The following is a 72,089-nucleotide window of genomic DNA, read 5'->3' on the forward strand; positions in this document are numbered from 1 at the left end:
ATAAAGGAGCAATAGTCAAGGTGTCTCAGACTGCTTTTAAAAAGAGACATGCTGTCTGAGTAAGGTCAGCCATCCCAATCCAGAAACACAAGAGACAGCTAGAGGGGTGGGTGGGAGGAGAGAAGGGAGCTTTGCCTTACCAAAGAGACCCTGACCAAGACCCAGGGACTCTCAGGAGCTGGGAGAACTGCTGACTTGCATTCAGGTTTTATTGTCCTGCCTAGATCTGTAACTTTCTTATGCTGTTTAAGAATGAAATATGTGTTTGTTCGAGAACTCCCTGTGCAAAGCCTGTGTTCCCTGCTTTACCTGCTGTGTGTCTCTGAAGAATTAAACTATAAACCATAGTGGCTACAAGGGTGGAGCGTGCCTAAGCAACTGGTGAGGCTTGGGAGATTCACCACTGGCCTTGGGGCCTAGGACAATTGGACTGCGGAGTGTCATGTCCCAAGGAAGGATTTCAGACAGAGAAATGGTACCCAGAAGTATGCTATAGAGACCTAGTGCCAGACATAGTGATTGAACTCTGTCCAGACCCAGTTGACTTGGATGCACATCTGATCCAAAGGTTGGTATGATTATGAGTCTGGTGACCATCCATCATGGGGCTCTGCCAGGGCTGTTGTGATGGCCATAGCTGTCCCAGTGGGACTGCTGACCTCATATGAAAATCTGTCTCCATTTGTGGAAGTTTTTAAAAGGGCCTAAGTGAATTAGGTTTCTATGTCCTGTTGTCTTTCAATGGGATTTAGACGCTTTTGAAAATTCTATTCACTGAACTCTTGACTATCTGGCTCTGAGCTCTTCTGAAAATCTGGCCTATTATGGCCATTCATGGAATAAGGAGGAGTTTGTTCCTTATAGCTGTCTTATAGTGGTTGGCTTTATGACCCTTTTTAAAAAAAAAAAGTCCTAAGTGTGACTTTGGCTAGTCTCATTATCCAATGGAAAGACACCGTAATGCAGTTGATAGGAACAGGGTTAGGACACAGGAGACCTGGATTCTATTCCCAGCTCTGCCAATGGCCTGCTGGGTAACTTTGTGCAAGTCATTTCACTTTTCTGTGCCTGAGTTTCCCCATCTATATAACAGATGCAATGCCACTTCCCTTCCTTTGTAAAGAGACTTGACATCTATAGATGAAAAGCACTATCTAGGAGCTAGCTATTGTATAAATGTGCAATCCCTTTACCTGCCCATGGTGAGTAAATACTACAGTGAGTGAGTGTTGTTAGTGATGAAAGGAGATATCCCAGCCATATTCAATTTATGTTAAGAATGAAAAGACCTCTGGGAAATGTCTTCATTGTTTCAAAATTATTGTTGCTGATTTACAAAGGCCAGATGTTGATGTTTAGATAAGGTCTATCAGTGAATGTTCTATGCTTTAGTGCACTGAAATGGCAAACTAAGGTTGATGTCAACTGTGATGTTGCAGTCTATATGGTTTTATGAAAATATGCTAAGGAGTGAATATAATGTAACTGGAATATGCTTCTTGCAAAAGGTCTCTTGTAAGGTATCATTACAAAGCTTATAATCTACTGAGTGTGATCATCCTATTTGTATAAATGTATCATTCTTGTATCTGAAACTAGAAATATGAAATATAACTCTGAGGGCCTATTGTAATTATGCAAAGTGTGAGCCATTAATGGTGGTTTGGAATCTTGATGACTCCCATTAACCAGGACAATTGTCTGCAGATGGCTGTGTTTTACCTGTAAGTCTTCCTGCATATGTGTGTGCTGGAAAGTGGGCAATGAAGTCTTGCAGTGACATGTGATCATGTCACCTGAACTGGAATCCATCTTTAACCTGGTGTCTTTCCATTGAGAAGGAGGGGGTGGGCACCCAGAGAGGGACAAAGGACTCCCAGCTTATGCAAAAGATATATAAAGGGGTGGAACAGAACAAAGAAGGAGAGAAACCATCATGAAGAATCCCCTACTACCACCTGAGATGGACAGGGCCGCCCAGAGGGGGAGCAAGTGGGGCAATTTGCTTCTGGTCCCGGGCCCCACAGGGGCCCTCAAGAGAATGCTCTGGCCCCGGCCCCACCTCCGCCTTCCCCCATCCCCAGGAGCCTCAGCATGCTGCGTAGAGGAGCAGCCCTGGACAAAGCTAAAGCGGCATGGCTCAGGCGGGGCCTGAGCTTCGTCCCGCTCGAAGCCGCATGTTAAGGGGGTGGGGCTGCAAGCTCCAGGGCCCCTCTGGAGCCACACCACTGCAGCGCTGTCCAGGGAGAAGCAGAATGGCAGGGAGGTGGGGCCGGGGGAGCTGGATAAGGGGCAGGGAGTCCTGGGGATACTCAGGGCACAAGGAGGGGGAAGAGGTTCTGGGGGTGGCGGTCAGGGGACAGGGAATGGGATCGTGGGCATTCTGGGGGTCTGTCAGGATTCAGCGGGGGGTCGGGGTAGTCAGGAGACAGGGAACAGGGGGGTTGGTGAGAGGTAGGGTGGTGGTTTGGGAGGAGATTTCAGGGGGGCAGTGATGGGGAAAGGAGCAGGATGGGTCGGGGATTCTGAAAGGGGCAGCGGGGGGGCAGGAAGTGGGTGGGGGTCAGATAGGGGGCAGGTCCAGGCTGTTTGGGGAGGCACAGCCTTCCCTACCCTAAAGCTCATTCAGCAGTTTGAGGCTTGCAGACAGCTATTTAACACAAAGAGCCAAGCTGTTATCTTTTCCATGGGGAAGGGATCACATGAGAAGAGCAATATCCTACACCACCTACCTCTTTCCCAACCCTATCAAGCGAGACCCCCCCCCATCCCCTGCATTCTCCGAGGCTCCAGAGGGGTTAATTCAGTGGTTCTCAAACTTTTGTACTGGTGACCCCTTTCACATAGCAAATCTTTGAGTGTGACGCCCCCCCTTATACATTAAAAACACTTTTTTATATATTTAACACTATTATAAATGCTGGAGGTTTGAGGTGGAGGCTGACAGCTCACGGCCCCCAGTAATAACCTCGTGACCCCCTGAGGGGTCCTGTTCCCCAGTTTGAGAATCCCTGGGTTAATTTAATTTTACCACCCTGTGTCCGTTCACATGCATGTGCTATTTTGAGCATTTCCGTTTTCACAGCATAGGCTTATCCCAGATTCTGGAACAAGCTCAAATGCTCAGTTCGTGGAGTATGTACGTAAGCTATACTAAAGACAAACCCACAATAACCATCTCCAGTTTGTGAGGGACCCCGTGGAGCCAGTCTCTGGAAACAGATTCATTCATGGAGGTTAAGTCCATTAACGGCTATTAGCCAGGATGGGTAAGGAATGGTGTCCCTAACCTCTGTTTGTCAGAGGGTGGAGAAGGATGGCAGGAAAGAGATCTCTTGATCATTACCTGTTAGGTTCACTCCCTCTGGGGCGCTTGGCATTGGCCACTGTCAGTAAACAGGATACTGGGCTGGATGGACCTTTGGTCTGACCCACTACGGCCGTTCTTATGTTCTTATGTTCTAAGCTAAATGAACCCAAAGTTATGGAGACAGATGTGAGTCAAGGAAGCCAGCAGAGTATCAGAAACCTGGAAAAATCTCTGACTGGATGGGCTCAGGCATTTGGTCACAAGCTGAGGTGGTTCAAAAGTTTTGGATTTTTTTTTAAGCAGAATTTTTTATTGTTTCTTTAAACAAACACAGCAAGCAACAAATATTTGGCCACACACATCTGAAATCCCAAACCATGTTCAGGTTTTGGCAGACTAATTTCAGCTTTTCAATTAAAAAAAACACAACAAATTTTTGAAGGAAAGCAGACATTGTCCGTGATTTTTTTCTGCTTTTTAAAAACCCCTAGTTTTCAATCCAAAAAAAGTTTTGACAGAAAATATTTGTCCAACCCTTTTAATGAGCTTTAGTGTCTTTTAACACTAGCTGATGCTGAGAACCAGTGATACCTTGTAAAAGTGACTTGAAAAGAAGTTTTCTCAAAACTGGGTTTGTGCCAAGATGTGGAAGTTTTTTAAATGTTTATTTTTCCCAGGGTTTCCCTAGGAGGGTGAGGGGCAAGTGGGGCAATTTGCCCTGGGCTCCACAGGGGCCCCCACGAGAATATAGTATTCTATAGTATTGCAACTTTTTTTATGGAAGGGGCCCCTGAAATTGATTTGCCCCAGGCCCCCTGAATCCTCTGGGTGGCCCTGGAACTGGAACAAGAGCTGTACCAGGGGAAAGAATTGTTCCCAGGCCTGGAAGGTGTCTAGTTTTTTCTGAGGAAAAAACTTACTGAAGCATCTCTGAGGGTGAGATTATCTATATTCAGTTTGATTAGACATAGATTTGTGCGTTTTATTTTATTTTTCTTGGAGACTTACTTTGTTCTGTCTGTTACTACTTGGAACCATTTAAATCCTACTTTCTGTATTTAATAAAATCACTTTTTACTTATGAATTAACTCAGTATGTATTAATACCTGGGGTAGCAAACAACTGTGCATATCTCTCTATCAGTGTTATAGAGGGCGAACAATTTATGAATTTACTCTATATAAGCTTTATACATGGTAAAACAGATTTATTTGGGTTTAGACCCCATTGGGAGTTGGGCATCTGGGTGTTAAAGACAAGAACACTTCTGGGAGGGGCTTCCAGGTGAACCCGCAGCTTTGGGGCAAGTAATTCAGAATCTGGGTCTTTGTTAGAGCAGACGGGAGTATCTGGCTCAGCAAGACAGGGTGCTGGGGTCCTGAGCTGGCAGGGAAAAGGGGTGGAAGTAGTCTGGGCACATCAGGTGGCAGCTCCCAAGGGGGTTTCTGTGATCCAACCCGTCACATCAACAACTCAACATTTTTGTAACATAAATATTGTTTCAAGCTTCACAGTATTTGGCTTTTCCTTCACTTGCTTTGTCTCTTGAACTTTCCATTCTCTGGATCTCCATTTCTAATCTTCATCTTTTCCTTTTGACAAACAAGACATAAGACTTTCTAACAATCTCTTGTAGCCACTGAAAACATAACATGCTGCATGGCTGTTGTCCATTCTCTTTTTCTCCAGCAATGTCCCCTCTCCCATGCGGTAGGTGCTTCTATTAGAGCTTCTCTTCTCTTCTGCATAGCCACATAATCCCATTTCTGTTGGACTGCCATGATTTGGCTTCCCATTGCCCTGAAAGGAAACAAAGGCTGCTACAGTAACTAACAACAGAGGCTGATAGACATTTTGTGTGTGTGTGTATGTGTATCCATTTTTCTGAGCCAAATGCATGGTATGTTCTTAAGAGTAAACTTTAACTTTTGTCATACCTTTTTGTTTCAAATGAGAACAGTGAGATTTATTTCTTTTCCTACTTTCTTCCAGTAAGCAGTGGGGCCTCGCTTTGACAAAGCAGTCATTCATGTGCTTAACTTTAATCATGTAGGTAGTCCTGGTTGAAGTGAAGCATATATTTAAGTTAATTGCTGAATCAGGGCCTGAATGGATAGCAGCAAAGCTAGCATCAAGTGCTTACGTAGATCACATGGTTGAGTCAAAACCCAGTTACCTATAGGCTACAATGCTGCCTCTGATCCTTAACCCCATGGTAGCATGGAACTCATGAGTATCTGGAAATTAAAGTTTGTCCAATGATATTTGGAAATATTCATCTCAGTCTAACAGTCAGTATTTATGCTTTTTAAGAAATGTATTATTTGATTCACTCATCCCTTCTTGTGAATAATTCTGGAAGTTGGTAGCTTATTTTAAACTCGCAAAATTACCAGGGTGCAATCCAGATCAGTTAGGGACTGTATCACCATGTGCCCCATAACCTTGAGTGCCACACAATGATTTGCTGCAGTAGCTCCCAACCTGAGCCACTCACACACAGCCTGACAGCAGGCAGGTCATATCCTGAATGTCTGTGTATAGCTATAGCCCTGGTCCAGCATCTCTGATCCCAGGAGCCGGTCAGCAAACACCAGCCACATTCCAGCAACCTTGGTTATTACCTGCAGAGTGACCCCAAACTCTGATTTTCCCCAAAATGTGTGTTCTGCACTGTCCAGCCCTCTCCTGGACAGTTTGGATAGTAGAGGTCCATTGCCCCTGTAAAGGGTCGATATCCAACAGTTTGCTACTTTAACTGGAGTTACCACACAGCCCAGTTTAATCACAACACTGGATTAGTTTAGATTAAAAATAAAACAAGTTTAACTGCAAAGAGATAGATTTTAAGTGAGTACAAGTACAAGATATTAAAGTCAGAAATGGTCACTAGAGAAATAAAGATAAAATGCTTTCTAGTAGTGAAAACTTAACAAATTAGACTTGATTCAAGGTAAAAATCTTTACCACAGGTTCCCAGCAACATAGCTGACCAAAGTCTCAGGACAGGATCTCCCCCAGGGTAACAGGGCTGGTTCCTTTGTCTTCTCAGGTGAAAGAGAAAGAGAGATGCCTTGGGATGTTTGTGCTCCTCAGTTTTGTAGTTCAGTCATCCTCGGACATGGATTCTTCTGAGGATTACCCCTCAAATCAAAGTGTATTCAAACAGTAGAGAAGGCAAAATGGAATCTGATAGAGAAGATGGCTCCATACTCTTTCTTCTCCCATGTGTATGCTGAAATGCAGATTTCATTGTCTCCTGCCATTTCCCCCCTCTTGCTGTCTCAAGGGCCTTGTTAACTACTTATATGTAAATTGAGGTAAACACATTCCTTTGTTTAGGATTGGCCTCTTTAACACCTTTCTCCTAGTCAGGGCTTTGTGGATTTAAATATGTGCTAACAACAGCATGCAAGGAGAAGTCATAACTTTACAAATAATGTTCCTACATATATTTCACCATGATATTATTGACCAGCAAGTTATTAGTTTTCAGATGATACCTCCCAAGGCATATTTTGTACAACTATTATTTAACCAGGTAAGGTGTAAATATACGGGTGCTTTCGATCACAACCAGTTGCAAAGGTAACTTTCAAATTACATAACTTCATTGAATTTTTAGTGTGATTTAAATTGACCCTCATTTCTTCAGAAGAAAGAGTCCTCATATTGTGAGTTGCAATTCTGTTACAAAGCAGCGAGGAATTAGTCACTTGGAGTGACCTAGATACATGCTTCATCTAAATGTGTATTATTGTTCAGTGTATACAATTACATTGAACAGAAATGTTTGGATCACTAGCATGAAAGGCACCTCATAAATAGAAATTCCTGAATTAAACAGTAAAATTTACCACTTCCCACAGTTGCCATGGAATTCCTGAATTATAGCGATGTTTCCAATAATGTGCAGATTTCAAGCTGCTTGGTTTATGGCAGTTGCTTAGTTTTCATAAGTGTCTACCGAGGCTAACTATAATATTGATTTTGTCTTAATTGGTCAAGTTCAGTGGAGTTGTCCCGGGGGATGATTTTATTTTATTTTATTGAAGCAGATTGAATGTTAAAATGCCAACACTCTCAGTTGCAAAGGTATAATTGCCGGGCAAACCATAGTATTTGCAGGCTAATAAAAGAGTGTTTTTTTAAGGCATTCCCTAAACCACATCCAAGAGTGAATTAAATGAGACAATGAAGCTCTTTTCACTTATAATACTGAAAAAACCAAGCAAGAAACAATAAAACAGTTTTATTGGTTTAAAGAGTTAACAGTGGCTTCTTTTGTGATCAGGCAGTGATTAAATTGTCCAGCAGGTGGCTGGCATTCTCCAGCAGAAGCCTGCAGCTTCCATGCTATTACTGTAATCATTTAAGCAAGCTTGCTATCCTCCTGCAAAGCAAGGGAGAGCGTTGACGTCCAGAGGTTCCTGCCTATAGGATCAGAGTCTTTAAAAGAGCTGTTCCCTTCCCTCACGTTTAAACCCAGCCTACAGCTGCAGGTTCTGAGAACTGGAAGAGAGTGGGAAATGCAGTTTGACAGCTACAATCAAAAGTTTTGCAAAATGTAATTCAGACTGAACTCTGCTCAGGAGCAGCGTGCTGATGCTGAGAATTTAACTAGCCTGGATTCTGAAAATTCCATATGTCTATTTGTCTCTTAATTTGGTAAATGGCCTTTTAGAACTGAGTAACACTTATTCGCAAGCCAAATGAATGAGAGGGAGAAAAGTTCCAGAATCAAACTGATTCCAGATTATGGAAATAGTTCTGTTCAGTGACTTTTTAAAAAAATCACACAGTGAATATGACTTTCAGTCTCTTCTGTCTATTTAAAAGACGCATACAGCAAGAAAATTCAACTCAAGAAGCTTCATGTGAGGATTTTTGAACAAGAAAATTATCTTCCAGTAGAACCGAATTCAGACAATGGCTTCTGAAGAGCATTTTCTTCTAGACTTGAAAGTGGATAACTTTATTCTTTGCAACATCTCCATCAATCACAGTGCAAATCTTTCCATCCCGAGTGATGATTGGTTCTACCCAGGTTTCCTGTATGCCATTCCAACTATTTATGGAATCATCATTTTGATAGGACTTATTGGCAATATCACTTTGATTAAGATCTTTTGTACTGTGAAGTCCATGAGAAATGTTCCTAATTTGTTCATCTCCAGTCTGGCTTTAGGAGATCTACTCCTCTTAGTGACCTGTGTCCCTGTGGATGCCAGCAGGTACCTAGCTGACGAATGGCTCTTTGGTCGAGTTGGATGTAAACTTATCCCCTTTATACAACTCACTTCAGTGGGGGTATCAGTCTTCACACTTACAGCTCTCTCAGCAGACAGGTGAGCCTCCTACTGAAAGCCCGAAATGTGATCTAGACTTTTATGGACCCACAGGCCATATAAGGTACAAATGCAGATAGGTAAAATATATATTGTTGCCAATTTAATTTAATAGATGAATGCAATTTCAGTTTATTTCTGGTGTTCATGCCTCCAAACACAAATGTTAGTGGGGAGGTTTTCTGAGGCTACACTGAGTCTTTGAACAGATTAGTTAACAATGTCAGTTTAATTTAAGGCAAAGAAAAATGATAGAAGATGAAGATAAAGTTAAAGCCTGGTGAGAAAAGTATCCATTAGTGAAGGATAATTTGTCCTAAGGCAATATTACAAGTTTTTTAAATAAGATGATTTAGTCACAGGTCTTCACCAGGTCATATTTCAAGAAGTGTGATGACACTGAAGTAGCAATTTACTATAGGTGAAATCACTTCTCTCTGATAGCACAGCTTTCACATAGCTGATTTCATCTGAGGCAACAGTTTATCATGTATGTTCAAAATATCCAAAATTAGGTGCCTGATGTTAGGGACCTAAATCCACATCGGACAGCTAAGTGGCCTGATTTTCAGAGATCCTGCCCTCAAAAGATTTGCCCTGGTTCACTGATTTGCCATTATCTAACCAAAACTGATCTGTGCTATAATTTCTGGCAAACATGTTTCTCCAATTAGTGTTCAATTTAGCTGTAACATTCTAATATATATATTATATATCAAAAAGCCTTACATGAATCTAAAACAGCTTGATTCCTACACCCTCAGCAGTTTTCAGAAGTCAAATGCTGAGGGTGTAGGAATCAAGCTGTTTTAGATTCATGTAAGGCTTTTTGAATCAATTTTATCAACTTTAGTCTTCAAAAGTCAACAGACATTTAAATTGTAATATTATGTCTAAGGATACAGCCTACTTTTCTGCTATATTACAAGAATTCACTTGCAGTACAGCTCTTACATAAATGCATGCCTATGTCAAATAGCCCAAAACGTCTTATTTGCACTCTGTGCTGCAGAACTGAAGTAACAGATTAATGAATAGTGCTACACCTGCTTTAAGTTCTGAAACCTCACAAAGGTAGCAACTCTTCCAGTAAGAAAAATGGTGTCAGTTTTGTTCTGCACCGAAAGCCATTATTTGGATAGTATTTGCCTGTTCATAAGGAAATCAAATATAAGCTGCTCTGCATAGATACAATTAACAATGTGTCAGTCTGGTTGGGTTTTCCTTCAAAAATCACTTCAAATATTTTCACTGACTCCTAGATGTGCTCTGTGGCTTTAAAACAAAGAAATAAAGACCAGCCCATGACACTTCAGGAGAGTGATTGAATGTCAGTGGGAATGGAATACAGTTTTGTAGTCACAGTGATTCAATGACTGTATATTAGTGCACACATAAAGACATCATTATCAGTGTCAGTCCTAGATACAGCATTTACCTTAATGAAGCCAATACTTTTCAGTCCATTTGCTGTAAGAGAGGCTAGAAAACAAGCAAAGCTATACAAATGCACCAGAACAGGATCTTATCCACCTGTGCTCTTCATTTCTGTGTGTGACAGGCAAGTGGGATCTCCTCCTACCACAGCTCATTTGAGAGGTTACTGAAAAGGAGGGATCTGTAATGATGGTATTTCTTTCTTTAGAAACCATTGAAAATCAGTATCCTTTCGATGGGCTTAATATAAATCACTCAAAACATGTCGGGAAAAGAAGAGTTCACTGTAAAGGACAAATTACACCAAGGGAAAGATTTGTTGCTACCTGATCACATGCCAGTAAAAGCAAACAGTGCAGATGCTTTTACTGAACAATCTGTGAACACAAGCTACTCCTGGAACAAGGGAGCTGAAACAGAAAACTGCAGCTGTAGCAAGCTGTTTTCCAGAGACTGAAACTCTTAATTTCAGCCCCATTTGAACCCAAAAACATTTGCCCGTCATGCTGTGCTAATAGTTGAAAAATGCACCACACTGAAATGTTGTTTTGGGAAAATGACTTCAGGAACTAAGGTATTCTTCTTTCTGGCACAATCTGCCCACTCTCTGAGGTAGATTTTGAACTCACTGTAAGAGGCTGTATCCATGAAACAGCTATTAACCTTAATTAGAGTGAAGAAACTTAAATCCTGTGCATCACAATGGAACTGTTCCTTTAGGGGCCTTTTCTGTTTAGTTTCCTAAGATTTTTATTTTGGTTATTGTCAGTGCTGCTGGGATCATAAAGTTGCAAAAGAACAAGAGGTCACATTGGCCAGCTTCCAGATGCTTGGTAATATAATGTTTATTTTCTGGAGACTGTCAGCTTACGTTCCAGAATCCAATTAAAATGTGCAGAATCATTAAAAAAAATCTCTCTAGACTTTAACCCTCGTGGGTACAAAGAAAGCCGTGCAAGTGTGAATGCAGTAAACCAATGCAGTGATCTGCACCTGAATCAGAGCCAGTCTGAGATGGTAGCTTTATTGTGTATGAACTTTGTCATTCTTCTCGGTAAAGTGTTGACACTTAAAGCCAGTGGTTACAATTTCATTGTTCACTATTTCAGTGTTGATCAAAGTATGTGAGGAAGGACAAGGAGGGTCATATTTCTGAGGAGCTCCTTAATCTACTTTGAGTGGCATCCAAGCCCCCCTAAAAGTAAGCTTAGTCCACAGAATTCAGCTGGGCATCTGAGTCCCACCAAGGAGGAGCATAGCCCAAGGATCCCAGCAGGGCATTCCATCCACACTAAGCGGAACCACATCTGGGGGCCCCAGAAGTGCATTTGATGGTCAGTAAGGGTTTGCTCAGGAGAATCTGAACCCTACTGCCCTATTATACCAAAGCCATGGAGCCCAGGAGAGCATGAATATCTGCACAGCCCATTTTTATGTCTCCAGTGGAGGGGGCTTGTCATAGCATCACAAACATTTTTTCCCATTCATCTTCTACATAAGAGTAAACTCAATTCTAGTGTGCCTCAGGCACCGTTAGCAAAGTTGCAGTGTGTTGATGGAAAAAAATACTATTATTATTGTTTATTGAAGTGGTACCTAGAGGCCCCAATTAGGGATCAGAGCTCCATTGTATTAGCTGCTGTAAGAGCATATAGTAAAAATAGAGTCCCATGCCCAAATAGCTTATAGTTGTATCTTACAATTTAAGCACAAGGTGAGAAACAATAGGTAGAATCAACAAGCAGATTGGGGGCAGGATTCACAAGGTAGCAGTGAGATGAGTATGATAGTATAATAAGCAGTAGTCACAGTACCCTGTTGTGTAGGCATCATGGCAGAGGTGAGTTTTAAGGAGATTGGAGAGAGGAGGGTGAAGTGACTTTGCAGATTTTTTTGGGGAACTACTCCCTTGCAATCTTGCTCTGGTATTTACATTGAGCTAATTTGGTATGGAAATCAGGGAGAAGGAATAAATAGGAAAACCCAGATGTTTGACCATAATGACACTTTAACCACTGAGCCACCACACTATTTAAAGTTGCTTCTAGTAGAGAAACCAGAAGAGCTACAAAAAACATAATCAGACTGAGTGCCACAGGGAACTTTATATATTTATTTACTTTACTGATTTTCTTTTAATTGCCAAATGCACTGAACTTATCAACCAGGAAAAGTTTAATGAAAGTACAATGTAGAAGGAATGCAATTTTTAAGTTCAAGATAAAATAATTCAATGAGTTGATTCAAGTCAATGTAACATACCCTGTGCTCAGAGGAAGAGAGCATCCCAATTAGCAGAGTCTACGACAAGCTTACTGCAGCACATGGCAATAAATAACGCTTTAACCTTGACAGCCCTACACACATACACACACACACACACACTGATTTTTTTGCTAAGTGCAAAGTGGCTATTTAATGACAGTAGGAATGATGGAAACTGCAGCAATGAAATGTGACTTTTCCTAACTTTTTTTCATTAATGAAAAATTAAAGTTTATATTTTATGGGCAAATGTTCATACTGCTCTGGTTTTCTGAAGTTAATTTTAACATCAATTAATCCATGTTTTCATCACATCATGAGACCACTCTCATGTCTTTCCACTCTGTTGAAAAATCTGTTCCACCGGTCTCCAGTCAGATTTGGAATCTTTAAGAAACAACCCACTCAAAAAAAATGCCACTCATGATGAGCTTTCAATGAAGTGATCTTCCCCTGAAAGGTCATTTTGACTGGTTTGGAGACATTTGTATTTCCTTTATGCTCATTCTTTCCTTTGAGTCTATCATAAGAAAGAATGAGTTCACTGGGACAATGGTATGAAGTTTGTGATCTTTAAGCAGTTTGTTTAGCGTTCCCTAGAAAGAATAAACAGAACTTCTCTGTTGAGCCACTAGTTGTGATCTCAGGCCACAAAGAGATGCAGTTCAGTTGTATAAGGCCCGGACTAGATGGGGGGCAGGGGGAATCAATCTAAGTTACGCAACTTTAGAGACATGAATAACGTCGCTGAAGTCAACGTACTTAGACCTACTCGCCACGGTGTCTTCACCGTGATGGGTTGACTGCCGCAGCTCCCCTGTCGACTCCACCTGCGCCTCTCACGGCGGTGGAGTACAGGAGCTGACGGGAGAGTGCTCGGGGGTCAATTTATCGCTTATAGACTAGATGCGAAAAATCAAACCCCGCTGGATCAATCACTGCCTGCCGATCCAGTGGGTAGTGTAGACATACCCTTAGAAACAGAATGTTCTAGAGGAATAAGCACAGGACTAGGAGCAATGAATTCCTGCTTTCTAATCGTAGACCTGATGTGGACTTCCTCTGTTGACATAATTAAGTCACTTAATCTTTCTGTTGTAGTTTTCCCATCTGTACAATAGGGATATGACCACCATCCCACCACACAGAGTGTTCACTAACATACACACAAATCCCGCCAATGATTTGCCCTGCAGGGACCTACAACTTATTTAGACAATTGAACTGTCACTCGCAAAACTTCTGTTATTGTTAGCAGCTATGCACAAACACCAGGACAAACTTCTGAGCTCTATTTCTCCTACAGCAGGAGACTAGGATTGGGCAGAAAACCATTGATTGGTTAAAAGGGGGTGTACCTAAAACAGGGGGTCTCGAACCTTTTCTTTGGATGCCCGCCAACATACTATAAAAAACTCCTTGACCCCGTTGGCGGAGGGCTATGGGCTTCAGCTGAGGGAAGTGGGGCTTATGCTCCCAGGCTGGGGGGGCTTGGGGTTTTAGGCCTGCAAAGCAGGGGGTTGGGGCTTTATCCCCATGAGGTTGGGGAGTCTGGGTATCTGTCCTGTGGGAAGCTTCTACCAGGGCTTGGGTCTCCAGGCTCAGGGATTCTGCCCTGTGGGCAACTTCCATCAGGGCTCAGTGTGCCAGGGGTGCAGGCTTCAGACCCAAGGTGCTGGGGCTTAGAACTCTGGGTTTTAGCTCCGCAGGTGGGGGCTCGGATCTTTCACCACCGCAGGGTGCTGGGGCTCAGGATTCTAAGCTTCAACTGCAGGGCTCAGGACTCTAAGCGGTCCTGCTTGGTGGACCCCTGAAGAGCTCCGCAGGTCTCCAGTGGGCTGTGGAGCTCCGGTCGAGAACCACGCCTAAGAATCATCTCACAAACTATCCGCTAATCCTTAAGCCCAACCTGTGAATAATAGAGTGATCATAGTAGACAGGAATCAGTTAATTAAGGAAGTGGAAAACTGTTTTAACTGATGAGAGGGTATGCTACTGACTCTTTACTGTTTCTTTTACTCTTTAGGTTCCAGTAAAGCCAGAGGCCCCAATTAGGGTCACATCCTCATTGTGCTAGGTCTGTACAAAACAATAATAATTCTTAGTGCATAGACGGTTTAAAGAACAGACACAACTTTGAATGAGACGACAAGTGAGGGAGGGGGCACAAGGAAGAGGTAACATAATAGAATGGGTTTTCAGGTTGGCTACTTGTGCACACATCTGCTTCAGACTGTGTTGGGTATGAGCAAGGAAGGTTGTATCTGCGCCGTTTGGCTTGGATCCACCTGGGTGGCTGCTGGCTTCCTGTGAGCTCTTCAGCGGTGTAGAGAGGCAGATAGGAAAGTGCTAAAGAGTGTGGGGTATTTGAAGCTGTGCTCCATGCCTATCAGGCACCATTGCGGGGTATGAAAAGAACAGGAAAATAAGTAGTGGCGTGTGTGGTGGGAGAGAAGCTTGGTGAATCCTTGGAGAAAGAGATGTGTATATTTTCTAAATTTTGTGGGTAACCCTGCTAGAGGAAGACTGTTCACCTGGTTATTGTCCCTATCCTGACAAAGGACAGGAGTTTTGTGGTAATGTTTATTAAATCCCACACAAGAACTGACTTCATCTGCTTGGGTGTATGCTGGACACGCTATGTGGCGAGAGGCGCACACATCTAACACTAACTAACCCATCCCAGAAAAGCCGAAACTGGCTGTGTAGATGATGTTTTTGCGAACTAAGAAAAAAGCCAATTCATTAATTATCCCTGTCACTGGAGATTTCTCTGTTGGTTTGTAACTGAGCTTTCCCTCAGAGCATGAGAGGCTGACAGGCCATTTTAATGTTTTTTTATTTAAATGAGCTGGGCTGCCATGCACTGAACACACACTCTCAATTTTTCACAGAGATTGTTAAAACAAATATCAAGGTTTCATGAAGTGATTTACAAGCCTTTCATCTTCCCAATGTAATCTTGTTTTCACAAAACACAGGAGGAAGAAATATAGTTGTAGTGAGTTTGCAAATAGCGTATTTATTGTAGGTGCGGACTCCTTTGGGAATCTTAGACATAGTCTTCGGTCCCCCAGGGGATCCACAGACCACAGGTTGAAAAATTCTGTTCTAGATTATCAAGGTGTTAATACTGGCAGACTGCAGGTTGTGTGCCACTCAAGCTCTTTCAGAAAGCTGCATAGTTATAGAATACAGCAGCATTTGATAAACTTATGTGCAGGAGTTATCAGCATACAGTGAGGAGCTAGAATCTACAAATGGGACTCATGATCACTACTGCAATGTCTAACTTAGGTGCCCTGACACCTAGTGGGAATCCACAGCCCTGAGTTAGGTGCCCAGGTTCTGTATACAATGCAGGGGAGAGTTGGGCACTTAAGACTCCAAATTCACAAAATCCAGCGTGCTAAAGTGGGGAGCGTCTAGAAGCTAACCAATGGAAGGTGAGGGAGTCGGCCTAAGTCCCACCCCTCAAAAGACTTGGGCAGCTTTCTTGCTTGGGATTGCAGCTGTGAGCCCCCTCCTGATCTAGGTGCCTAAGCCATACCAGCCCTTTTTCACAAAAAATGAGGAGGTAGGATCCCCCCACAATAGCCTAGTGTGTTGGACTCGCTTCCAGGCTGTAGAGACTGGCTTGAAGTCCCCTACTCTGCCTGATTCAGAGCAGAGAGCTGACCAACGTGTGTATTTTGTGGTGGCGTGTTCTGATCTGGTAGGCATGCTGTATGGTGGCCCCTGACAGTCCTCTCAATTGGGCTCTGCGGCAAGATAGGTGGGGAAATGCCTAGTTTTAGGAGCCTGCTGGGACTTGGGCATGTAGCTGTGACACTAGCAGACATGTAAGTACCTAGGGGACCTTCTCTGGTGGAAACTCAGGCAGCGATGGAGTTCAATTGCCTACTGGGTTAGGCAGCAGCTGAGTGGGAAATTTTGAGGATCGAAATTTTGGACTTAGGTGCCTAAAGTGGTAGTTAGGCACCTAAGTCCCTTGTGGATCTAGACCTTGGTTGTTTACAGTTGAAGAAAGTGGTAGCTGTAGTACGTTCAAGGCTTAGAAAATCATGCTTGAGGTGTCTAAAGTTGGGTACTCAAAAATTGAGGCCACTTTTGAAAACGTTGGTCCTAACATTTGGACGTGTGTTTGTCTTGGACAGCTGCAGAAATGGAATTAAAACTCAGATACAACTGACTGTCTATCCTGTGCTTAGACTATGTTCTGTCCCTTACAGTAAGTGTGACTATACAAATAATGTGCGCTTCTCCTATGTACTGTTATTGCAGTGTATTGATCCTAAGAAAGCCATGAAAGGAAAAGAAATCCAAACCCTTTGGAAAGATATTTCCAAGGACTCAAAATTAGAGAGGCCAGTCTCCTTACCTGTTGAATTAACCTCTCCTGTTCCCTGTAGACATACAGCACACTTAGTAACTATATGTATAATCCCAGAGAAAAGATAATGCCTGTAGATCTATTCAGCTGTCCAATTTTATTACTAGCGGACTATAGTGTCTACAGTGGGATTAAATAAAACAAGCCACGGTGAAATAAAACCACAATGTGGCTTGCTTTTCTACCCAGATTGGATTTCATGCTACTGTTTTAAAGGTTTGATCTTTTGTGGCTGACAAAAGCTTGAAATCATATTTAGCATGGGTTGTAAAACTTGGATGTGCATCTGAGTTATGAATGTATTCCAGGCAATCTAGCAATAACACTTCATGAGTTATGTATTGCTTCCAAGGCACTAAAGCACTGTTTCAGATAATCTGCTTGTTGTGCTATAATTTCTGTGTAGTAACGGGAAGCTTTAGAGTGAGGGCTGTGTAAACATTTTCTGGAAAAACAAAAGATTGCCTGTTCAAGCCTATGAAATTTGCTGAATGGTTCCCTTACAATTACTTTCTGGTTCAGATACGAGAGCTCTGAACCTGAATTTTAACACTTCCAGTTCAGATAAGAAAATCTGAATGGACTGAATGGCTTGGGTTTGACCCAACTCCCATTTAATTCAATAGAAGTCTCCATGACTACAGTGGGAGTTGCATAGGCCTTAATGAATCGTTTCCTCGTGATTACTTTGAATAGTTCTTATTGTGCTGCATGCCGGTATACATGTAGATATGCATATCTCTTTGCTTGATGTACAAATCTTACATCCTGTGTTGCTTTCCACTGTGTCAACACAATACAATCCCTTATAACAGCCCGCGGTTAGTTTGCATTAGCTCAGCTCCTTTGTCCATCTGCACCAAGAAAAACAGTGCAAGCAGCATGAGCTTTCTTAATATTTTGATTACACTTCCAGTTACACCAGATGGCTTAAACATGGTGGACCGAATCCATTATCAGAAGCACATACAGTCCCTTTCAGTCATGGGACTTATGGATGAAAATCTGAGGGCAGATTTAGTGCTAATGGGCCAGGGTATGTCAATATTTAAGCAACAGTGGGCTATAGCTGGGTTATTATTTTGTATTTGATGTTGTTAGGGCATTACTGTAACAGAGTCAGGAACCCTTGCTCCATTGCTGCTAGGCACTGTCCAGACAATTAACAAAAAAGAGCTCTGTTTCTGTCCCAGGGATCTGACAATCTATATAGCAGATGGAACACAGCAAGGGATAAAAACAGGAAATAGGATGTAAGTGAATTGGGAGGGTGAGTTTTCTGTAAAGGGAACAAATGTTTGTGACAGCTATTAGTTATGGCCATCAATTACTACTGGAAAGTGCTTATGCCTGGATCCACAAAGGGATGGAGGCATTGCAACGTTCAGCAGCACAGCACCTAGAAAATCACAGGGACAACACTATGATCCACAAGTCTGAACTAGGTTCCCTATACAACAAATGGAGAGAGAGAGGCACCGTAGAATGTGATCCACAAAAGCCAGCATACAAAGCAAGCAGCTGCGTAAGCTAGGCCAATGAGAGATGCCAAGAGAAAGGGTATGTCCTAAGCCCGCGCCTCTCTCGGAGTGAGGTGCCTACGTCCAGGCTGCAGGGATGGTGTCGATTTCTGCTTAGTGTCCATAAACCAGAACCCTTCTCCTGGAGTCTGACAGTTTCAGCACCTAAGTAGTTTCTTGTAGGAATGACTTAGTTGGCTGCTTCGCACTACACAAGACAACTGTTCCACTGTGGATAAATACTTACAATAGTCTATGGGCCAAAAAGAGTGGGAGCGAGAGAGTGAGTGATTCCATAGCCTTGTGGCTAGAGCACCCACGTAGGATCCAGTCCTTCTGTGCCAATCACTCTTTCATTATTTATCCAGCAGAACAGCTTCAAAAGAAGAGACTGAGGGAGCTCCCACATCGGAATATCTTATAGTTCAGTGGTCAGAGCACTCCCCTCAGAGGTGGAAGACCCCCTTGTTCCAATCCTTTCTTTCTCCACTTCCAGAGATGGGGGGAACTGAATCTGGATCTCATGCATTCCCAGAGATGGCTCTAATCACTGGGCTAAAAGTTACAAAATGGCTACCACCTCTTCCAGCTAGATTGTGAATGGGATTCTGCCTTTTCCAGACATATTTTGAATGAGACCCAATCCAGCAGGCAGCCTCTGACCACACCTAAAGCACAGGAGTTACGTAGATGAGCACCTATCATCCCCCAGTTCATGGATAACATAACTCTGGGGCTTAGGCAGGAGGTAGGCATCCAGACGTCTAGTGTGAGGCACCAGTGCACATGCCCAGAAGCAGAAAGATTGGTGCTGAGGGAGCTTTTACATGTGAAAACTTAAGTGCTGAGTGTGTGTAGGCGCCTACACAGTTCAGTGGGAGTTTTGTAGCTCACAGTGGAACCGTAAAACTTGAATTTAGGAACCTGAAAGTGAGACTTGTGGATGATACTACTGTGATGAGGGAGGCATAAGAACTTACCTGAAATAGAACAGAGTTTAGCAGAAAATCATAAGCATGCAATCATAAAAAATGGACTTTCATCAAACATATTGACACATCCTGAACAATGGATGGGCACGATTGTTTTAAATTGTGTTTTCTCACTGAAAAGTGACTTTTAAAATGGTATTATGGGGGTTCCATTGGTCTGCTTTTCACTGATTCCATATCAGATGTGCTTATTTTACAAGTAAAATGACTGGCTCTTTCTAAATGTGATCCTTGCAAACTCAGTCTGGGATTTTAAATTAATCTGTATTTTCTTTCTCATTTATTATCACTACTAATAAAGATTCTTCAGGATTAATTAGTTTGTTAGCTGAACAAAAAGCTCTTTTCTCTTCTTCTTCTATTTTTTTTTTCATTTTACAGTTATTTTTATATACTCTCGTATCCATTTTTAGCCATGAAGAATACAGAATCTGGGGTTTCATGGAGTGGAATGGATTGTTAATCTTCATTTGAGTGACTGTGGTGCTTGTGAAAGATACCATATGGTCAGACTAAAACAGAGTACAGGCCTCCATAAATTAGGAAAAGCAAGAACAGAGGTAATGTAAGCTTCTCCACTAGACCACCAATGCCTAAAAAACCGTTCTAGAGCAGATCACTTCCAAGAGCGGAAGGCCATTTTGTCTCCATGCTCATTCAGTTCTAGACTCCTGTGCTAAGACTGCCATAATTGCTAAAACTCCAAACTGTATGATGTTTTTAAATATATGGATACACCACTCACTAGGACCTGAGACTGATATCACAAATCTCATTTCATAAAGACAACAAAACAGCTGTTAAAAGACAAACCATGAAACCCGGCTTCTTTGCAGTCAATAGAGTTTACCATGTACTTCAGTGGGACCAGGGTTTCACGCAAGGATTTTTGATTGATAATCACAAGTAGAGAACAGGGGTACCATGTAGGCGGACAGAGAGGGGCTTCTGCCCCCCTCACCTGAGTTTCGTACAGGAGGTGTGCTCTCAGGCTGAATTCTAAACAACAGCACTACATGAATGTGGAATGTGAGTTTGCAAAGGAGAGGTGCTGCTCCCAGCTTGTGTCCCTGGGGCAGGGAGTCAGTGTTTTGTTTGCAAACAGAAGCAGGGTTATTAAGATAAGAAAGGGCTGGTCATTAAATTAAGGATCTGGAAGTCCTTAAATGAGCCTGTAAAACAGGAATCCCTCTGCAGCGGATGGGAGATTTTGAAGAGAGAATGCAGGGGACTCCGAAGAAATGAAGCCAAGCCCTCTACACAAGGTTGCATTCAGAAAAGGGGGAGATTTGAGGGGTGCAGGTGAAAAGAAGGGGCCAAAACTCAGGGAAGTTTAGCAGTGTATAGAGAAGTTCCCACTGTACCTGTGGTACATATGTGGTCCCATCACCATAGAGTCTGAATGCCTCACAATGTCTAACCTATTTCTCCTCAAAGCCCCTCTGAGGTAGAGCAGTGCTGTTATCCCTATTGTTCAAATGGGCCATTGAGGCACTGAGAGACTAAGGCCCAGATTTTCAAAAGTATTTAGGCACCTAACGGGATTTTCAAAAGCACCTAGAAGGTTAGGTGCTTTGTAAACCCCACGAGATGTTTAGCTGCATTTTTGGGTGCCTAAAAACCTTTGAAACTTTGTTCCTAAAGCACCAGCCTGAGGTCACACAGGAAGTCCCTGGGGAAGTAGAACCCAACCCAGGTCTCTCAAGGCTAACTCCCCACAGGTGCTGACTTTCTTTCTTTCCGGGGTGAGAGGATGGTGCTCCACCCTCACTCCAGCCTTCCCCCAAGGCCCCACCCTCACTTTATCTCTTCCAATCTCTGCTCTGCCCCCTCCCCCCCAGCACCTCTCACCTGTCACTGAACAGCTGATTGGCACTGACTGGTGGGTGCTGAGCCACCCACTATTTTTTTCCCGTAGGTGCTCCAACCCCAGAGTACCCATGGAGTTGGCACCTATGTACTCCCTATCCCTGGACCAGACCTATCTTTCTGCTGTAGGCTGTAAAAAAAGAGACTGATAGATGAGAGCAAAACCAAGAAGGCCAGTTCTCTGAGACCCCAGCAATCAGTCCCAAGACGATTTGGAAGGATGTCATGGTGACACCATGAAAAGCAGCACAGAGGTAGGAAAGATGAAAAAAAGAAAGAGAACAGAAGTCAGATCACAACCTCCAAGGGGTGGTGGGTCCTGCCCCAGGATGGGTTGTAGAGCAATGCCTGCTGTGCAATTTTACATTTTAACTGAATACCATTTTATTTTGTCATTTTTTGTTCTGAGTTTGAGAAAAGGACGGAATGAGAAAGCGTCATATGAGTTTCCAGATTGTTTACGCCTCAAATTCTAGGGTTTCAGCTGCATCCAGGTCAATTCCAGAACAAAGAACAGAAATTGCATCACAGAGCCCATAAAGTCGAAGATTATGTCATGATTTGAATTATTTGTTGGGCACCACCTGTGTGCTCAGCACTGTTCAGCATATGCCAGAAAATGTAGTCCCTGAGCCAATGCATATAAGATACATAACTCTGGATAAGATGGCTCAGATATTTAAGTCTGAAATGTATAGTTATTGAGCACATGTTAATATCTCTGAGTGGAGGCACTGATGGCAAGAGAAGTTTACTTGATTAAGGACTAGAAAGATTGGACCCTCCAACTTTCTTTCAAGAGGAATTGCTGCCCAGAGATCCTGTGCCTGTTTATTTTCCCTTCCTGCCTGCAATGGCCCTGATATACCTCAGAAGTCTTAATGTTTTTCTCAACTTTAAAATGTGGAATGTTCTTGATGTTTGGTTTTAAATATTCTCCTGTGAGAACTGCATCTCAATCACTGTAGTGCTGTGTTTAAGAGCCTTCTGGAAAGTAACTAGCCTTTAAACAGAAGTGAAAGCAATATTGCCAACTCTCATGATTTTTTTATGAGTCTCATAATAATAATTATTTTCCTTAAAGCCCCAGCTCCTGGAGTCAAGTGGAGATGTGATGATTTCAGCCTCCATTTTTGAAGAAAAATGAAGTTTCTAGCCCTCGTGGCTGTAGAAAAAGCTTCAAAATGTTACCCTAGTGCATCCTAAAAGCTCAAAAAGTAGAAGGGAAATAAAAAGAACACCACATTGATTATTTTTACATAATCTCATGTTTTTAAAGCCAATCTCTTGATTTTGGGTGAGCCTGATAAATGATTTTTGAACATTTGGCACTGGCAAAACTGTGAAAGTGACTTGAAAATGTCAATTTCACTCCTATTTAAAGTCAGTTTCTTGTCTATTATTTGCAGTGGGGTAAAACCCACAGATTCCCAGGCAGTTGCAATATAAACTCACGGGGCTTTGCCCTAGTAGGATGTTTCCAAAAGTTAAATGACCTATTCCAAGCTTGGTGAACTGCAAAAAAGTGATAGAAAATAATGGAGATTTTTCTACAATTGTTTCAAATGTTGCATTCAAGTTAGTAACAAAGTAAGAATATACATTAACATTTTAAACCTAACCAGTGTCCCTTAAGTGACTTGAAACATAATGTTAGAACATGTATTAGAGCTGAGTGGGTCTAATATTTATTAAATTTTCTTTCTTTATTTAGGAATTAGATGTTGTGCTCCTGTCAGCTAATTTTTACGTTATTAGAAAGTAGCCACTGGAATCACAGTTAGAGTTGCCCCCCCACAACCAAAATCTGAAATGGTGCCCCTAGTAGAGAACTATTGAAGCATTTGCTAAGGAATAGACTGTCCCTAGAGCTGCCATTATTTCAGTGCAATAAACTACGTCACCTCTTCAATAGTTTTGTTTTCTATTTTTAAAATTAATTTAGGATAGATTTCATTGCTCATGACAGAAAGGATATATAGCAATGATGTTAGCCAGGAATAGTGCAGTCACTGTTAAACAGTCACTATTAAGCTCTCCTTCCCGAAATACCAATGAAATGTAATTCTTCTCTAATCCCCTTTGCTGTATCAGTCCTGAGCCATTCCTGAACTGAAATTGCAATTCATCCAGATTGTATGGTGATTTGGTAATATGCACAAGTGAGGAGTAAGATTTGAATTAAAGTCTCAAGAAGGACCTACTATGCTAACTCTGCCACTGAAATGTCAAGTCACTGGAAAAGGAAGAGGAAGTGATTGACATTCCAAACACTAGCTGCTTATGTATCCACGTTTCCCAATGTAGATGTACAATTTATTAAACCAACAAGCTTCAATACAGATTTCGGCAACAAAAGTCCACCCTGGAATCAAACATCATAACCACAATCTGAAGCAAAGCCCCTGGACAAACAGGCCCACTATGAATTGTTGGGCAGCTGTCAGGACTGTCTTGGTGAGTTGCACAGTCCAGTAACCTTGTGTGGAAATATATCTATTTAATAGATTTGCTGATTTACTTATCTACAGATGTATAAATATTCATACCATTCATTCCTGAAAAAAGAAAACAAAACAAAAACCCCAAAGTTTATGGCAAAGTTTATGCTGCAGATGTCCAGTCAGATTTTTTTATAATTTCTCCTGTGAAATACTTTACTGTCAACAGGACTCCTTCTTATGTTTGTTTAATATAGTAATTCACACATGTAATAAGATTAAACTTCTTTCCCCAAGGCTTAAGGCCTTTTATTTATTAATTAAGGTCGCTGGAATCATGCCAATATGTTACCTTTCATGTTGTCTGGGGAACGCTTGCACTGTGACAATAGAAAACTGTAGCTACATATCTTTAAGAATTTTCAATTTTTCCCTTTATATACCAGAGCTTAGACTCGAGTGCACATATTATATTTGGCAAAAGGAACAGAGGAATCAGTTCAGGAGAAATTTTAAAAATACATTGAACTTGAGCGTTTTTGACCGTTGGAAAAGTCGATTTTTTAAAATTGTTCGTGTTTTTCTGTTCTATTCAACTGGGAGCTCAAATATGGGAAGACAGTAATAAAAGTTTTTTTTTTTGCTTCATTACAGCAGGACACACTAGATACTTCATGGGAGTTTATTTTCTAGATCTGTGCAGAACTCAGCAGTTTCACTTCTCAAAAATTCACCTCAATATTTGTGAATACTTCAGTTCACCCTGAATTAATACCCTACCACCTGAGGGTTTTTTTACGTTTCAGAAAGAAATGGACTCAGCATCTCAAAGTAAAACTCAAACTGTGTGAGTCAACATTAAAAAATAAAAAGACTCATGATTTCAATGCAAAACCTGACATTAGCATGAAATTGGCTCCAACTCAGCTTGAAAGGTTCATAAAGTATACAGCAAGCCTGGTGCAGTCTGAATGTTGAGTTTATATGAAAACAGAGGCCAGGCAAATTTTCTGGAATTTTGTTGTGAACATTTTGCCTAGGAGTCCGGACTTTTTCCCCACTAATGTACCTGAGTTTTCTGTCCAATTTATAAATAGTAGAGGATGGTCTAAGATTTGTTTTATAGATGGTCCAAAACCTAGCAGCAATAGGATTCTTTTTAGTTGATAATATTTGGGCCTTATTCTAAGACCTTCCTACAGACCCAGCCCAGAGGAATGCTCTAGCAGATGTGATGCAGAGTTTTCTCCTCCTATCTCTCCCAAGATGCATGCAGAGCCTCAGAGCCCTGCCATATCGGAGCAAGGCTTCAAACCCTGTCTGTGGTGGAAGGAGAAAGGCCAGCGGAGCAGTGCTCTGATGAGAAAACTAAGGGTCTCTGGAGACATTGGGAGACAAGAGACGAGGAATCTATAAGGGTACGTGTCTACCCAAAATCTGGTGGAGTGTTGGAACAAGTGCGGTCTGACCTAGCGGTCACACTCAGTAAGGCAGAGTAATTGATTTTGTTTAAAGCCTCATCTATGATTTCTTTGTCCTGGCAGAGAATAGGATCTGAGACACAGAGAACTCAGGCAGTCATCCTGCATATGAGCTCCTTAGTGGCTTCTCTTTGATTCTCTGTCTAATCTGTACAATGGGTACAGAACAGTTCAAAGTCTGAACAGTAGCATAGGTCAATCTCATTCATATTTACAACTGAATCAGCAATCCAGGCTTTTTCTTCTGTGCAAATTGACAACTTGGAGTGCTTGGCACTGACAGTGGTTCTTGACTAGCTTGCAGTTTTATGTGATTGAGTCTTCAAAAGGCATGTTCTCCTTTCTCAATGTTAGCCTTTATTGCAGCCCATGAAACATCTCTTGCTTTTTAATCCTCTGGGAATTTCTTTAGGCGTTTTTCAACTGAAAAATGTCAGTATCACACAATAATTAGGGATATTGAATTTGAGAACAAACTATGGTAGCAGCAGTAGATTTGTTACTGAGAGCTGAATGGTGCCATACAATGCACACCTCAAGCTGCCATTGAGTTGAAAGTGTTTGTGTGCTTGTGTATGTATGTATATAATGGCAGGATCAGGCCCTTAGAGAGTGTGTGTTTGTGTGTGTGTGTGTGAGAGAGAAAGAGAGAGAGAGAGATGACAGGATCAGGCCCTTAGTCTCACTGCATGGATAGCAGAGAGCACATTGTATTAAGAGCTTCAGTTAGGCCCTGCTCCAGCAGGGTACTTAAGCTCATGGCTAACTGTCAGGATTACCACTGAAGTTCTATTTGAAGTTAATGAAACTACTGTGACCCAGGAATCCCTTAGTGCCAACTGGCAAAGGGCACAGAGGGGAGGCACATGGGTTACTGTTATATCCTTGGGGGCAGCCGGTTTAGGAAGAAATCACTTGAGGCCAGACAGCAGACAGCTAACAAAATTACCATTTATTTACACACACAGAGCTCACCTAACCGGCCGAAGCAGGCTAGGCTATCCCCTAATAATCTAACTCGGTTGCCATGGGAGCAAAAACCATGATAACCAAATACACAACAGTTACAGGAATCTTTGCTGCCCTACCCCTGAGCCCTCTTTTGCACCCCAAAATATATGGCATTAGTAGCCACGGAAGCAAATATGTTGATTCCTGTACTTCTACCCATCCATTGGTCTGATCCAATGTCTTCCCACTGATTTCAGTGGAAAGCCTTCCATTGGCTCAATTGTGCATGAAGTTAGGGACAAAAGAAACCCCACTGTGGTTTTCAGTATTATTTCTGGACATTCAATGTTGTATAAAAGTGCTTTTGGACAATATATCACTGGCTGCACAGCAGTTAATGTGGATATGTCTGTAGATATTTTTGGGTAGAGACCATTTTGAACCTAGTACTCAACTCTGAAGAATGTTTACCTGTTGAACAGGTGACCCAACAAACAGGATGCTATAATGCTGAGTGATTTAGATTTAGAAAAAGCCTTCAAGAAACTTCACTGAATTTGTCATTTGGGGGTAGAAATGGCATCCAAATGGCTACCAGTTATGCCACAAGAGATTGGCCTTTATTACAAAATGAGTATTATTGTGATCGGTCGATGTGATGCTGATCATAGCTAATCTGCCTGTGCAGAAGAGGGAAAATCTTGATTCACCTGGTGTCAGCTTAACTCGATTCTTCACAACTGTCTGCAAACACGATAAAATGTCCTGGTGATGATGACAAAGCCTGAGGGGATGAGTTTTGCTTGCAGGGGAGTAGCATGAGCTCTGCAGTATGTGCCATTCAGTACAATCATTAATAATACACATCACAAGGGACTGCAGATGCCAGCCTCGCGGTTAGTTGGAAAAAAGTTGATATATTTGCTACTGACAGAAGGAGGAAAAGATAAATTCTAGACTAGCAGGTGGACATTAGAAAAATCCCTACCATGCCTAAAATACCATTTGACCCATCATATAAAAATGCTTAAGTAGAAGAGCAGAACTAATTGCCATTGAAGTCACAGATATCCTGAGGCAGCTCTTGAGATGGAGACAAGAGGTTTTTTAATTAATTATAAACCGCATGATTGATTAAACATCCTCAGCAGAAATCTCTAAAGAGTAGTGGAGGGGGAAAGTGGGGGTGGGGGAAGAGCTGATTCAAGCTCAAAAGCAAATGAGAAGTCATGCTATTTCATTCTCTAAAAACTTTGTGCTCCCAGACCACATAAATATCTTAACATACTCTGCATAATATCGCCAAAGGTGTAGCCCTAGCACAATGCACCAGTTAACTACTACAATCCTGATGTATAACAGTATGAATACAGGCTTGTATTACCTCATGTATAGAATAGCCTCCTATATAGAACAATTCTTCTTTGAGTGCTTGCATTTGTACATGACACCTAGGGGCAGCTCCAGACACCAGCATGCCAAGTGTGTGCCTGGGGCGGCAAGCCATGGGGGGCACTCTGCCAGTTGCTGCAAGGGAGGCAGGCAGGTTGCCTTCAGCAACATGCCTGCGAAGGGTCCGCTGGTCCCTCAGCTTGTGGACCTCCCACAGGCGTGCCGCCAAATCCGCGGGACTGGGGACCTCCTGCAGGCAAGCCGCCAAAGGCAGCCTGCCTGCCATGCTTGGGGCAGCAAAATACCTAGAGTCGCCCCAATGACACTGTACGTGTATGCATGTCATACACAGTGTGCTGTAGAGTTTTCCCCAGTGACACACATGGGGGTGGCCCCATCCACTGGCAAGCTCCTTGTGCTCTGAAGTGAGGGTATAAAGGAGAGAATCACCCTGTTCTTCCTTCTATTCCTCCTTACCATCTGTGGTCAGAGCACTGGGGTTCCTCGCAAACAAAGTTCTCTTCCATGTAGTGGGTTTTTTTCCCCATTGTTTGACATTAAAAAAAATGTTGCTTCTTTAATTTTAATTTTTTTAATTCTACTTTTTTTTTTCTGTCAGGGGGGCCTCCGGGCCCCTCCCAGTACTGAGGGAGCCTATGCCAAGGTCCCTGGGGCCTAAACCTTGTGTGAGCTGCAGAAAGGCTATGCCTATTTAGTGACCCTCATTCACGCTACTGCAAGTGCTTGGGTGATGCTCACTTTGGAGATAGATTCTCCATTGTCATGGTTTTAATATCAGGTCAAAAAAACAGAGAGGAACATCTCATTATATACTTATGGAGGTCACCCTTAGACCAGCATCAGAACCCTTCAGTCACTGAAAGGTTATTCCTTGGAGATTCCTTCCCATCTTGCTTCCCCAGCCCTGCTAGCAGACCACAGCCAGAGGAGATCCCCACCACCAGGACCATCTTCTTTGAATCCCACAACTCTGGAACAGCCCCAGACTCAGAAGCTGAGGAAGAAATTGGTATCCAGTTCTTCAAAGTCCAGAAAATGGGACTCCTCTATAGAAGGTTGATCCAGTACCTGTGCACCCTTCAGCTTTGCACTTTCCAGTTCCAACTCACATGGACAGACCTGAGTCATCAACTCCAGTGTCTTCTCAGGGACTGTTGAGACTGGCTACCACATCATTTGCAATGGCTCCATCATCCCTTATTCCAGCAGGTCAGTAGCCCCTGTCTATTCCAATACCAGTGGCCTGTGTTGCAACCAGAGGCTTGTTGTGCCTGTCAGTACCACCTTCACCCTTGCTCTAGGCCCAGGATCCTTGTCAGGGCTCAGTGCAGCCATCGGTACCAGAGTACTCTAGTTAGGCACCACCGCCCACAGGCCCAGTACTTACTCACTTCTCTGGTTCAGTACCAGTTCCTCTACACTGCATGCTGCTGGTAGCTGGGAAGCTGTCTGTGCTTCCTCTGGTACCGCATGCTTGACTCAGATCCAGATGAATCACCAAGAATCCCATCCTGGCTGTGCAACACCCTGGCTATTAGATTCCTCAGATTCCTCACTGGAATTTGAGGTAGACTAGGATATCCTTGTACTGACAGTCCAGAGCTCAGTCCCGTTCCCATACTCACCACTGGGATTCTGAGAGGCTTCAGCCAGGGATTGGGACATTCGGTCAGGCATGCTTGGAGCCCAGTGCCATATGAGCCCCCTCAATGGCTTCACTGGTTTCCCTCAAGGATGCCTCTTGCAGCTAGATCTACTTCACCACTCCCCATACAAATAGCTCCCTCCTGAAAGTTCTTTCTCCAGCCCACACCAACAAACCAGTCATGGTCAGTACTGATCAGCCTTTGGACTTTCAAAACTCAGGACTCGCTGGAACTGGTTCTGGAGCTGCAATCTGCCCTGGTACCACATAAGCAATCTTGGAAATTGTCAAGCTTTACCTTCCTGGCAGGCATCATCCTCATCTGCTGATGAGGTCCTGGTACAGGAGGCATTCTCCATGGTACCATATTACTTTAAGGTACACCAGGAGCTCCTGGGCAATCTCCCTGGAGATTCAGCTGGAGATTGTGGAAGAGAATACTCACAAACTTTTTGATATTCTCCATCCCACAACAGCAGGGAAGGTTGTCCCTGTCCATAAGCATCACAATTGAGCAAAACAATTTGGCAAATACCTTCCTCCATTCTGCTGGTGGCCAAAAAGAATGTCACATAAATATCAAATTCCATTCCGACAATTCAGGTACAGGCCACTGTCTGTTAGACATTCTGTCTTCTCAATATCCTGGGCCTGAAACTGAGCAATCTTTAGTGCATGTTCAGAGGATAGAGCTCATCAGGTCAATTTTGGATTTGACCTTGGCCAGCGCTTTCCTGCCTCTTTCCAGATTTCACACTATATCGGATCTCTGTGCACCCCTCAAGAACCGTCCTCAGACCAATGTGAAGAATTCTTCCACACTGAGGTCATGTGGTAGCATGTCACCCCACACACCAGGCTGTACACCAGAGCTTTGCAGGTATGGCTCAAGTAGGTTTATCACCCTCATATTCATCATCCAGATGTGCTAGTGTGCATCCTGGATAGCATACTATCATCTCTGACCTGGTGAATGAGTCAAGACAATTTGTGCAAGGGAGTTCCATTCTCTCATTCTCCACCCTCTCCCTACCATGACTGGTAATTGATGTCTCAGCTATGGGTTGGGAAGTACATCTGGGCAACCTCTGAGCCCAGAGTTTGTGGACTGTCCATGAGGCCAGGTTACACATAGAAGTCCCCAAATTGAGCACAATATTCTGTACATTCAGCAGCTCCTGCCTCACATTTGGGACAAAACTAACCAGGTGCTGAATGCCATTACCACAGTGCCTTGTCTGGAGGCAGCCAAGTTGTGGAACCGGTGCATTCAGAGCTTGGTTAGTCTCTAGGCAACACACTGCCAGGGGTTCGAAATAGCCTGATGGATTGTCTGAGCAGGTCCTTCATTTTGGACAATGAATGGTCCCTCAACACAAATGTTCTAGCATGGTATTCAGGGTAGGGGGTTTCCCATCTGTAGATCTGGTTGCAGCCTGACAGAACAGAAAGTAGCTCCACCTCTGTTCCAGGGCTGGACACACCTCAGAGTCAATGTCAGACACTTTCCTATTTCCATGGAACAAAGAGCTCCCTGATTCTAAAACTCAAGCACGATCAGGGCAAGACGATCCTTATAGCTCCAGCCTGGCTGAGACAGATGTGGTAGACAGAGTTCTCCAAATTGTCCACTCATGACCCTTTATTGTTACCAATAGCCAGAGATCTCCTGACACAGAATCATGGCCAGGTGCTACACATTATGGCATGGTTCATCAGTGACTGAATATAGAGGAGTCACATTGCTCAGTAGCAGGTCATAAAGTGCTCCTTAATAGCAGAAAGCCATCCACAAGAGCTACTTACTTGAGTAAATGGAAGTGTATTTCCATCTGGGCTATCTCCCATAATTCTGGACCATTTTTTGTACCTTTAAGAGTCAGATATAGCCCTTAGCTCCATCAGGGCACATCTGTCAGCTATCTTGGCATTTCACTCTTGCACAGATGATTAGACTGTTTTCACTTGCCCAATCACTACCAGGTTCCTTTAGGGTCTTGATAGATTGTAGAGACCCAACACCTTCTTGGGATTTAAATCTGCAGTTGCCTGTGCTTATTGACCAACCTTGTGAGCTCTTAGCATCATGCTCATTTAGAATCTGTCAGCACAGGTAGCCTTCTTAGAGGCCATTACCTCCATCACAAGGAGGAGAGAACAGAATGCATGGTTACAGATCCACCCTCCACAGTCTTCTACAAAGACAAGGTTCAGTTGAGAAAATATCCCAGGTTCCTCTCAAAGGCCAATTTCTATTTGAATAGGTTTATTCACCTGCCAGTTTCCTTCCTGAACCACATACACATAAAGACAAGCAGAGGCTCCATACTTTGGACATTGAGCAAACATTGGCTTTTTACCTACATAGAACAAAGCCTTTTGGTGTCTCTCCTCAGCTTTGCCTCTTTTACTGCATATATGAGAGACCACCCCATTACAACTCAGACACTCAAAATGGATCACCAGCTGCATTACAATGTGCTATAGTGGAGCAATGCCTCTTGAGAAACGCACAGAGTACTCAACAAGAGCTCATTCAAACTCAGCAGCATTTGTGGCACAATCCCAGTTATGGGCATCTGTAGACAGCGACATGGTCTTCGAATCATACACTCACCAAACACTGCAAAGAATCCTGTGGCACCTTATAGACTAACAGACGTTTTGGAGCAATGCTCCAAAACGTCTGTTAGTCTATAAGGTGCCACAGGATTCTTTGCTGCTTTTACAGACCCAGACTAACCCGGCTACCCCTCTGATACTTGTCACCAAACACTGTATGCTGCATCATAGGAGCATGCCAATGTTGGGAAGCAGTGCTTCTTCTGATGAGACTTCTTGCCCTGTCTCTTGCGGTAATATCTTGGGAGTCACCTAAAGTATAACAGGCATATGCAAGCACTTGAAGAAAAACATGGTTACTCATCTTCTCATAATTGTTGTTCTTCAGGATGTTTGTAGGCATGTGTCCATTACATGACCCACCCTCTCTTCCTGATGCATCAGAGCCTACTATCGGTTCCAGTGTGAAGGAACTGAAGGGGGCAGGGGGAAACTCCACCCTTTATATTCTTGCTTCAGAGTATGAGGAGTCCAGTAGTGGGCAGAGCCACCCATATGGGTACCACTAAGAAAAACTCCCCAGCACCGATGCATGTGATACACAGACACCTGATGTGTAATGGACATATACAACACACCTCGAAGAACAGTTATGAGAAAGTGAGTTGCCATTTATGTTTTATTCTATGATGACCACTTAGCCCCTAACTCCATAAGGATTCATTTTCCATATAATCTTTTAAAAGGGGATTGGGCAAATAAAAATATCTAGATTTTAAGTATAGAATGGGATATAAATTCCATTATCATGAGTCTGATTAATAGAATAATACTGTATAAAACCTATAGATATTATTTCCTAAATGCCATCTCTTACTTCTAATTTATACTTTAAATATATTTATGAACTGTGAATTTTTAAATGCACCTATTTCAATCTGGAGTTCTTTTTATATGTGGCTATTTTGTTATATGGGTTTTTCATTCTACATATGAGATTCAGATATATTTTGCTTGTGTGCTGAACTGGAAATTCAAACTTTTTAAAAAAGTTTGAAATTCTGGAAGGAAAAAGTGTACAGAAACACAAAATCTGTTATGCATATTTACAAAATGTAGCATACAATTTCTTTCTTCATAACTTGTCTTCTATAAATCACCACATGCTATTTAATCTGGATACAATTAATTACGGACAAATTGAAATTGTGTCCTAGACCACACATAAGTAATTAAAATAGGTAGAATGTCTGTTACAATTTTGAAAGCACAAGGTCTGAGTTTCAGAAGTGCTGTGTGCCATCAACTCCAAAAGAAGTCACCAGCAGCTTTTACAAACGCTTTAAGCAACATCTGGTCTAGTTTCCTTGAACAATACTGAATGAAGTTTTATACTTGTAGTAGTAGTATCATGGTGTTTATGCTTTAAAAGTACACTCATTTCTTTTACTTCCTCTTAATGCCATTTGTACACATACATGGATTTGAGAATATCTCTGCACATGTTCAAAATCAATACACCTGAAATTGAATTAACTGGTGACAAATTGAGCTGATTGCAAAATTTCAGAAATGTTAAAAATTTCAACCAGCACCAGTTGAAAACTGTTGTTGGGATTTTCCAAAATGAAAAGGGAAATCAGTGAAAGATTGGACAAAGATAAATTTGACCCAGTATGACTATTGTTCAACGTCATAGTTAGTAATAGTTCTTTCTCTTTGCTCTTAGGTATAAAGCGATAGTGAGGCCAATGGATATCCAAGCCCCCCATGCGCTGATGAAGATTTGTATGAAAGCTGCTATGATCTGGATTTTATCCATGCTGCTTGCCATACCTGAAGTTGTGTTTTCTGACTTGCATCCTTTCTATGACAGAGACACTAACAAAACATTCATCAGCTGTGCCCCTTACCCGCATTCTGATGGGCTACATCCAAAAATTCATTCAATGGCATCATTTCTGATCTTTTACATCATTCCTCTATCGGTAATTTCAGTGTATTACTATTTCATTGCTAAAAATTTGATCCGGAGTGCTTACAACATACCTGTGGAAGGAAACATACATGTTCAGAAACAGGTATGAATTTATTTTTATTTGAAAGTACATTACCCTCGTGGGCACTGGAATGACATGAAGTTTGTACCATGAAGAGAGAAACTTACACTTGGAGAGTATGGATCTCTGTTTCCATTTAGTGACTGGAAATGTGGGAATCCTCTACTGCTTCCAGCTAAGGTATCCACTTAAGGTATGTTTATACTGGAGATGGCCTAATTTCCAGCTCAGGCAGACATGCCCTTCATAGCTTTGATCAAGATAGAGTACTAAAAATAACAGCATCTATGGGGGCACAAACAGTGAGCTGGGCTAGCTGCCCCAAAAACAATCCTGTATGAGACCCTTGGCATGTACTTGGGGGACTAGTTGCTTGCACCAGTGTGGCTCCACTCCTATTTTTAGCACACTAGGTTGATCAGAACTAGCACAGGTATGTCTTCTCAAGCTGGAAATACCCTTCCTGCTCCAGTATGCTGCTACCCTTAGATCTTGTCTCAATGAGAAAGTTAAACTTCTTTAACTTGAATTGCTTTTAAACTGTTTTAAATTAGTACAACCCCCTGTGTGGACTTTCCTATTTCAGTTTACAGGTGGATTATTTAAGTCTCCCTTAAACTGATTCCTACTTGATTTCAAGTAAACTAACATAAGCCATGATTAAACTGAAATGTGTGTCAATACAGAGTTTTGCACTAGTTTCAATAAATCAGTTTAAATTCTCATCTTAAATTGAGCTGGTGCAACTTTCTCGTGTAGGGAAGCCCTTGCTACTTTAGCTCAATCAGTAGAGGTCCATGTTTTTATGTTTTAGGCTCTAAGTCTGCTGTTAGCCTGAGTGCGGTCATTGTACAATGACTTCACCGTCTGTCAGTAACATATCTGAACTGAATTTCTTGAACCTTTAGAAATTTTCTCATCACTAGGTCTCAGGTAGCACCACATGAGTGGAAAGATGTGCTTTCAGCATATTAAAAAGGACTTATCGTACATTACTTTTGAATGTTTATAAGTCTCTCTCCCACCACTCCCACCTTTCTGCCTGTTTGATAATTGATTTGATTACCCACTAAAGTGTACTAGAAGTATAAGGAGTCACTTCTCGTCTGTCCTTTCTCCAAAGGTTTGTATACAGCATTATAAAGATAGCAAAAAGTACGTCTGCTCCAGCACAGTCAGTCAATGATTTCACTCCTGCAGTGCATTCAATAGTGATAGGTCTCTGTTTTAGATAAGTGATATTGATTTCTTTATTGCATTGTTTCCTTTCTTCATAGTGCAGATGTGGGCCACAATAGCTTCAGTATCAAATTAAAGATACATTAAAATATATATATGTACAGCTCACTCATGGAGAGACTTATCCCACAGAGTTTAATTTACAGTTAGATCTTTGGGGACATTTGACTGTCATCTGGTACATGTCAATCTTTTCTGAATTCAATAGCTAATTTTCAGCTTATGCAATTAAAAGAACACAAAATAAAGTCATGACGTGCTATGCCAATGTTCTGTTGCCTGCTTCGTGCTTGCTTCTATCATGGGACAAGTTCTGCTTTTTGTGACCAGCTTAATTCTCAAGGCACTTATAGTGCTTTGGGATTTGACTTTCTGACTCAAATCTTCCATGTGAGTAATGAGAATATAGCATTTGCCACATTGGATCAGAGCACAAAAAGTCTCAAATCTTGCCTCATGCAGTGGAAACAGTACAGAATAATTGTTCAGTGCTATACATAAGGGGTGTGAAAAGTAGTGGCTGATCATACTTTGATACACTTTATAAACATTTATACCTCAAAGGAGACCTATCTAACTCTCCTTCAATTTTACGAGGATGAGAGCTGGGATTCTGAATATGACTACTTAGCAAAAGCTGTGCACGGGTTAGTCTATACCAGTGTTTCTCAACCAGGGGTACGTATATCCTTGGGCAGTGAAGGGCAAACTACAGCCCGCAGGCCAGATCTGGCCCATCAGGGCTTTCAATCTGGCCCATTGGATTACCAGCCCCGTGGCGCAGCAGGGCTAAGGCAGGTTCCCTGCCTGCCCTGGCCCTGCACTGCTCCTGGAAGTAGCCAGCACCACGTCCCTGTGCAGGGTGGGGGGAGCAGAGGGCTCCATCCGCTGCCTTCTCCTGCAGGCACTGCCCCCTGCAGCTCCCATTGGCTGGAAACGGGGAACCACAGCCAATGGGAGCTTTGGTGGTCATACCTGCAGGCAAGGGCAGCACACAGCAGAGCGCCTGCCGCACCCCACCCCCAGGAGCCAATGTTGGACATACTGGCTACTTCCAGGAGTGGTGCAGGGCCAGAGCAGGCAGGGAGCCTGCCTTAGCCCCACTGCGCCCCATTGCCACCATGGAGCCGCTTGAGGTGAGTGGCACTGGGCCGGAGCCAGCACCCCGAACTCCTCCTTCACCCTGCACCCTCCACCCTGCACCCCAACTCCCTGCCCTGAGACCCCTGCTGCACCCCTCCTGCACCCCAACCCCCTGCCTTGAACCACCTCCCACACTCTGCACCCCCTCTTACACCCCAACCCCTTGCTCTGAGCCCCCGCCACACCTTGTACTCTGCATCCCTCCTATACCCCAACTCCTTGCCCTGAGCCCTTTCCTGCAACCCGCACCCCTCCTGAACCCCAACCCCTTGCCCTGAGCCCCTTCCTGCACATCGCACCCTCCTGCCCTACAACCTGCACTCCCTCCCACACCCCAACCCCCTGCCCCAGCCCTACATTGATGGCCCTGCCTACAATTTCCCCACCCAGATGTGGCCCTAGGGCCAAAAAGTTTGCCCTCCCCTGCCCTTGGGGGTACGCATTGGTCTTCCAGGTGGTACATCAACTCATCTAGATATTTGTCTAGTTTTAGAACAGGCTACATTAAAAGCACTGGTGAAGTCAGTGCAAACTAAAATTTCATACAGACAATGACTTGCTTATACTGCTTTGTATGCTGTACACTGAAATGTAAGTACAAGATCTATATTCCAATTGATTTATTTTAGAATTATATGGCAAAATGAGAAAGTAAACAATTTTTCAGTAATAGTGTGCTGTGATACTTTTGTATTTTTATGTCTGATTTTGTAAACAAGTAGTTTTTAAGTGAGTTGAAACTTGGGAGTACACAAGACAAATCAGACTCCTGAAAAGGGTACAGTAGTCTAGAAAGATTGAGGTCTATCCAAGCTAGCAGGTAACAAAAGCAGTGAAGAAACCACAGCAACAATTTGAGAACAGGTACTGAGAGCCCAGCATGGACCCTGGGTATGTAACCAACTTGCTAACTCATGCTGTAGGGTGACCAGACAGCAAGTGTAAAAAATCGGGACAGAGTGGGGGTAATAGGTGCTTATATAAGAAAAAACACAAAATCAGGACTGTCCCTATAAAATCAGGATATCTGGTCACCCTACCATGCTGTGCTGTCTTCATTGATATTGTTGCCTACGCCAGCTGGAGTCAGGCATGGGTAAGGGAGCCCATGCACAGCTTTTGCTATGTAGGCATACCAAAGTTTGAGCTCTCACCCTTCTCAGCTGAAGCAATCAGAACCGAGCCCATTACTCTGCAAGGGCCTGCATGTGCCCAGCTGCTGCACTAATATAGAAGAGCAGGGTGGCCACAAGTGATTTTCACAACTTCAAGACTTACATGCAGAGCAAGTGGAGCTAGCGGCAAGAGCCACTCTAAGAAGGGTGGGGAGGAGGTAGGGCATGACCACAAAGCACCGTGCACACAACAGCCTCTTAAGGCAAGTGGTAGTGCATTGTCTGTGCCAGCAAGTTCCAAGAGGCACTGCATCTCCCATGATGCAAGACTGTCTAGAGGTTCCCTGGGTGGAGCAGCTGTGTCTTCCTCTTTTGGATGGTGGGTCCGTCTAAGGTCTTGTCTACTTTAGGAAGATAGATATGTTTGTACAATGAGAGAGAGGGGGAGAACATACTGCATCACCCTAGTGCAGACTGGGCAGGTTGTAGCTTTACTTCAATTTAGCTGCCCAAGGTGAACCCTAGGCTCCCCCTCAGGATTTTCCCTTAAGGTTCACCTTCACCCTCTAAATCAATGTAAAACCGCAGCTTGCCCTGTCTGTGTAACACATTAACTATTATATGGTAAAAATACAGCTTTTCCTAGTGTAGGCCAGGCTTCAGGGCGTTTGTCCTTTCATTGCACGTCAGCCTTCTTCCATCATGATCTGAGCTGGAAGACGGGAGCAGTCATTTCTGCGATGGGCCCTGTGACAAGTTGTGGGTTCTGTCTGTGCAATTTAAGAATGGTGGATGGTATTATTAAATTGTATCATGACATTTCTGTGTCCTGAAAAGCCTATATGTATGTGGATCCATCAATGGTGACAGAACATGCAGCTAGTACTCATTAGATGAAGGACAATGGGGAATACTTAACATTAATGATGGTTGTTTGAGCATAAAAACGTTAAGCTGAAGAGTGACTGCAACTTAGGAGAACGCCATTTTTATCCATCTTCTCTGAGGGAGGGTTTTTCTGGAGAAAAGTTACCAAGCATAGAACAAAGAAACCCAGGTGACTAAGAGGGGTTTAAATAAGGAAATATACAAAAAGCCTGAGGGAGGAGAAAGAAAGGCTACAGGAGCTGGGGAAGAAGACTCTATGAAGGAGAAACAATGATCCCACCTGCTGGCATTATATACGTGTATGTATACCACATGGCCCCAGGCAGTAACATATTTGTGCTCTGTGCAGTATGCTAGGTAGCCCCTACCATGGCTAATAAGTTGCTGATTTTTGGACTTCTATAGACTATGCTGGGGTTAGTCACTGAGCATTAGTTGACCTGAGTTTTATCTTTAGGATAGAAGAGATAATTTAGTTGTTTGGTTTTTAACTTTTTGGGCAGCTGACTCACTCAGTGCTAAAGTCCTGTCCAGTCCAGACTCCTCTGCATTCACTGTCTCATTCCCCCCTCCCCATCCACTCCCTTGTGACAGAAAAAGTAATTAACTTCCAATTTCACCAGCTTTTGGCAAAGTGAGGAACGTTTGCTAATCTACTTTTCTCTTGGTTCTTTTCAGATCGATTCACGGAAGCGTCTGGCCAAGACAGTGCTGGTGTTTGTGTGCCTCTTTGCTTTCTGCTGGCTTCCTAATCACATCATCTATTTATACCGGTCCTACCATTATTCAGAGGTAGACACCTCAGTGTTGCACTTCATCACTAGCATCTGTGCGCGAATCCTGGCCTTTGCTAACTCTTGTGTAAACCCTTTCGCACTCTACTTGCTCAGCAAAAGTTTTAGGAAACAGTTCAACAATCAGCTGTTGTGCTGCAGAACCCGTCTCCTCATCAGGTCCCAAAGCATGGGCAGAAGCACCACCCGAATGACCTCCCTCAAGAGCACCAACCATTCAGTGGCCACCTTCAGCCTCATCAACGGCAACCACATCTGTAATGAAGGCTGTGTATAGGGCACATGGCAGGGGACAGCTTTGGAAACTGTTGCGCAGTGTAGTTAGTATGGCTACCTGCTCTGCTTTGCAGGGATAATGCGTAGCATACATGCATAGAGAAATCAACTGCATACAAGAACTTCCAGGTACTTAGGGCCTGACACCGTCATAGTGAACGCCTCATGAGATGTGCTGAATGCCTTTATTGCCCACCGATTTAACGAGAGTTGAGTGCATTCAGCCCCTATAAGACCAGGCCATCATTGGCTTGGAGTCAAATCTTGAGGTCCATAGTTTTGCCTCAGTTCTGACTCAGGCAGACTCCCACCACAGTCACATAAAAACTGTGTAAGGGATTCAAGATTTGTCCCATTGTTTGCAGAAACAGCTTCATGGGTTTTTTTTTTTCTGTCTTGTTTTTTGGCTGAAGTAAACTTATCTAAATGACTGAGAGCCTTTTAAAAAAAGTTAAGTGTAGATCATTTCCTAGAGCTGTCAAATATTTGTAAATGTTTTGAATACAGTATTCATAGTGTAAAAAGATTTTCACAGTGTTTACTGGAGTGCGCTGGCCCCATCTGAAATGAATAGTAGCTTGTACACTATCAGTGTGAAAGCAGTAACATTTGAATAAATGTGAGTTAGAAGATGTTTACAGTTTGAGTGTGCGCATTTTGCCATATTGCAGAAGAAAAAGCACAGCACTTTGAGAGTTACTGACTACTCTGTTCTTCTCTTCGGGGGGCAAAATAATGGGGAGTTACATTATTAAATGTGTAATCCAGAATTTTAGTTGTGTTTGATTAAAGATGAACAACAAATGTCAAATGAAGCACAGAAGTTCTTTGTGGGGATGTATTGTAATATGGGGGTGTACAGTGAATGCCATTAAAAACTCAGGGCCTGATCTCAAACCCATTACAGCAGCTTTATACCTGTATCTCCACTGAAATCATAAAACTGGTGGAGAATCAGGCCTTCAGTATTTTCCGCTGCCTAGTGGTTAGGGCACCATGGCATCCATTATTCTCAAAATAGGAAGATAATGTGCCACAGATACTGCAGATTGCAAATCCTGCTTTAACATACGGCAAAATCCAATTCCCATTGAAATAACTGTGATATAGATCGAGCTGTACGGTTACAAACCTCTTAAAGCAAACCAGTGCAAATGAGAGCAGAATTTGACCCGTGGAGCAGTGAATGCTGAGTTAATGGTGCACCTTGTTGGGGGAGAATCAAAGAGAAAGACAGAATGAAACCAGCAAAACTTGGTGGTAAATTTGTATTGAAAATGCAAAAATATAATGTAATGGTTGGGGTATAATCAGACCAAAACCACCCAGCGCCCACTGAGTTCAACAGGAGGTGCCTGCCTGCCTGCCTCCAAGGGTAGACATTGGATGTTCAGCAGTTCATGGCTTGGTTTCCTGCTGTTTCAGTCTATGCGAGTGTGTGTCCTCTGAATTTTAGTTTGTGAGTTATATTAACTCAGCACTCACAACTGTAGAAACTAGTTTTGCCTCTTTTAAACGTGAAACCATAGATTGTTCTGGGATCTCATGACTAGGGCCCTACCAAATTCATGGCTTTGAAAAACACATCTGATCTCCTCCCATGTAATCTGGTATTTTGTGTGCTTTTACCCTATACTATACAGATTTCATGGGGGAGACCATTTTTTCTCAATTTGGGGGTCCTGACCCAAAAGGGAGTTGTAGAGGGGTCACAAATTTATCTTGGGGGGTGGTCGCGATATAGCCACCCTTATTTCTGCACTGCCTTCAGATTTGGGCTACCAGAAAGTGATGGCTGTTGGCTGGGCACCCAGCTCTGATGTCAGCGCCCCATTAGCAACAGTGCAGAAGAAAGGGTAGCAATACCATGCAATTACTTTGGCACTTCTGCTGGCGGTGGCTCTGCCTTCAGAGCTGGGCTCCTGGCCAGCAGCTGCCACTCTCCAGGTGCCCAGCTCTGAAGAAAGACCGTTGCTAGCAGCAGCACAGAAGTAAGGGTAGCAGCACCGCAACCCTCCCTACAATAACCTTGTGACTCCCCCACACAAATCCTTTTTGGGTCAGGACCCCTACAATTACAACACTGTGAAATGTCAGGTTTAAATAGCTGAAATCATGAAATTTATGATTTTAAAAATCCTATGACTATGAAATTGACCAAAATGAACCAGGAATTTGGTGGGGCCCTACTCATCAGATTAGGCCCAGGTTTGGGAACCTTTGAGAGATTCTGGGTTGCATTTCAAGCAGTTCAGGAAATCCCAAATGAGAGGAATATATGTGGTTTTGGATTTTGCAATAAATATTTTCCATGCTTTAGTACAGTGGTGGGCAACCTATGGCCTGTGGGCCGCATGCAGCCCATCGGGATAATCCGCTGGCACACTGTGAGACAGTGTTTACATTGACCATCCACAGGCACGGCCACCCACAGCTCCCAGTGGCCCTGGTTTGCTGTTGCTGGCCACTGGGAGCTATGGACAGCCATGCCTGTGAACAGTCAATGTAAACATTGTCTCGTGACCCGACAGCGGATTACCCTGATGGGCTGAGTGGGGCCCACAGGCCGCAGCTTACCCACCACTGCTCTAGTAATTAAGTAAATTCAACCAATGTGAATTAGTAGACATGATGAGGAAACTGTTTAGGGCTTAACCGATGTTGAGTGGTACCATACAGTATAAGTTGTCCCACTGATGTCAGACGGACCTACTTGTAGATCAGGGCACTACTTAGGCCTTGTCTACAGAACTTCAGCTATGTGAATAACATAGCTAATGTTGACGTACTTAGATCTGCTTACCGCGGGATCCATGCTACACGATGTCGGCTGGAGATGCTCTCCCGTTGACTCCTCTTGGGCTTCTCATTCAGGTGGAGAACAGGAGTCAATGGGAGAACGATCTGTGGTCAATTTAGCGGGTCTTCACTAGACCACTAAATCGACCGTTGATGCATCAGTCACTGTGCGTGAATCCCCCAGTAAGTGTAGACAAGCCCTTAGTGTGAATAACCCATTAGAGTCTGGTGCTAACTGACTATTGTTAGTTTTCACCTTTCTGCTGCAAGTATGAATACTGAGATCTATGAGGGCAGAATTGGAGAGATTTGCTGTTCTGATTTAAAAATACAAACACAAACCGTTTGTTCTTCAAAAGCAAATGTACTAATTTTGGTGCACAAGATAGGATGGGACAGCGCAGAGAAAGAAGAGAGTTCTTCCTAGTTACAAATTCGTGTATGACTGTCTGTTACTGTAGTCTCCTGATGACTCAATTTTGTTCTTCACTTCTAAAGCTGGTCAGAGGTGCGGGTGTGTATATTTCTGCTGAAAATTTCAACTTTTCATCAAAAATTTGAAAACCTTAAAAAGTGTTTGGTTTTTAGCAACGGAAAACCAAAATATTTTGGCTAAAAACTGAAAAGGTCTTGGGGTTTGGCAGAAAAAAAATCAGTTTCTGGTCTTCTGCCAAAAATATTTCAGAAAGCATCCACTTTCCTCAAAATAGTCTCCGGTTAGTCAAAAATCCAGTTTTCCATTGAAAAAAGTTTTGATGGAAAATTTTCAGATAGCAAAGAATTGAACCGGGCTGGCCCAGACAGATTCGTCAAATGTGTTTTCTTTGCAAAGAACAAATTTTCTCTGCAGCCTTCTTGCCAGTCTTAAACTGGTACTTGTTTTTGGCCCATCGCTGTGCTAAAGTAGCAGAAAAACACAGCCTAGGACATCAGGAAGGACACAGACTTCGAGAGGTTTGTTTGTTTGTTTGTTTGTTTTTAAGGATGATGAAATATTTGGGGTTGTATTTTTTGTAGTCTATTGCTTGTCTCATTGTCCCAGTTTCAAAAACATGATGTAATTTGCCACAGAACTACAAAGGCCTGAATCCTCATTGAAATCAAAAGCAATTTTACTCTTGATTTCAGTATGACCATGGATTTGGCCCAAGATGTAGTGTCAGGAAATTTGTTTTTTGTATTTTGTTTTAGCACTAAACAGTAACCTGGAGTTACACAAGGTATACATCAAGCCAAACTATTGTTTAATCAGACTATAATGCTTTACACAGCAGAGGAGTTTTGCCTTTGACTTCAGTGGGGCCAGAGCCACGGCCAGGATTTCAGTTTAAAATTGCATTGGCTTAGAATTATTCTTTTAGAATTGTTCATAGGAAAAACACCAGAAACAATCTAAAAAGACAAGAAAAGCTCTGCAATTGAAAGGTACGAATCCAGCTCTCTCATTCACCATGCAGCTCTGCACCAATAGCGCAACTGTAACCCAGTGTTTCTAAATATTGCACTAGGTCAAATATGTAATTATAGACCCTCAAATGTTTATGCTGCATGGCAACAATAACTAAACAAGCATAGGGTGGAATATAAGTTTGATATGGTTGAACCCAAATATTTATTTTGGGCAGAAAAGATTGCCTTTTACTCTGAGCAGCAACACCTCATTTTTCATTTAAAGGACGTTTTTTAACCTAGCAAGGAAACAGGAAATATGGCATATTGATAAACATATAGGCAATTTTCATAATTTGATCAGTATGGAAGTAAAGCTGTGGCCATAGAATGGAAAGATGACATTTTCCATGCATGATTTGGCAAAAGATACTTCCATTATTGCTTGTGCCTCTGCCCCTTTGACAAAAAAAATCCAATTGTAGAGCAGAAAATCTGTCTTTATTCCATGAGAAAACACTGTCTTTCAGTCTAGCTCAGGTTTGGCCTCTTAAGGCATGAAATTCATTGCTGCCTAACTGAGCAATAAGCAATCCATTGAATGTTGAATGTGTGGTTATTATTGCCAGTGTTATCCATCATTATCACAGTGCAGCTGAGAGTACAGATTCTGTGGAGCCACATAAGATGTGCCTATATAATTTTTTAAAATGTTGTTTAACCCGTATATAGTAATGGTTGAGAGAAAAGAGGCAATCATTCAGGGATGCAGAGGAATATACAGAGGACATCATTTAAAAATTGAATGCTTACTGCACCTCTATGGCAGTATCTGTGATAAACCCTATACTTCATCCAGTTTCTAATGGTACCACTGTATATAATCTCTCATGATAAAACAAATATTACTTAGCCAAGAGAGATTATACTTATTACTTAGCCAAGAGAGCCATAAGAGATTGCAGCTAAAGAGGTAGTTGATTTGAGGGTCACTTAAATCTGTATTTAGGATCAGAAAAATATACAATTTGCCATTACTGTGAGGATGCGGTTGGCCAAGTATTTGTATTTTGGTTTGTATAGTTCATGGGCTAGTCTCTGCTTTTAGTTTTACACCAGTACTATTCACACACACGTAATTAAGGCTGGTTCAGGACTATACACTCTCGACTAGATTTTGCTTTCTGTTGTGTCAGTGTAACTGAGCTGGCCTGGGATTTATAAGATTGACTTAGCCTCAATTACATTAATCAGTACCAATCATACTAACAGAAAGCACGTGGCTTTTTAATTACTAGAACTAGATGTGGAATCTGAGTTATAGAAATTTAGTATGGTTTTAAGCCCCCAATTCTACGAAGATGTACACACGTTTAACTTAAGGCACATGCACAGGTGTTTGCAGGATCAGGCCCTTAGACATGATACTGTATTGAATCAGAACATATACCACCATTTGTAGAACAATTTGATAGATCAGTGTTAATCTTTCTATGTTACATTTCATAATGATTAGTTCACTGGGAATTATAAATCTGTGTTGTGCCACAGTTAGCAAAGAGACTTTTTTACAAATCTCTATAAAATCACATTCAAAACCCCTCATTATTTTAAAGTATATAGTTGCTTGTTTCTGGAAATAGCTACTTTATATAATGCATGTGATTAGTTTGCTTGAATATTTACAATAAGTGGAGCCATGATGGTAAAATTCCTATGGAATTATGGATTAAATCCATTTCAGTATAAATGAATTAATTATACTTCAGGCTAATTAATGATAAATATCCTCTTGCTGAGAAGTGTTACTGTTTGTTTGCAAGACAAGTCAGACTCTAGGGCCTGCACAGTATATTGATTTGAATGAATTTTGTATATTTGTGAGCACTTTTCCTCCTGGAGCTTGGTATTTTACCTGAGGTATAGAGATTGTGTTGGAGGCAAATAAGAGGGCTATTGATAACCAGACCATCACTGGACATAAACATTTAGTTACAGGGACCTGTTTTCTCTTATTGTTACTTTTTACTGGAAAGTGAATGTGAGAAGTCCATGCACCGAGAGGCAGACTGTCAGTGTGTCTACACAGTGGAGTAATGTGCACGATGGGGATGTGATTTCTAAAGCTCATTAACATGATGTGCATTAATTGGTCTGTGTAGACCCTGCAGGCGTACATTAAAGATTCCCTAGTGCACTTTAGTGGACTACATTAAAGCATACTAGGGAGCCTTTAGTGCACACCAGCAGGGTTTATACAGACCAATGAACGTATAACATGTTAAGGAGCTTCAGAAATCACCCCTCATGTAGTGCGCCTTTTCCAACTGTGTTGATAAGCCTTGAGAATTATTAGAAAATTCAGCTCTTATGCAGTGCTATTTCTCCTTTAGAGTTCAAAGGAAGTTTTCATTGTTTCCATTTTACAGTTGGTGAACCTGAGGCATAGACAGGTGAAATCACTTGCCCAAGATTACCATTGATCGCCAAGGCCACCGTCAAAATTCAGAGACCACATGTGTAAAACGAATTTGTTAACCACGAAGCCAGCTCTGCCCTGTAACTCTGCTAAAGTCATGTTGTGACCAGTTTGTAACTGACATAACCTTATTCCCAGATTCTGGACCTTAGCGTCCAAAATTTGGGGGTTAGCATGAAAACCTCCAAGCTTAGTTACCAGCTTGGACCTGGTACTGCTGCCACCACCCAAAAAATTAGAGTGTTTTGGGGCACTCTGGTCCCCCTGAAAAACCTTCCCTGGGGACCACAAGACCCAAATCCCTTGAGTCTCACAACAAAGGGAGATAATCCTGATTCCCTTCCCCCCTCCAGGTGCTCCTGGAGAGATACACAGACACAAGCTCTGTGAAACTACGCAGAGTGAGTCCCCCTCTCCGTTCCCAATCCTGGAACAAAAGCACTTTCCTCTTCACCCAGAGGAAATGCCAAATCAGGCTAGCAATCCAACACACAGCTCTCCCCTGATTTCTTCCTCCCACCAATTCCCTGGTGAGTACAGACTTAATTTCCCTGAAGTAAAGAAAAACTCCAACAGGTCTTAAAAGAAAGCTTTATATAAAAAGAAAGAAAAAATACAAATGTTCTCTCTGTATTAAGATGATACAACACAGGGTCAATTGCTTAAAAGAATATTGAATAAACAGCCTTATTCAAAAAGAATACAAATCAAAGCACTTCAGCACTTACATTCATGCAAATACCAAAGAAAAGAAACCATAGAACTTACTATCTGATCTCTTTGTCCTTACACTTAGAAACAGAAGACTAGAAATAGAACTACTTCTCCAAAGCTCAGAGACAGCAGGCAAGCAGACAAAAGACTCAGAGACACAATTCCCTCCACCCCAAGTTGAAAAAATCCAGTTTCCTGATTGGTTCTCTGGTCAGGTGTTTCAGGTGAAAGAGACATTAACCCTTAGCTATCTGTTTATGACACGCCCCCCAAATTGCAGACAGTGGGGAAGCTCACTGGCGGCAATTTCCTTCTAGAACTTGAAAATAAACAGATTAATACAACACATGCACCTTTACATATACTACTAAGTATATAACTAACAGACTTTTACATTTTAAGAACACTTTTTAACTACTGGATTCTGGGAAACTCTCACGGGAGAGTGCATCAGCAACTTTGTTAGAAGCTCCTGTGATGTGTTGAATTTCAAAATCAAAATCTTGGAGAGCTAAACTCCAACGAAGAAGTTTCTTGTTGTTCCCCTTGGCAGTATGAAGCCACTTTAGTGCAGCATGGTCAGTTTGTAGTTGGAACCGCCGTCCCCAAACATATGGGCGTAGCTTTTCCAGGGCGTACACAATGGCATAGCATTCCTTTTCACTGACTGACCAGTGACTTTCCCTCTCAGACAGTTTCTTGCTGAGAAACACGACAGGATGGAAGTTGTGATCTGTTGCTTCCTGCATGAGCACTGCTCCTATACCACGCTCAGATGCATCCGTGGTTACTAGGAATGGCTTGTCAAAGTCCGGGGCCCTGAGCACAGGGTCCGACATGAGCGTTGCCTTAAGCTGGGTAAAGGCTTTTTGACACTCATCAGTCCACTTAACGGCATTTGGCTGGGTCTTTTTGGTTAGGTCGGTCAATGGGGCAGCGATTTGGCTGTAGTGTGGTACAAATCGCCTGTAGTATCCGGCCAAGCCTAAGAAGGATTGGACCTGTTTCTTTGACCTTGGGACAGGCCACTTTTGGATAGCATCCACTTTGGCCTGTAGGGGGTTTATGGTTCCTCGACCCACCTGGTGCCCCAGGTAAGTCACTCTGTTTTGGCCTATTTGACACTTTTTGGCCTTAACAGTTAGTCCTGCCTGCCTGAAGCGCTCAAAGACCTTTTCCAGGTGGAGTAGGTGTTCGGGCCAGGAGTCTGAAAAAATGGCCACATCATCGAGGTAGGCAACTGCAAATTCTCCCAGTCCAGCTAGTAGACCGTCTACCAGCCTCTGGAAGGTGGCGGGTGCATTTCGAAGGCCGAAAGGAAGGACATTGAATTCATACACCCCCGTATGGGTGACGAATGCTGACCTCTCCTTGGCAGGTTCATCTAGCGGTACTTGCCAGTACCCCTTGGTTAAGTCTATTGTAGAGATGAACTGGGCACGTCCCAACTTCTCCAATAGCTCATCGGTACGTGGCATTGGATAGTTGTCCGGACGAGTTACAGCATTTAGCTTACGGTAGTCCACGCAGAAGCGTATTTCCCCATCTGGTTTGGGTACCAGAACCACTGGAGATGCCCATGCACTGGTAGATGAGCGGATTATACCCATCTGTAGCATGTTCTGGATCTCCCGTTCTATAGCAGCTTGGGCATGAGGAGACACCCGGTAGGGTGGGGTTCTGATTGGGTGAGCATTACCTGTATCAATGGAGTGGTATGCTCGTTCAGTCCGTCCTGGGGTGGCTGAGAACAATGGGGCGAAGCTAGTGCACAGCTCCTTGATTTGTTGCCGCTGCAGACGTTCCAGGGTGGTTGAGAGGTTCACCTCTTCCACGCCACCGTCTTTTTTTCCGTCGTAGTAGACACCGTCAGGCCACTCAGCATCATCTCCCTGGACTGTAAACTGACAAACGTGTAAGTCTCTGGAATAGAAAGGCTTGAGAGAATTAACATGGTACACTTTAGGCTTTAGTGAGGAATTGGGAAATGCTATGAGGTAGTTTACAGCTCCCAGGCGCTCTTGGACCGTGAATGGCCCTTCCCATGATGCTTCCATCTTATGGGCCTGTTGCGCCTTCAAGACCATAACCTGGTCTCCTACCTTGAAGGAACGTTCTCTGGCATGTCTGTCATACCAGGCCTTTTGCTCTTCTTGAGCATCCTTTAGGTTCTCTCTAGCAAGGGCTAAAGAGTGTCGGAGGGTGCTTTGTAGGTTGCTTACAAAGTCCAGAATGTTAGTTCCTGGAGAAGGCGTAAACCCCTCCCATTGCTGCTTCACCAACTGTAATGGCCCCTTAACCTCGTGACCATACACAAGTTCAAATGGTGAAAACCCTAAACTGGGATGTGGTACAGCCCTGTAGGCAAACAGCAACTGCTGCAACACTAGGTCCCAATTATTGGAGAATTCGTTGATGAATTTTCTTATCATGGCCCCCAAAGTTCCATTGAACCTTTCCACCAGGCCATTGGTTTGATGGTGGTACGGGGGTGGCAACCAAGTGATTCACCCCATGAGTTTCCCACAGTTTTTCCATGGTCCCTGCCAGGAAATTAGACCCTGAATCTGTAAGGATGTCAGAGGGCCAACCTACCCTGGCAAAGATGTCTGTTAGGGCCAGGCACACAGTGTTAGCCCTGGTGTTGCCTAGAGCTACTGCTTCTGGCCATCGGGTAGCAAAGTCCACTAAAGTCAGTACGTACTGCTTTCCTCTGGGCGTCTTTTTTGGGAAAGGGCCCAGAATATCCACAGCTACTCGCTGAAATGGGACCTCAATTATGGGGAGTGGCTGGAGAGGGGCCTTGACCTGGTCTTGAGGCTTTCCCACTCTTTGGCATACCTCACAAGACCGGACATACTTGGCAACGTCCTTGCCCATCCCCTCCCAGTGGAAGGACTTCCCCAACCGGTCCTTGGTTCGGTTCACCCCAGCATGGCCACTGGGATGATCATGGGCTAAGCTTAAGAGCTTTCCCCGGTACTTAGTTGGAACCACCAACTGTTTTTGCGGCTGCCATTCTTCCCGGTGTCCACCAGAAAGAATTTCCTTGTATAAAAGTCCTTGGTCTATAACAAACCGGGATCGATTAGAAGAGCTGAGAGGCGGTGGGGTGCTCCGTGCCGCCGCCCACGCTTTCTGAAGGCTGTCATCTGCTTCCTGCTCAGCCTGGAACTGTTCCCTTGAGGCTGGGGTCACCAGTTCTTCCTTAGACTGTGGACTTGGGCTTGGTCCCTCTGGAAGCGATGTAGGTGATGGGGTTGTTTCCGTTGCTGGTGAACCGCTCTCCGCTGGTGCACCTGAGGGTATTTCAGGCTCTGGCTGAGCCTTTTGGGTATGGCTGTTTTTTGCTTCTGCCAGTTCTGGCTCGCTGATGCCCTCTGGCGTTGAGTTTGAAGATGTGGTTGCACTTGCTGGTGCTGGTTGCTGTTCCAGTTCCGGGCCTGGGACTGGAGGTGCTGTGGCTGTTTCAGTGGTAGGCATGGAATCCGGGTCCACTACCTCTGTTTGGGTCTCTGGTAACACAGACGGGGCCTCTGTGGACGGCTCAGGAACAGGAATGGGTCTGGAAGCTTGCCTGGTTTGGCTACGGGTAACCATTCCCACTCTCTTGGCCCGCCTCACCTGGTTGGCCAAGTCTTCCCCCAGTAGCATGGGGATAGGATAATTGTCATAGACTGCAAAAGTCCACATTCCTGACCAGCCTTTGTACTGGACAGGCAGTTGAGCTGTAGGCAAGTCTACAGCTTGTGACATGAAGGGGTAAATTGTAACTTTGGCCTTTGGGTTGATGAATTTGGGGTCAACGAAGGATTGGTGGATAGCTGACACTTGTGCCCCCGTGTCTCTCCACGCAGTAACCTTATTTCCGCCCACTCTCAAATTTTCCCTTCGCTCCAAGGGTATTTGAGAGGCATCTGGGCCTGGGGATCTTTGGGGTGATGGTGGTGTAATGAATTGCACTCGCATGGTGTTCTTGGGACAGTTGGCCTTGATATGTCCCAGTTCATTACACTTAAAGCATCTTCCATCTGATGGGTCACTGGGCCGAGGTGAGTTACTGGAGACTGGTGAGGTTGAAGAGTAGGGTATTTGTGGCTTTACTTGGGTGGTATGTAGGGTCTTTGGCTGTCCTCGGTTGTAGGGTTTATGGTCTGTGTGCCCCCTGGGGTAATCGTTCCCCTTGACAGTAGCTTTTTTGCTTTCTGCCAGTTCCATCCATTTGGCTCCAATCTCCCCCGCCTCAGCGATAGTTTTGGGATTTCTATCTTGTATGTACCGTGTGATGTCTTCAGGAACACCATCCAAGAACTGCTCCATTTGTATGAGGAGGTTCACTTCTTCCAAGGTTTGAATGTTGTTTCCTGTTAACCAGGCCTCATAGTTTTTTGCAATGTAGTAGGCGTGTTTGGGAAATGACACCTCTGGTTTCCATTTTTGGGTTCTGAAGCGCCGACGGGCATGATCTGGGGTTATCCCCATCCTGTATCTGGCCTTGGTTTGAAAAAGTTTATAGTCATTCATTTGCTGCTTAGGCATTTCAGCTGCCACCTCTGCTAAAGGTCCACTGAGGTGTGGCCTTAATTCTACCATGTACTGGTCTTCGGGGATGCTGTACCCAAGACAGGCTCTTTCAAAATTTTCCAAGAAGGCCTCGGTGTCATCACCTGCCTTGTAGGTGGGAAATTTCCTGTGCTGTGGAGCAATAATTGGCGCCGGGTTGTTAGGGTTGGCTGGCACATGCAGCCCAGCTTTTGCCATCTCCAGTTCATGTTTTCTCTGTTTTTCCTTCTCTTCATTCTCTTTTTGTTGTTTTTCCATTTCTTTTTGTTGTTTTTTCCATTTCTTTTTGGTGCTTTTCCATTTCTTTTTGGTGCTTTTCCATTTCTCGGCGGTGGGCCACCTCTTCTTCTTCTAGTTTTCTTTTGTGTGCTGCCTCTTGGGCTGCCTGTTCTCTTTGGAAGGCTGCCAGTTTGAGGCTTTCTTCCTTTTCTTTTATCTCCATCTCTTTTTGTTTTATTTCTAGTTCCTGTTTGTGTTTTTCCATCTCTCGCCTGTGTTCAGCTTCTTTGAATTGGTCTTCGGCCTCCATTTTTGTCCTGGTAGACATGGTTCCTGTTTTCTTGTGTTGGGGTGCCCTCCGGTGTTTCTCTTTTGAACTGCAGGCTCTGTTCCCTCCTGGAGTCTGCCTAGCAACAGTGCTTTTTTCCCTTTCTCTCTCTAGCTAATGTTCAATTAAGGGAAACCAGAAAAACCACTTTATTTGCATGCATATAAGTGCTGGTACTTTGCCTCCTAATGGGAGGGCTATTGCATGACAAAAGACCCTCAACAGTCTTCTCGCTTAACATGCAAACCACAAACTGCTAGAGAGAGCAGAAAAAAAAATTTCTCTCTGGTTCCCTTTTAAAACCAAACTGTTTCTCTCTGCTAAAAAGCCCTTAGCAGAGAAAAGAAAAATATAATATTCCTACTGGCTTCTGGATTCTGTCTATATCCCACCGCTGCCACCATGACATAACCTTATTCCCAGATTCTGGACCTTAGCGTCCAAAATTTGGGGGTTAGCATGAAAACCTCCAAGCTTAGTTACCAGCTTGGACCTGGTACTGCTGCCACCACCCAAAAAATTAGAGTGTTTTGGGGCACTCTGGTCCCCCTGAAAAACCTTCCCTGGGGACCACAAGACCCAAATCCCTTGAGTCTCACAACAAAGGGAGATAATCCTGATTCCCTTCCCCCCTCCAGGTGCTCCTGGAGAGATACACAGACACAAGCTCTGTGAAACTACGCAGAGTGAGTCCCCCTCTCCGTTCCCAATCCTGGAACAAAAGCACTTTCCTCTTCACCCAGAGGAAATGCCAAATCAGGCTAGCAATCCAACACACAGCTCTCCCCTGATTTCTTCCTCCCACCAATTCCCTGGTGAGTACAGACTTAATTTCCCTGAAGTAAAGAAAAACTCCAACAGGTCTTAAAAGAAAGCTTTATATAAAAAGAAAGAAAAAATACAAATGTTCTCTCTGTATTAAGATGATACAACACAGGGTCAATTGCTTAAAAGAATATTGAATAAACAGCCTTATTCAAAAAGAATACAAATCAAAGCACTTCAGCACTTACATTCATGCAAATACCAAAGAAAAGAAACCATAGAACTTACTATCTGATCTCTTTGTCCTTACACTTAGAAACAGAAGACTAGAAAATAGAACTACTTCTCCAAAGCTCAGAGACAGCAGGCAAGCAGACAAAAGACTCAGAGACACAATTCCCTCCACCCCAAGTTGAAAAAATCCAGTTTCCTGATTGGTTCTCTGGTCAGGTGTTTCAGGTGAAAGAGACATTAACCCTTAGCTATCTGTTTATGACAGTAACTGCCCTTTAACCAGGTGTGAGGAGGAAGGATTGAGCAAGGAGCTTCCCTCACTCTTGAACTGTCTATGTGAGGGCCTGTCAGGTTCAGCCTGTGCTCAAAGAGGCAACTCCTTTGCTATGGCCCTCGGGGGAGGGCAATGGTCATGGAAGTGGAAAGCTTATGGATCCACCCCCAGTCTGCCAGGGCTGCAGCCACCTAAAAAAAAGTTGGGTCAGGGGAGAACTCTGGAGTGAGCAGTCATTATTCCTACAGACACATTGAGGGGATCAGAAACATGAGGCTAGGCAACTGAGGTGAGTTACATGCCTACCTCAGCCCCACAGTGCTTATATCTTTGCCCACTGCAACAAAAGATGGGGTGAAAAGCAGGCTGCAACATCTTGCCTCAGGCCAGTGGCTAAATATGGCCCTTAATCTGGTGCAAAATTAGTTGTGCATGGACAAAGGAGGCTGGACAAGGTTGGTGGTCTATAGGGAATGTTCTGCACTGTGGTAAATCTGAATTTATTCTCAGTCTGGGTGTCATACTCCTGATACAGGCAGGAACTGGGATTGCAGCAAAAGCTTGGTATTTTACCTGAGGTATAGAGATTGTGTTGGGGGGGAGGAGGGTCCCTCACATAGTTCAACAGCAATGCATCCCCTCTGTCCCATTTATAAGCAGCATCAATAAGCTTCAAAGGGGATTCCATCTAGTGGACACAAAGCAGGGCCTTGAGATGGTGATTGAAAGCAGGGCTTCAACAGCAATCCAGAGCCACCTTCCCATCCATGGAGGAAAAATAAATGTGTTACTATAAGTGCTCTGGATGTGCATTTGGGACCAGTTGTTTACAATATAGAATTGGTCTGGAATCTCTTCAGGAAGGATGGCAATCCATGCACTTTAAAATTGTCTCTTAAAAAGACCATTTAGTATTTGTGTTTCTACAGAAGTATTTTGGTGGTGGTGACCAGTTAGCCCTTCTAGACCAGATTATTAACGCTTCACACTTAGGTGGTTCAAAGACACAACCCTCCTTCGTGTCATGTTCTGAGTTTAGATGTACAAGTGCTGAACAAAACCTGTACCAATCTCCAGGTGTGTATGATTTTAATATCTACTCTGAATATTTATTGCCTTATCAAGTAATATATGCATTATTAAACCATCTGGCTAGGATTACCGTATTTTAGTTATTGTGTACAGAGATAATGAAGTTTATTTTATTTGAAACATGCATTGCTTTCTCTTTTCCAGAATGCTGTGTAGTTTAGATGTGAAATCTGTTGATCAAATATTTTTCTTATAAAATGAAAACTTGTATTAATAGTAATGATTCAGCTCCTTTGAAATAAGACTCAGAAGCCAATTTATAGGAAAAACTTCGAACGCTAAAGTATGTGTCCTTAGTTTCACTTGTATGTTTCTGAAATATTTTCTAGTTTTCAATGTGCTTTTAAATGCTCATGAACAGCCTATACATAAATGTGGACTCAAATCAAACGCACTATCAAAAGATAAATATTGAATGACATGAAGTTTTGACTGAACAGCATCCCTGTAGCTAATAAAGCATGACAGATGAAATAAAAATGTATCTTCCTGGTTTAGAACAAATCTCCTGTTTGCTAAGTGTGTGTTCTGTTCAATTTGCATCAGCTGTCAAGCATTTCAGTGGCTTTTCCAGTGTTGATCAAATGTGGAACTTAAACTTAAAATCCTTGAGCTTTTCTTTGTCACTGGGAGTTCTTACATTGGGAGTGAATTTGTTCCATTTGTCCATTTTATCTATGATGCTGATTTATAGCAGCCGAGGATCTGGCCCTTAATGTTTTACTTTGCTGGCAGTAAAAATATGTCATTTTAAGGATTATTAAAACTAAGCAGGAAAGTGTTCCTTAGGTGAGGTCCTGTTAGGATGACCAGATGTCCCAATTTTATAGGGACAGTCCCAATTTTGGGGTCTTTTTCTTATATAGGGTCCTATTACCCCCACCCCCATCCGGATTTTTCACACTTGCTGCCTGGTCACCCTAGGTCCAGTTGGCTACCAAATCTCTGACAGCTGTGGCTAGCATCTGTAGCCAAAAGAATGGCATTCATTAGAACCATTGAATTTCCATGATTATCAGTTACAGGTAGCAGAATTCAACTGAATTAGTCTGATTGATTAATGGACATTCTACATTAGGGAAATTGTCAGCAGCTACACTGATGGGAGTCTTTCCATTGACTTTAGTGGGCTTTGGATCAGGTCTACTGAAAGAAGTTGATCAGCCTTGGTTTAACTTTTATTCTGCTTTGACTGACCATCCATTGCATTAGCAATTTCGGCTCTTGTAGAATCAATGGCAGATTGTGTTTAAGAGAGCCCCTATGGACCATTTATGATCCAGGATGCAATAATGTCCTTCACTAAATATTTCCCACACCTGATACAAAACAACACTGTCAACTGGACTCAGAAATAAAGAGTGAAGGAAGCTATATGGCAGTAGAATATCAAAGTAACAAGACTGTTCATTCAAACCCTGCATATTTCAGTCCCTTCTCTTTGGCATGGTTTGATCCATGTTTATATTCCAGCTCATTCTCTTTGTTCCATTTCTATCCTAGTAATTCCATTTGTATCATATACAGTATCCAGATACCAGGTTTGTTTATTGAAGGAATTCTGTTCAATGCAGTATTCACACTAGCTAGCTTGCCTAATTTTTTACCTTTGAACGATGAGCATTATTGTTGTGTGTGCTGTATTGCTACTCTCTTATACTGCATTTTGATACAAAACGGGTTCTTTCAAATTAATAAGTGCTATAATATGTAAGAAGAGTACTATATTTGAATTGAGTTTTCAGACAGCATATGCACTCAAACTAAGATATTTCAATGTGTGTGTGTGAAGTGAGGGAATATGAAACTTGATAGTCACAGATTCTGTATATTTTTAAATGCAAATTTAATTCAGTGGATTGCACAAAACAGGAAGCCCCTTTTACTCCATGGAACACTTATTGTCTGCCCAGAGGTGTTGCAAGCTTATTCATAGCACAATACTTTAAGACGGTCCATCTTTGGAACTGTAGGGGAAGATCAGTTTCTAAACTTATGCCATCCTGATCCTTTCAACTGAGACAAGCAAAAGTTGTGTCATTATGACAGTGTTTTGGTGAACAACTATCTACTTGGAATTAAATGAACAGATATTTTCACCCAGCCACCTAGGGCTAGATTTTTAAACAGGTATTTAGACGCCTAAAGGTGCAGACAGGTGCCTAGTGGGATTTTTAAAAACATCTAGGTACCTAACATCTACTGGAGTCATTGAAAGCTGGCCCCTAGATACTGCGATGATTGGTCCATTAGAAATGCCCTGATAGATTACAGCAGATAAAATTAGATTGACTGTTGAACAACCTTATAAAAAGTCTTTGAGCCATAACATGGATAAACTGTTCTGAAATTAATGTATCTATATAGATAATAAATAAAATAAGAATTGCCTGAGGTCAGGTTAAATTACTTTGTGACACTAGAAATGCACAGAAGCTAGGGAATTGACACTAAAAGTGGAACACTTAATACTTTATTCATTAAGCATTACTGAACACTGATGTAGCTGCTGATCTACTGGTGAATATGTTGGAGTTCAGTTAACATTAGTTAGCAGTACATATGCATTTACTTTGGTATGATAGGTGTTGTGAACTCTTTCCAGGTACCAACGCCTGGCTTCAAAGCTAAAATAATTTGTTAAATATAGATATTTTCTGCCACAAAATTTGGGCTATATTATGATTTTAGTTGATGGGATTTGGATTTGATATTTAAAATGTCAGTCTAGCAGCTCCTCATTAAATTTCTGCCAAAAGTGTAAAACAAATATTAAATAGACTCTAGATCTAATTATATTTATTTTTCAACACGGTTTGCATTAAGCTCTTGATTAATTAGTACTAACAGGGCCCTGATTCATGGCTATTTTAATAATGGCTGCATTAATTTTTTTCCTAGGAATTATACGACGATGATTCAGGCTAGTGAATCAATTCTATTGCATGTATATGATCTAGATCGGCTCCTTATGTTTTCCTAAATCCCCCTTAGTATAAGGCATGGTTCTGTAAATTACTGTGTACCCTCAACTCCTGTTGAATTCTATGTGAGCTGAGAGGAGAGCATTTGACAGCTCGCAGAACTGGGCTTCTACCTAGAGAGATTATTTTCCTCCCAAAACCCATGAATTTATTAACAGAAACTGTGTTTAAAACTATTGAAATCCCATGAGCAATTCCAGTAAAACTGGAATTGGGTCTTTCATCCATTGAAAGTAAAAACCTTTGGAAAGAAGCCATGGCACACAAAAATAAAATAAGCTCCTTACGAAAACAAAGCTTCCGAGAACATCAGAGGAGCAAAAAGCAGAATCCACTAACATCTTCCTGTACCAAACAAAACTACTGGATTTAGCACTTAGACATTGTGGTGACAGGCAATCTAGAAATACCTAAAGTAGATTAGATGCATAGAAATGAGCTAACCCCTATTATCCAATAACATTTTAGTTAAAATAATTATTTTTCCAAAATACGGGAAATTAGCTGTTTCTAGTCAAAATGATTACATCAATTTTAACAGATATCACTAGATATTTTCTCTGCATTCAATTTTTCAGCCCAGAAAGATGTTATTTTAGTCTCTGCAAATAGAGTTTATAATAAAATTGCACGACTGACTTATAAATAGTATTTCCCTTTGATCAACACAGTAGTCTTACATAGCAATGACTAAATGAGTGTCACTACAGCTGGTTGCAGTGTGTACCAGTACATTAGTGATTACATTTCAATTGTCTTAGGTAAGGAACATTCACTCATAAAGAGAGCTAATGAAAAAAACCTTCAACAATAACTAAATCTAATCTCATTTAAAATAACCCATCAATCACCTTCTTGTTAAGTCCAGGGCTGCAGCAGCAGACCAGTGATTAAAAGACTTTGGAAAAGAACAAATGCACTTAATTATTTTTCAGTTCAATGTAAAATGGCGCAAGTAAAAATCTGAGTAAAAACATAAATGGAAACACTAACCACTATTATTGCATTGCTCACATAGGCTCTGATCCTTTTCCCAATAGAGTCAATTGGAGCTGGGCCCACACTTGGCAACAGGTTAGGCCCAGATACTCAAAGGCCTTTAGGAGCCTAACTCTTTTTGATTTTAGTGGCAGTTAGGCACCTATATACCTTTGAAGAGTTGTGCCCAAGAGTCTATAATGTACCAATGTACTTATTATTAATTTTATTATTTTATGCTTACTTTGTAGAGCAGGGCCCCATTGTGCTCTGAGCTGTCCAAACACACAGGTAGATATTGTCCCTGCCACGTAGAGCTTCCAATCTAATCTGAAACAAGTGAATAACAAATAATGGCAGGGAACAGCCAAGGGAAAATGAGCACAATAAGATCAAGAGATTCCATATGTGTACAGCTTGATCGCTCCAAATAATTTGAAAGTTTATCTTAAAATAAAAATATCAGCTATCCCTGGCTGCTGGTCAGTCTATCATCAGTCAGTCGTTGATTTCTTGTAGGTACCACATAAAAAATGGGTCTTGAGCAGAAAAGTGAAGAAGAGAAAGTAGGGGTGTCAAGGGGTACTCACTCTCCACAGGTGGCGCTTCCTCGTGGTTGTTCTGGGGATTATCTGTCTTCCTGGTCTAACACCTCTGCTTGCAGTCTCTTCCCTCCCCTGCCCCCGTCCTCCTCTTTCTCATGCTGCAGCCCCTCTCTCGCTCCAGAGCTGCAGCTTCCTCTTTGTGACTAGACTCTCTAACCAGCTCACAACAGTCGAACCTCAGAGTTATGAACTGACCAATCAGCCACGCACCTCATTTGGAACCAGAAGTACGCAATCAGGCAGCAGAGGCCAAAAAAAAAAGCAAATACAGCACAGTACTGTGTTAAATGTAAACTACTAAAAAAATAAAGGGAAAATAAAAAATAAGATTTGACCAGATAAGGAAACTGTATCTGTGCTTCTTTCATTTGCATTAAGATGGTTAAAAGCAGCATTTGTCTTCCGCATAGTAAAGTTTCAAAGCTGTATTAAGTCACTGTTCAGTTGTGAACTTCTGCAAGAACAATCATAACGTTTTGTTCAAAGTTACAAACACTTCAGAGTTATGAACGATCTCCAGAGTTAAGAACAATCGCCATTCATAACTCTGAGTTTCTAGTGTAATATGTGTTCCCAGGTTAAAATCTCTGCCCTTTTTAACAAATGTGTGGCATGTATTAGTGTCTTTTTGTTCAGGTTTATTGAGCAGGGGGACAGAACTCCTGCATAGCTACTCTGCTGTATAAATTTACACTGGTTAGCTGCAGTTCTGCCTTTCTAACGTCCTTTACGTGCCTCTCAATATGCATTTTGCCCATGATGTGGCTTTGTAGTATATGTCCATATTGCGTCTAGAGGCTCACTACTTGGTTCCTCAGGGGCACTTGTCTGCCCTGTCACATAACCTTTCCCATTTGTATGCTACTTCTTGTGTCCTACTTGCAGCATAGCACTCCAAGATGAATAGGCAATGGCTAATCCTAGCCTGCCTCAGAACATTCCAAAAAAAGGCTCTAAGGACCAACCCATTCACAAAGGTGCCAACCTCTCACTGAGCTGCTTAGCAGTCACTATGGAGAAGTGAGGGGCACTTTTGAAAGATCCCTTAACTAATGAACGCATGCATCTAAGACTTATAGATAAATTCTATTAGAGCCAGCACTGTGTGCAGGCTACAATTCCTATGATAATACAGGTCTATTTCAACCTTAATTAACAGATCTCTCATTGAACTTTGCATAACTGTTCTTAACGTAAACTCCAATGCTTGCAATTTCCACTAGATGAAATGGATAATTGTGATAAGGCATGCTGCCATGTATCTATTGTGAGACCCTGAGATGAGAAAAACATTCATGCATGTCACCAGCACTGGGCACTGCCATCCAACATGTCTGCGTAAATAAAACTCACCAAGGGTTTCTGAGTTGCTCATTACTCAGATTTGAATGACTCACCTATTTTTCATCTGTCTTCTGTGTCTTTCCAGAACTCTGCATCATGTCATTTTGAATCTCTCCAGAGACAAAATGTATTTATTTCTCTAAATTATATTTTTGGCTTGTTACTCTTTTCGATTGGTCAAAAACTACATAGGTCTCATTTTATCGTGGAAAGTCTGGGGGAGATTTTAGTTAGCCAGACATACAGATTTCATTAAAATAAAATTGTAATCTGTACTTCATAAGTAAAATGTATCCACGTGGATGCAGGAGATGAGGCTGGGATGCAGTATGCTGCAGCAGAAGCTAGGACCTGAGCCAGGATAATAAGCTGGAATCCTTAACTGATATAATTGCAAGAAAAACATTTAGGATTGCTGTTCATTATCTTAATTATCTGCTGTGCTGACATCTCTGCAAGTGTACTAATCATCAGTGAACTCTGTGGTTCGGGCAGAAGTGGGAGTTAATCACTTGTGTTCTGCTTTCATTTATCAGATCTTGGTTTTGGTCGTTACTAATGGCAAACGATGGAAGGGTTGTTTCAACCAGGGCCGGCTGGAATCGGGCCCCGTGCCTAAGAGGGCCCCGCACCTTAAGCGCCTTTAAAATTTTTTTTTACTTACCCCGGCTGTGGTCTGCCCCGGGGTCTTCCATAGCCCTGCTCCCCTGACCAAAGCGCCGGCGGGAGCGCGGCTGCCCCACAGCCCGGCTCTCCCAGCTGGAGCGCAGCAAGCCCAGCCGCCCCGGCTGGAGCCCCGGCCAGAGCGCGGCAAGCCACCCTGCAACCCTGTTCTCCTGGCTGGAGCAGGGCAAGCCCTGCCTCCCCAGCTGGAGCCCGGCTGGAGCAGGGCAAGCCCCGCCACCCCGCTCTCCCAGCTGGAGCCTCGGCCGGAGTGGGGCAAGCCGCCCCGCTGCCCCTGCTGGAGCCCCGGAGCGCAGCAAGCCGCCCTGCGGCCCAGCTCTCCCGGCTGGAGCCCCGGCCGGAGCGCAAACCCTACCCTGCAGCCCTGCTCTCCTGGCTGGAGCTCTGGGCCCTTTAAATAGCCCCCAAAGCCCTGGGATAGCGGGGGGGCTCCAGGGGCTATTTAAAGGGCTGGGGCTCCAGCTGCCTCTGCCACCCTGTTCTTTAAATAGACATCGGAGGCACCCCCTCACCCCCATGTATTCTCCAGGGCTCCCGCGGCTATTTAAAAGGTCCGGGGGGGGGTGTAGAAGCAGGAGAGCCCCAGACCCTTTAAATAACCCCCAGAGCCCTGGGATAGCAGGAGCCTTGGGGACTATTTGAAGGGCAGGGGCTCCAGCTGCCTCTGCTGCACCTCCTGCCCTGCCCGCACCAGCCCTGCTCCCCCTGCCTGCAGCCAGCTCTGCACCCTTGCCCACAGCCAGCCCCTGCCAACCCCCCTGCCCTGTCTCCAGCCAACCCCTGCCACACACCTCTGTGGCCCTGCTCAAAGCCAGCCAGCCCCACACACAGCCCTGCCCGCACCAGCCCTGTACACCCTGCCCGCCCTGCCCACACCCAGCCCCGCACCCGCTGCCCTGTCTCCAGCCAATCTCTGCTTCACCCCCCTGCCTGAAGCCAACCAGTTCTGCACTCGTCTGTCTCCAGCCCTCTCAACCCCTGCTGCATCCCCCTGCTGCTCTGCCTGAAGCCAGCCCACCCCACACCCCCTGTCTCCAGCCAGCCCTGCACCCCTTGCCCTGCCTGCAGCTAGACCCTACCTCCAGTCAGCCCCTGCCCTGCCTTCAAGCAGCCTCATGTCCACTGCTGCCCTGCAGTTCCCAGGGCAGTAACCCTGCACACCTGCTTCAATGAGGGAGGCAGGGAGCAGTTGGGACCCACACATGTGCACACCCTCAGGGAGTGGCAGGGATCCACACATGTGAAATGGCGGTCATTAGTAAGCAATCAACAGTATATATGATGTAATGTACATAATATATAGTTGTATTATTTATATAGTTATGGAAAGTAAATAATACATGGAAGAAATAAAAGGCTTATTTTTTACACTTTTTTTTTTTAGTCATCCCTGCCAGGGCCCTGCCAAAAATGTTCGAATTGGGCCTCGCACTTCCTAAAGACGGCCCTGGTTTCAACATTCCACCCTCACAGATGGAGGGCCAGCAAAAGCAAAATATACTTTTCTCTAGTCTCACCTCTAGTCTTTAGGAAATCAGACAATGGAATTAATCTCTTTGTGAAACATCAGTGAAAATGGCTCTAACCTCCATGAAGTAAGGTTTAATTCACCATACATGACATAGTACTGTGTTTTTTATCCATGCTGGATGAGCTAGAACGTATCCTATAACAAAGTCTCTAGAAACCTCTGATTTGGCAAATTTGTTGCAATGTTTACATTCTGCTGTATGTTGGAATGACTGCAGTATTTTTAATGTTTTACTTTGTGCAGAACCCGATGGAAGAGCTTACAAGCTACTACATTTTACATGGCAAAATTCTCCATACTAACAAGGGATCCTTTTTACATGGGTGACATATTTTCCAGTGAGGTTTTCTCCATTTAAGCCTGGATCCTGCTCCCACTGAAGTCAATAGGAATCTTCTCAACAGCTTCAAAGGGAATTGAATCAGACCATACAAGCCTGATCCAAAACCCGTTGTAGCTAATGAAAAAATCCCCATTGGTTTCAATGTACTTTGGATCAGACCTATAGTTTCTTGCAAAATCTAGTAATAAGCTGTGCTCCGCCAAACCAGTGCTGAGTGATAGTTGGCGTTTTCAGAGACGTGTTAATTATCTCTCCATAACTACTTCATTAATGTGTGTCACCATGGCAATATAATTACAAAATTAGTTATTGAGATACTTAGGTGTAGCAATAACTGTAAATTAGTAGGAAAGTTAAGTAGTTTCTTCAATATACTAGATCTTACTGTATTGATACAAGATAATCCAATTTTCTTTATCAGAGGTTGTAATGATTTATCTAAAACAGCAGCTAATACCTGAAAATCTGACGGAGAGATCAGAATTCTGAAAGGAACAATCAAAACAAATTGAAAATATTAAAATGTTTTCAGTGCTTCTATGAACACACTCTTTGCTATAAATACCATTAGAAAAAACTCACTGTTCCTCCACAATTCAATAGCACTGTATCCCAGGACAGTACAAGATTGTAATCTTCCAATGTATTAAGAATGTGCTCTGTTTCTATTCCTTTTACAATATTGATTACTAGGAAATACTGTAATTCCTCGCTTAACGTTGTAGTTATGTTCCTGAAAAATGAGACTTTACGTGAAACAAAGTTAAGCGAATCCAATTTCCCCATAAGAATTAATGTAAAAAGTGGGGGTTAGGTTCCAGGGAAATTTTGTTTGCCAGACAAAAGACATTTTATATACATACACACACACACAGTATAAGTTTTAAACAAACAATTTAAACTGTACACAGCAATGATGATTGTGAAGCTTGGTTGAGGTGGTGAAGTTAGAGGGTGGAAGAGGGTGGGATATTTCCCAGGGAATGTCTTACTGCTAAATGCTGAACTAGCACTTGGCTGAACCCTCAAGAGTTAACTCTACAAGGCAGCATGTATGGAGGGAGGAGACAAAATAGAGGCATGGCAGTGGCTGCAAACATTCGCTGCAGAAACTGAACTGGATGATGAACCCACGCTATCCCCCTGGAGCGCAACACTCCCTCCACTGTCCAAAGTGCCAGGTGGCACATGCATGTGTGAGACAGAGACACACACCCTGTGTGTGTGTGTGTGTGTGTGTGTGAGAGAGAGAGAGAGAGAGAGAGAGAGAGAGAGAGAGAGAGAGATGTGCATTGCCCCTTTAAGTCTGCTGACCCGACTCTAAGTACATTGCCTTTTTAAGTAGATCAGCAAGTTGAGATAGCTGCTGCTACCAGCAAGCTCCCTCAGTCCTAAGCCCTGTCCGCCCCAGTCCCCACAGCTCTGTGGAGATGGGGTACAGGAGCAGGGGGCAGGAGTAGGGGGAGGGGCACACCCTGACGTCAACACCCCTCTCCCCCCCTACTCCCTGCACAGCAAGCAGGAGGCTCCCGGGAGCTCCAAGGCAGAGGACAGGAGCAGCACATGGCAGTGGTGGAAGGGACACCTGAACTGCCTGCATTTGATAGCCTGCTGGGTGGCTGCTGCACAGGGAACTTACGGGAGTGGGGAGCTGATGTGGGGGGCTGCTGGTCCACCCTGGTTCCAAGCCCCCACCCACTCACTCCAACAGGCTGCTCTTTCTGCAAGCAGTGGACAAAGCAGGTAGCTGCCAAACAACGTTATAAGGAAGCATTGCACAACTTTAAACGAGCATGTTCTCTAATTGGTCAGTGACATAACAATGAAACAACGCTAACCAGGACGACATTAAGTGAGCAGTTACTGTATTACTGTTTGGCCATTATATATATTTGTGATGCACTTTCATGAAAATAGACCTTTTGTGTCATTGTTGTACAGTATTTTCTCATAAGGATATTAAACTAGTACTTAGTTCTCCTATATACTTTTGAAAAAATGGTAAGACTTTTAAATATTATTTTGATTGTCTATTTTAACTTTTTCCTGCAGTTTACGGATGCCCTGTAAACAAGAGAATAGGGTGAGCATAAAAGAAATTGACATTGAAAAGATCAGATATTTGACCCTGCAGGCTCCTGTGTGCAGCTGAAAGAAGCCCAGAGAACAATGGCTAGCACTGAGTGGCTGTGGAGCGCACTGATGCAGAAAGGTTTCTGAATAGTGCAGAGAAATAGGCCCAGTTCACAGCAGTATGAACACATAATTCTTCTTGTACTAGAGATCAGCATTGCTTGGGGAAAGCAGGTGTGGCAGCAAAGGCTGCTTTAGCTATACGTAAGCTAGAAAACTACCTCGGGTGGCAGATTTCTGGGCAGCAGATTTGGTCCACCCACTCCTTAGCCATGCCAGAGAGGCAGTTGGGCCAAAGCTGCATGGTGCTGTGACCCTGTGCAGCAGGCTGCAATGCCACTATCTCACATTTGGCCTGGTGGAGATAGTGGGACCATATCTGAACAGCATGGGGGGTAGCACACTGAAGCGTTGCTGAGGGCAGCAAATTGGTTTGCACAGCCTCTGCAATGGCAGGGGCTAGAGTTGCATCAGTACAATTCAGTGAATGCAAATTATGGGTCAGCTGGTGTAAACTAGCATAATGCCACTGCCTTCAGTGGAACTATGAAAGATTTCTGCTAGCTGCAGCAGATCTGGCTCTCTGAAGGCGCCATATTAAAGTTATTAAGGTTTTGAAATTACTCCTGCTTGTCATCTGGGAGTAGCGGTCCTCTGAGCATGCCGATGAGCAGGGGCAGCCAGGAGGGCTGGACCATAGGAGAGAAATGTTCTAATAAAACATTCTATTTCACAGGCAAGTGGTCAATGCTGCATGACGTGTGCTGGACATAGAGTTCTTGCCAGCCCCAGCCTGTAGTCTCCTCCAAGTTAGATTATGAGAAGCAGAACCTCCTGGTGGCTCAGTAATGGTCTCACACACTCATCCATGCCCCAAAGGAGGGAGCTGCAAGCAGTGCAACTGAAATTGTTTTGCAAAGTAAACTTCACAAGGCTTCACATGGAATTTAATCTCATGGGATATTAACTATAATCAAAGAGAGAACAGCAGGAGGGGGAAAGTACTTGAGAAACTCTGAGTTGAATTCTGCACATAATGGGGAAAAGTTTGCAGATTTCTGGAGAGTGTGAAGTGGAGCCTATCCATTTTGCAGGCTCTTCCCTTTGACATCTGAAGCTCTGTATTGCTCCTTAGGCCCCATTTTTCTCAGGCAGCACAGCTCACTCCGATGTTCTCTATGCAGCAGAAATTGCTGCTGACTGGAACAGCATTAATTTAATTGTATGCTAGCCCAAATCTGAAGGGACCATGGTATACAGAGCGTTTGCTCCCCAGCTCCGCTTCTTGCCCCTAAGAAGCCCCTGCATATGCTCGAGTCCCATCCATACAGAGATACTGATCGATGTTTCTGTAAGTGAAGGGAAAGGTAGCATATCTTGGCAGCTCCACTTTCTCCTTCTTCTCTGGGTTCAGGGTCCTTTCAGCTCATGGTTTTGCTGTCTTCAGTGCCTCACAGTGCATGGAGCAGAGGGATCTAGGCCATTTAACATAGAAATAACTTGTATTTTGAACTTTCTGCAATTTTCACAACACTGCCATGGCAAAGTCAAAAGGATCCATTCATAAAAAAAGAAAACACACCCTCCCCATCCCTATTGATTTTGGGACCAGAAGAGGGTCAATAATCTGCTATTGGTTACAGAGAAAGACAGGACTGCAGATTCTGGTTCACTGATGAGCCCTTGGGAAAACACCTCTCTGACATTCCCCTGGTGTTATCTGGACTAGTTATCTGATAGGTCACTCCAATCCTCAACTCTGGGAGCCAGCCTTACCCTGCGCTGCTGTGAGAACCCCCAATTCCTGGGCTGTTCACACACAGTCTCTAGCATGTAAGCTGCTTGGATTGTGCAACCTAATGACACTAGCCAATATCTCTGGTCCCAGACACAACGCTAGGAACCTCCGTCTTGTAGTGTCCAGTTATGCCCACTTGACGCTGCAATCTTATGTGAGTTTGTCAATTTAACAAAGAAATTGATATGTACCAGGCTTGTTATCCCAAAGGGAGTCTGACATGCTTCAAACCAAACGCACTGCTTCAGGTAGAATAAACAAACAGATTTATTAATAACAAAAGACAGATTTGAAGTGATTATAAATCAAAACACAACAAGTTGGATTTGGTCAAATGAAATAAAAGCAAAACTCATTATAAGCTGATCTTAATACTTTCAGTGCTTAGATGCTTCTCACCATAGGCTGGCTGGTTGCACTTCAGCCAGGCTCTCCCCTTTGATCAGCACTTCAGTCACTTGGCGATGATGTCTGTAGATGGAGGTGGAAGAGAGAGAGGAAGAACATGGCAAACATCTCTCCCTTTCATCGTGTTCTTTCTTCCCTCTTGGTTCCCTCCCACACCTTCAGGGTCAGGTGAGCATTTCCTCATTGTAGTCCCTGACTGACCCAGGGAAGGGAGGGTGACTCACTCAAGAGTCCAACAGATCCTTTGTTGCTGCCTAGGCCAGTGTCCTTTGTTCCTGTGAGGCTGGACTGGGTTTGTCCCATGCATACCCTGAAGAGGTGTGAACTGTCCCTCTGCTCCTGGAGAGTTTTGCCATGAGGACACATTTTCAGCCCTCATAACTATATATATGAAATTACAACCTATAACATTACCATAACATCACTTCAACAACTATGCTCAGTGCATCATGAGCCTTCCGAAGACACCCAACATGACAAACTTTGCACTGGATACCACACAATCATATTATAAGGATGAACATCGGGGTGCAGAGTGTTCCCCCGAGATACAGAGTGTCACAACCTCAAACAGGATTTGGACCTAAGTCAGTAGCCACATTATGTTTCCAGGACCCTTCATTTCCCTTGCACCCCCATGTGGGAGCTAGTCTAGTGCAGTTGCTCTGCTCTCCTGAGTAGCAGTATGCCTCAGAGTGCAGCATAGAGTCCTGGGATACAACAGAGTTAACAGACTTGTAATGCTCTCTTATAACCTGATCTCCCACTCAGCCACAGGCATCCTTTCTGGCACACCCAGCCTTGGACTAGAGGAGCCCACAAAGCAGAGGCCGCAAGCAGCACCTCTGTGTATATGTGTGCAGCCATTCTTGAGGTAGACACACTACAGCAAGCAACCCCAGAAAAGGAAGGCAGAGGAGAACTGGAGCCATGAACATCCACCCTCTGCAGTCATCTAAAGGAGAGGGTGCATGCTGAATGCTGCTAAAGCATGCTGCTGTGACAGAATGCTCTTTCTGTGCAATGGGAGACTCCTGGAGGCCTTGTGAGGACCATTACTTCTTGGGGTTCCACCTAGGGCAACATAGTGCTATGGTATTCCAATGGGAACAGTTATTAGCAGCTACCATCAAGCCTTGAATGCTGATGAATGTTAGGGGGTGGTGTATGTGTGTATTTCATTTTAGAGGAGACTCTGAGTTAAGATGCCAATCGCAGCTCAGCAAGTCCCCTGATTAAGTACAAAGCACCACTGATACATGTTAGTAGGAGGAGCACTGCTGACAAATAGGTGAAAGAAATAAATCAGCTACAGATATAAAAGCATCACCAGGACCCTTCGGAGAAGCTATGTATTATGTAGCCTGCTCCAGGCTTGCCAGAATGGGTGGAAAGAGCACTGATGATGGCAAAAGGAATGGAGAAACTCTCATTCTCACTAGGGCTGAGAGAAGGGAGCAACAAAAGACAGATGTCAAAACACGATTTATCTTGCAACACAAGTTTGACAATCGCACTGGAAGGTGTGACTTTGAGGCTTCCTGTGTTATATTTAAAGTAGAGAGTACAAAATGACAAGGAATATATATATATGGAGCAGATGAAGACAAACTGTCACCAACTACAAAATAAGAAAGCAGTAGAGATGAAACTTTGGAAGGTCACCATCAAACAGTAAATGAGATCATGACCTGATACAAAACATAGAAGATTATTATGTGAACATAGTAGTTACACAATAATCAGCTGAAAAAATGCAGAATGATTTTTAAAACTTTCAGCTGGCAATCTCAATAACCATCCCTTTTTCTGAATCCCAGAAATAGCAGCAAAAATACCCCAGGAAAAGGCAGAGTGACCAAGTACCTCTCCAACCTTCCTATGAGAAATTTCTCTCCTATCTTACCCACCCTCAAACAGATTTTTGAGTAAATAGATGAACCTTGCATTGTGCTCTGACAGTCAACAAATTTGGATTATGGAGGACTAAACAGAAGCAGAAGGCCTCACTCTGGTGGATCCCTACCTCCAGTCCCCTGGAGTTCAAATCCATGGATTATCAGTGCAGGATGAAAGGTGGTCTCCTAGGTAGCCCACATTTGGATTATATGTCATTGAGGGTTGATGTGTCAAGTGGGGTCACCCCCATTCTCCCACTGTGGGGTTGACACACCCCATCATACACACGTCCCCACAAGTCAGGACCAGATGGCAGTCCTCCCTCTTCTTCCTTCCTCTCTTTTTCTATCATTGAATACTTCGTTTCACAGGGAAATAGCTTCCTGTTTAGGTAGAGTTTTGGGTGTTCTTCTCCATTCTGCTCCTGAGAAAGCATCACTCCAAGGCCTACCTCTGAGGTGTTGGTCTGAAATATAAAGCACTTCGAAAAGTCTGGGCAAAAAAGAACTAGTTCTCAACTTAATCCTTCCAGGTCTAAAAAGTGTTTTCACAGTCCATGGACCACTGTTCCCTCCTAGGCTTAGAGTTTTTCCATCATGTCCAAAAGGGGAACTGCTAGGGTTTCAAAATCAGGCACAAAGCACCTATAGTAACTGGTCAGCCCAAGAAACTGCCTCACCTGCCTCTTAGTTGAGGTTGTCAGGCAGCCCCTCAGCCCTTGGACCTTATTCATGAGTGGATGCAACTGACCCAGTCCCATCATGTATCCCAGGTACCGTCCCTCCCTCTATCCTAAGTAGCATTTGGATGGTTTCTTGCAACATAGTGAGGTGTCTTTAATAGACTTCCCAACTGGAGCTGTATATCACTATGTCATCAGTATAAGGTGCTGTGTATTGGTCATGTGGTTGCAACAGTTGATCCATAAGCCAATGGAAGGTAGCCATGATCCCATGTAATCTGAATGGCATAGTTATAAACTGGAAAAGGCCTAACAACGTGGTGAAAGCTGTCTTCTCCTGGGAGGCTGGGGTCATGGGAATTTGCCAGTACCCTTTTGTCGGATCCAAAGTAGATATAAACTCAACATTCCCTAACTTCTCAAACAGCTCATCTCCCTGGAGCATAGGGTAGGCATTGAATTGGAAGATCACACTGACTTTTTGGAACTCTATGCAGAAGCTTGTGGATCTGTCAGGTTTTGGAACAAGGACAATGGGGCTCCTACACTCACTGTGTGATTCTTTCATGACCCCCAAGGTCAGCATTACCTCAATTTCTTCCTGGATGGCTCCCCACATCATCTTGGGCAGTGGCCAGTGATGATCTCACACCTTCTGCCCTGGGCTGGTGGCTAGATGAAGTTAGTCATATTTGTCTGTCCAGGGTGAGATGATAGTATGAGTATATCCATTGGAGAGAAGCCCAATTGCTGCTGTTGCTGTCCACTGAACTCCTGTCCAATGGATACAGTTGTTGAGTTGGAAGGGTTTGACACTACTGGCCCCAATTCTCACTCAGCATGGTAGAGGGATATCAACATGCTCTTCTGAGCATTCCAGGCCTTTGAGAGGTTGACATGGTACAGTCAGGTGCTTCATCATCGCCTGGGTAACCAAACTTTACAGTCTACTGGCCTGACCTTTTGGATCACTTCAAATGGCCACTACCAGTTGACCAACATCTTGAACTTGGAAAAGGGGAGCAACAAGAGTACCTGGTCAAGGAGGTCAAAGGTCTGGAGCTGGGTCCCCTGGTTGTATCTTTGCTCCTGGGTCTCCTCGGCTTTTATAAAGTTTCCTTTAAGCCTTTCTACTTGACCATTGGTTTATGGGTGATAGATGGATGTCTTTAGGGCACGAATGTTCAACAGCCTGCACAACTCCACTCTTATTCAAGATGAAAAGTTGGTCCACCAATTCATTAGTATCTCCTTTGGTATCCCAACACAGGTGAATATTTTCAGGACTTCTGTTGTTATGGCAGTCACAGTTGTTTAATGCAACAGGATGGCTTCAGGATATCGGGTCGCGTAATCTACTGCTACCAATATGTGGTGGAACCCTGACCTGCATTTCTCTAAGGGTCCCATCAGGTTCATACTGTTCCTTTCAAACTCCCACCACTGGGAGGAGGATCAGTGATGCCTTGGGTATTCATTTAGGGCCAGCGCACTGGCATTCTGGACAGGAGGCACAAAAATAACTTACTTTCTTGTGAATGACAGGCTAGAAAACTTTAAGGGCCACCCTCTGTAAAGTCTTCTCCTGCCCCAAGTGTCCGGCCCATGGCACTGAGTGAGATAGATGCAACAGATCCCATTGGAACTTCAGGGATACCAGCAGCTGTTGCCGTATCTCTTGGGTTTGCAGATCTTTTGTCATCCAGCATAAGCGCTCATTGTGGACTTTGAAGTGGGGCCCTTGACGTATCTGTCGATTGTTCCCCCTTCCTCCTTGGTGATGGTCATTTGCTCCCATGAATGACTCAGTTTTGGGTCTTCCCTCTGCTCCCTGATGAAATCTCCATCAACCATCAGACAATCATGTCCCATTTCCTCCAGTGCATCTCTCTCTACACTTCACTAGTTTGGCCTGTACAAGTATCTTGCTGCACCCTGAGTTGACCAGACATGTTACCAGGGTGCCATTTACCCACAGAGCGATCAGAAGTTTTGGCGGGCCTCTTTCTGGACCTGTGAGCCTGCCACACAGGACTGGTCATAATTACAATCCACGAAGGGGCAATTGCTTTTGAAGTGACCCTCCTGGCCACATTCATAACATCTGTCTCTCATTGTCTCCGTTGCGGAATTCTGTCATGATAGTTCAAGCCCACTGGGTGGATTTTCATCACCCTCAGGGTCTTGTGGTGGGGTTGTCTCTGTGATCCACTGGTCATCCACAGCATTGTACAGATCCATGGTCCCGATGGCCTGGAAAGTCAATGGTTCCTCTGCAGCAGCCTGCAGCACATGTCCTTCCTCCTCCTCCTCAGCCAGGGGGGAGGGGCTATGGTCTCCTGGACCCACAGTAATTGGTCAGCCCTCACTTACTCAGTGCGGGGTTGATATACCCTGTCACACTGTGAACCTGGGAACAGAAAGTGCAACATACAAACCATAGGTACATTATGCTCAAATTGGCTTGCACCCTGAGCAGGTAAGCTCCTTATTCTGCACTCACTGAAATAGAACATATTTCAGTAATCCAAAGACAAGGATATCTGAAACTATAAGGTTGTAGTTTATTTCAAATCCCCAAATCAGACAGTAACATTTTCCAGCACTTTTTTACTCTTGTATATAAATGAAGCCAGGTTAAATTCCAGAACAGGCGGTTACAGAATGCTGGATGGTTTTCTGTCAGGTTTATATTCTTTCT

General features: G+C 43.4%; 1 protein-coding gene across 1 annotated transcript; it reads left to right on the forward strand.

Moving 5' to 3' along the window:
* Positions 1 to 8,240: 8,240 nt before the first annotated feature.
* Positions 8,241 to 39,144, forward strand: GRPR (gastrin releasing peptide receptor). Its single transcript, XM_030552033.1, has 3 exons — positions 8,241 to 8,659; positions 33,358 to 33,709; positions 38,752 to 39,144. The coding sequence occupies exons 1-3, from the start codon at positions 8,241 to 8,243 to the stop codon at positions 39,142 to 39,144; spliced, it is 1,164 nt and encodes a 387-aa protein (XP_030407893.1).
* The last annotated feature ends 32,945 nt before the right edge of the window (positions 39,145 to 72,089 follow it).

This window comes from Gopherus evgoodei, chromosome 1, assembly GCF_007399415.2.
Source record: "Gopherus evgoodei ecotype Sinaloan lineage chromosome 1, rGopEvg1_v1.p, whole genome shotgun sequence".
NCBI lineage: Eukaryota > Metazoa > Chordata > Testudines > Testudinidae > Gopherus > Gopherus evgoodei.

Excerpts from the sequence above, each read along its gene's own strand:
- GRPR (XM_030552033.1), top strand. The coding sequence starts at position 8,241 with ATGGCTTCTGAAGAGCATTTTCTTCTAGACTTGAAAGTGGATAACTTT. Across the intron at positions 8,660-33,357 it reads ACAGCTCTCTCAGCAGACAG|GTATAAAGCGATAGTGAGGC; the intron begins GTGAGCCTCCTA and ends CTTTGCTCTTAG. Across the intron at positions 33,710-38,751 it reads ACATACATGTTCAGAAACAG|ATCGATTCACGGAAGCGTCT; the intron begins GTATGAATTTAT and ends GGTTCTTTTCAG.